The sequence below is a fragment of the Glycine soja genome, chromosome 14 (genome assembly GCF_004193775.1).
Source record: "Glycine soja cultivar W05 chromosome 14, ASM419377v2, whole genome shotgun sequence".
NCBI lineage: Eukaryota > Viridiplantae > Streptophyta > Magnoliopsida > Fabales > Fabaceae > Glycine > Glycine soja.
In genome coordinates this window covers 13,211,891-13,283,979 of record NC_041015.1, presented here as the reverse complement: position 1 = coordinate 13,283,979, position 72,089 = coordinate 13,211,891, and the positions used below count along the sequence as shown (strand labels likewise).

Genomic DNA, 72,089 nt, shown 5'->3' with positions numbered 1-72,089 from the left:
ATTGGAGATGCCATTTCAAGGAGAAGATGAGTCAAAAAGAAGTTCACCATCATAGGAAGCCATGGATAAGAGCTTGAAGGTAGGAGAAGATGAGTGGAGGGAGAGGGAGAGAAGGGGCATGAAATTTAATGCCTCAAATGAGGTCTGAACTTTGAAGTGTAATTCTCAAATGATCAAAGTTGAAAAAAATGCACACACATGACCTCTATTTATAGCCTAAGTGTCACACAAAATTGGAGGGAAATTTGAATTCCACTTCTATTCAAATTTCACTTGGATTTGAAATTGAATTTGTGGAGCCAAATTTTGGAGCCAAAATTTCACTAATTATGATTAGTGAATTTTAGTTATGGTTCAGTCCACTAATCCAAGATCAAGTCCAAGATTCTTCACTAAGTGTACTTAGGTGTCATGAGGCATGTAAAGCATGAAGGACATGCACAAAGTGTGACTATATGATGTGGCAATGGGATGTAACAAGCAAATGCTCACTTCCCCCTCTAAAATTTAATTGGATTGAGCTTCTCCCAATTTAATTAAATTTATTTTCCAACACACATCAAATATTCACTTAATTCATGTGAAATTACAAAACTACCCATAATACAAAAACTAGTCTAGGTGCCCTAAAATACAAGGGCTAAAAAATCATACATTTCTAGGATACCCTATCTACATTATGGAGCCCTAAATACAAGGCCCAAAAATAATGAAACCTTAATATAATATGTACAAAGATAAGTGGGCTCATACTTAGCCCATGGGCCCAAAATCTATCCTAAGGCTCATGAGAACCCTAAGGCCTTTTCTTGCGTCTCTAGCCCAATCTACTTGGAGTCTTCTATCCAATACCCTTGCGGGGTAGGATTTCATCATTCCCTTCCCCTTGAAAAGGATTTGACCTCAAATCCCGAGGTTCTTGAAACTATGAGTTTTTTTCCTCAACACCTGTAAAAAGAACAAAAACATACATATTAGTGGTGTTTGGGAAGTTGAAGTAAGGTAAGGTCTGAAAATCCATTTTCTGGGCATCTTCTCATGAAGGAACATGGTTCCTCACAAACTCAATGAGTGGTGCTACAAGTATAGAAAAATATGGGACAAACCTTTTGCAAAAGTTTGTTAAGTCATGGAAGCCCCAAATTTTCCTTATACTTGTTGGAGGGGACCACTCAGGAATGACCTTTATTCTCTTAGAGTTCATGGGAACCCCATGATCACTATTTAAAAAATTAAGAAAAGTAATGCAATAAAACATACATTTTTCTGTATTTTCATGTTGATTATTCCTACCAAAAAGTATGACAAACCTAAGGTGTCCCATATAAGTACCTAAGTTTGTATTGAAACTAAAAATAAGAACAAACCTACCTAATGAGTCCCTATGTACACAAATCATGAAGATGTTGGGTGCATGAGTGATTTTACAAAAGAGGGTTGCACCACTCAAAACATTCATCATACCACCTATTTTAGGGATTTGGTGCCTAATAATACCTATTTTGGGCACCAACAAAACACAAGAATTTAAGCTTTTGCGAACCAAACCCCCATCCAACAACTCCTTTACTTGAGGAATAAACTCAAGCCCAAGAGGTGTGGCAATGCTAACAAGTGTCTTTTTACAAAGGAGAAAATGTGGAGGTTGTCTAAGAGGGGAAATTTCTTTAATATTTGTCTTTATTTCAAAATGTATTTCCTTCTTAGCTAACCTCTTGGAGGATTACCTCCTTACACTTCTCCTTAACCATTAAAGGTTGTCCTTCTTCTTGGGGTAGATTTATTCACTAAATTCTTCCCCTTTTACTTCTTCACTTTCACTAGAGGAAGGTGAAGTAGTAGCCTCATCTTGGCTACTATAAATGTCTTGGCCCCTCATAATCATGATTTTCTTGGTAGGGCATTGAGATTTAATGTGTCCTCTTCCAAGACATTTAAAGCACTTCATGGAGCTAGTCTTCTCTTGCATACTAGCCTTAAGGGGTTGTTTTTCTATTGTCTTCCCCTTATCATCTTTGGGCTTAGAAGGCGTCACCCCTAAGATGCTTGACCTTGGTCTTTCTTTGGATAAGAGTGAGAACCATAAGATTTTGAAGTAGACTTCCTTTTAAGTTGTTGCTCTACCTTTATTTCCTAATCTAAGTTAGCCTTTACATTGTTCTTCCCATGAAAGTATGGGAGGTTAATGTTAGCCTCTTGAGGCTTTCTTTCCTTTTCTCTCCTATGGGAGTGAGGTCTAAGATGTGACCTATTCCTTCCTTCATAATAGTCACAAAGTTCTTCACTTAGGCTCTTGCAAGAGTTATGACTACTATAGGAGGCATGCTTTTCTTTTCTTAACTCTTTTAGTATTTTCCTTCTTTATTTCTCTCTAATTTTCTCTCTTTCATCTTGACTTATTTCTTCCACTCTTTTTTTTTCCTTTTTCTTTTCTCTCTTGTTTTTCTTTCCACAACTTAAGGGATCTCAACTCATCTAATATTTTATACAAGGGGTCCTTAGGAGTAGAAGCCTCACCATTAACACTAGATGAAGAATGAAAACTCATGTTGGTTCCTAAGTTGTGGTTCTTTCTTGTTGGGGGTTTGAAAACAAAAGGTAAAAAAAAACTATGGTTGAAACTAGCCAAGATAAACACTAAAAGAGGTGTGAAGGATAAGGTAAAAACTAGTTAGTAAAAGGCAAGCTATCTAGGCGGTTTGACAATGAAAGGTAAAGGAAATAAGCTATGAAAGTAAGCAAGAAATTAAAGTGCAAGAAATGTAAACTAGGTGGATCCTAAGAGTGTTTGGATGACCTCATTTAAGGTTTCTAACAAAACACTCACTATCCTAAGGGAAAATTGCCTAAAATTATTACACACAAATGGAAGTAGGGTGACCTATCGGAGGCTCCCAAATTACTTCCAATGAAAGGCCTTTTTGTTACAAAATTTGAAAGCAAAGCAAATTGCCAATTACAAAATTACAAAAATAAAGTCTTCAATTTTGGTGGCTATTCTCTCTGTGGTGTTTCACTCAATTTGGAGTGCTTCTTAATCCAATAGCTCATAAGGTGGTTGGTCCCTTGCTTCTTGACTCAAATTCATCAAGGGATGACACCAATCCTCCTTTCCAATTCCCTATGTGGTAACTCACAAACAAGGAAACAAAGAGAGAAGCAATAACCAAAGACAAAAAAATGAAATGAAAGTTAAACTAATAGAGTTTTAACAAGACAAATTTTCAAGGATTATTCAACAATTAAAGCAATGAAAAGCACATAAAAGCAAGCTAGAACTCAAAGAGAAACTTAGAATGGCTCTGGAGTAAAGTAAAATAAACTAAAAAAAAGACTCAAGAAACCTCTAGTTTTGACACTTGTTTTCACACTAATTTTTAATTAAAATTTAAGAACTAAGATTGGTATAAAATAGGCACCAATTATAGAACAAATTTTGAGCCAAAACAACAAGCACACTTCCCTTTCACTTTTTTTTTCCTTGACATTGATTTTTCTGCCAACTTGTGTGATTTTTACTATTTTTTCCTTTTATCCAAATCACTTTTTTCTTTTTTTATATTTTTTTTCCAGATGTCTAGAAAATTCAGTAAAAATTTCAACTCAAAATTCATAGTGACTAATTCTCAGAAATTTATACAAGTTTGTATGTTCAAGCTGCCAACACCAGCGATTTCAACTTAGAAATCAAGAGTAGTGTTTATGTTGCTTAAGGCTTGGATAGTTACAATTTGTGTTTGCTTATGCTCAATTATCTTGAATAACACAATTCAAGAGAGCTTAAGACTTATTTTGATTCACAAATCCTGCCACAACTCAGCACCACAACTCAACTTCATCATAAGCATCATGTAGGAAACTTAGAAAACAAAAAAAAGTTCAACAACAAGATTACTTCTAGGAATTGATTTAGAACATGTTCTGAACTAAATAACATGCATGAATTAGACTCAAAATTAAAAATATAGACTAAGAATGACAAGAATACATGAACAAATGTATCTAGAATTCAATCAACAAAATAAAAATTCAACACAAACTTAGAACATAATGTGACAATTACTATGACTAAACATGACTCTAAGATAACATGGATTAAGTGATTTACACTTAGATTTTTGTGTTTTTTTTTTTCTAATCAATATTTTGGAAGAAAATTTAGATCTAAAGGTTTAGCACAAAAATATTATGAATGAAAAATGATAGAACCTAAAATCAACACAAAAACACGATTCAAGAGTAGATCTATAAAATTTGAACCATAGAAATGTAAGAACAAGTGTAGATCTAAGATTTAATCGGTTTATTTTTTTTGAATCTACTCTAAATAGCACCAAACCACAAGACAATGGAGGATATACATGGAGAATAAGATGAATAACAAGGAATTAAAGTGAATTGACCGAACAAAAAGATAGAGGAAGCAAAAGAACATCATCTAGATGAAGATGCTCTTGATACCACATGATGTAGCTCCATGTGGAGCTTATAGGCCTTGGATCTTCTTCATCAATGGAGTCATTTGCTTCTTGAAGATCATGGCAGCGGAATGGAGAAGGAAGAAAGATGATTGGAGACACCACTTCAAGGAAAAGATGAGTCAAGAAGAAGTTCACCACCAGAAGAAGCCATGGATAAGAGCTTGAAGGTAGCAGAAGATGAGTGGAGGGAGAGGGAGAGAAGGGGCACGAAATTTTGTGTCTCAAATTAGGTCTAAACTTTGAAGTGTAATTCTCAAATGATCAAAGATGAAAAAAATGCACACACATGACCTCTATTTATAGTACAAGTGTCACACAAAATTGGAGGAAAATTTGAATTTCACTTCTATTCAAACTTCACTTGGATTTGAAATTGAATTTGTAGAGCCAAATTTTGGAGCCAAAATTTAACTAATTATGATTAGTGAATTTTAGTTATGGTTCCGCCCACTAATCCAAGATCAAGTCAAAGATTCTCCACTAAGTGTACTTAGGTGTCATGAGGCATATAAAGCATGAAAGACATGCACAAAGTGTGACTATATGATGTGGCAATGGGGTGTAGCAAGCAAATGCTCACTTCCCCCTCTAAAATTTAATTGGATTAGGCTTCTCCCAATTCAATCAAATTTATTTTCCAACACACAATCAAATATTCACTTAATGCATGTGAAATTACAAAACTACCCCTAATACAAAAACTAGTCTAGGTGCCCTAAAATACAAGGGCTGAAAAATCATACATTTCTAGGGTACCCTACCTACATTGTGGAGCCCTAAATACAAGGTCCAAAAATAATGAAACCTTAATCTAATATGTACAAAGATAAGTGGGCTCATACTTAGCCCATGGGCCCGAAATCTACTCTAAGGCTCATGAGAACCCTAGGGCTTTCTCTTGCATCTCTGGCCCAATCTACTTGGAGTCTTCTATCCAATGCCCTTGTGGGGTAGGATTACATCAAGGACTCCCACTAAAAATTATTTCAGGAGAATAAAAAATAAACTTAAGCATACACGATAAAGTGCAATATAACTATTTTGCAATAATAAATTGTATGATGCTAGTAGGATGTCATCAACATATAACACCAAAATAATAAATTTACTCCCACTGAACTTTTAGTATATGCAATCATCAACCAAATTTACCTCAACACCATAAGAGATAATCTTGATGAATTTTGTAATACCATATATGAGAGACTTTTTTAAAAGCATAAATGGATTTCTTTAGTTTGCATACCATAGACTTTAGATCATCTAAAACAAGGTTTTTTGGTTGCAACGTATAAATTTTTTCATCAATGTTTCCATTTAGAAACCTAATCTTTACATCCATTGCAATGTTGTCTTATCTTTTAATAATGTTAGGAATATCATCATTATTTAATTACCATACCCGTTTCTTGAACAATGGTAAGTACAAAGACTTATCTATTGTCAATAACATGTTATTCTTTAAAGACAACACTCTTTATGTTTCACTCCCCTCTAAACTCAATTTCCTCAAGGAGTCTTGCATTCCCGCTCAAACATGATATTAAAGTGGAATTGTAAAAATTATACATGCGAGAGTTTTAAATGTAACAAAAAAAATAGTAACTAATTATCTTTAAGTCCAACTTACATTCATGCAGCCTATAAGGCATTGCTTTGGCTGGACATCCCCAAATGTGCATATGCCTGATGTTAGGATTTTCATGGCTCACACCTATAGGGGTTATTAGTGACTACCTTAATTGGTATCCTAAAAAGATATAAATTGTATTATTTAATGTTTTTCCCTAAAACGACTTTGGTAGAAAAGAATCAAACTTTTTATATATATGTACAAGTCTAGTTTCATCATTCTGCAACTTTATTCATGCTATGTTTACCTAACATTATATGATGTAGAACAATTTCAAAATTATTGAAGAAAACACATAGGGGAATCCAAACGTTGCATCATATGTCATATCTACCATAGTATTCCCCACAGTCAGATTTGAAAACCTTAATTTTCTTCCTAGTTGAAGTTCAACTTTAACTTTCAAAGACTAAATGTCTAGAGGCCAAAACTTCTCATAATTTAAATATAGAGGAATCATCTATGAATATAATAAAATACATTTGTTCATTCCATGAATCCATAAGGAATAAAACACAAATATATGTATGTATTAGTTTTGAGACATCCTTAGTTCTTTTAGCACCTGAATTCCATTTTGTTTGTTTATTTTCCCTTTATATACTCAATGTAGACTATAAGCTCCAACAATATAAAGGATTCAGAATTTCCTATAACACAAGCATCCAAATTCTCTATTAAGATATATGACTTAAGTGTTTATGTTATAAAGTGACAAAATTCTCATTTAATTTTAAGTTTTGTACCACCCAAAATTGTTTATAATAGGAACACTCATTATCCATAAAAGAACTCATAACTTGCAACATTTGAATAACGAGAGAAACTAACTTTATTATTTCTAATTGAACAAGAATAACTCAATTTGTCCAAATTAGAAATAAAGTTTGGTTTAATGAACAACTCAATATATGTCTCAACCAAATTCAAATGAAATTTGATCTTTTAAAGCAACATAAAAGTTTCTATAGCTTCAACTGCAACTTTATGTCATCGCCCACATAAATGAGTCTTTCATTATCACTTGGCGGATGACTCCATAGGTAGCATTGTATAGACATGCTTAGTTGAGTAGTAGAACCAAAATTTACCCACTAGCATCCTTCGGTATAAAATTAAATTAACTTTAAAACAAACAAAAATGAGAAGTTTATAATTTTTCGCACACTAAATAGTGTAATTAGGACATCTTTTTATAATTTTTTATGCCTCATCCTACAAAAATAAAAAGAAAATTTCTTATCTTGTTCTCTTGTTTCTTCTCTAGAAAATAAATAAATAAATAAATATGCAATATCCTCAACTCTCAACTGACTCTTTTCAAACTCTAAATTTTATACATGCAGCTTTGGGATTCAAATAATATGAGTAATTTAAATCGTAGTAGTAGTAGTAGCAACAACAACAATTAAAGAAAAGAACAATGAACATACAATGCACAAATGATCTTTATTGTAAATTTCAAGATCCAAACAAAATACCTAGCACACCAATAATCCTCAATTTTTGGATTGAAAAAGATTAATTACAAGTGGTACTCTCAACGCATTGATCAAACATTGGTGATAAGTCCTGTCAGGTTATCTTTGGACACTCCATTGCTCACATGGACAACTTAATATAACGATTACTCTGGTTAAATAATGATTGCTTTTTAACATTTCATTATTCACATGAAAATTAATCTGATAATAATTCCTGTCAAATAATGATTGTCTTTGGACATTTCATTATTCACATGAATAATCACACTATTTATCATCACCACATGTTTATCATCACAAACATGTAATTATGCTGTCAAATTGTGTCTTTCTTTGGGCCGAGCACAATTCATATGAATAATTTCATGCAACATCTATGTAAATTCAATCAAATCAACTTATGCAACAGAGGTTACTTGGGCAACATGTTGTTTCAATCAATTTAACAAAAAATACAAGATAATTTAATATAATAAATTGGAGGTTTTAAAAGTACACAATTTTCACATATAATCAAGTATGTTATATAAAAATATATATAACAAGTCGTGTAAACATTTTGCAAAACAGACCCATCACAAAATACCTAGCACAACATTAATTTTTAGTCTTTGGACAGATAAATTAATTTTTAATTGATACTCTCAATGTAATGATCAAATATTGACAATAAATTCTGTCAAATAATAACATTTCTTTGGACCGACTATTATCCACATGAAAACATCTTATAATTATCACACATTTATCATCACAAGTATACTATTATTTGGTCAAATTGCGTCTTTCTTTGGACCGGACACAATTCGCATATATAATTTCATAATAATATCCACATAATTTTAATCAAATTAATTTTCACAATAGGGATTATTTTAGCAATATATCGTGTCAATAAATTTAATCAAAAAAATTACTTGATATGCAAATAAATGGGAAAGATATGTTACTATTAATTTTACACCTAATCATGATAGCAAAAAAAGATATATAAAACATTAATTACAACAAGTACATACCATATCCTTAAATTATATTTAACATTATCATTGATTTATACTTAAAATACAACAAGTAAAATCACATCCGTAAATAACACTATCACAAATTCAAGAAAGGAATTAAAAAAATAAATAAATAATGTATTAATTCCTGAAAGAAAACTTTACGGATAACCAAAGAAAAAAAAATATGTGAAAAATAAATAATATAATTCACAAAAAAAATTGCCTTATTTCCTTAATCCCGTAAAGACATTGGAAAGCCAAGATGGTCATGGACAATGAACTCTTCAAGAGCGACACGAGCATCCCAGAAAACATAGAACACTAAGGACATAAGCATAAAAAAATAGGTGGTGATTGGTGCCATCTTAATTTGATGAAATTGAGGAATGAGGAACTTCCTTTAACTTTGATGTGGATGCAAGAGTAGAGTGAAATTACTCTAACATGTTTAAATGCTTCAAAATAATGGGTAAAGTACATTGTTAACAAGAGGTCATCAACGAAAATTTCCAGCGCAAATGCTAGAGCCATCACATCCAAAAATCCAAAAGTGGTAAAAAAACAAAAAGAAAAAAGACACAGCACACACCAAAAGCAATAGCTTTACTTCAAGCTACACCTTCTTGCTTATTATTGCTTAAGTGCCACCATGCATTTGGTTTTTATATTTATCCCGAATAAAATCCCAAAATAAAAGTAGGGTTCATGTATCAAAGCAACATAGGTATAAGACAAACCAAACAACTTTAATTTCAAATAATCTAACAGTAACCTGGCTCGGATACCAATTGTTGGAATTTTAGGGTATTCTTATAAAATATCGATAACCACAGGTTCCTGGATCGGAACCAGACTCTGATACCACTTGTTGGAATTTTAAGAGATCCTTATAAAATACCAATAACCACCAGGAATACATTACGTCAGATTATCAAGAAGAGTTTTAGGAATATCTAGATTCATAATGATTGATAAAAAAACTCAGCGAAATCTAGAGAACAGTCACAAACAATTGGTTTAATGACCTTCCTCAACCAAATCTCATTATTCCTTATGGGACCTTCATTTTATCTTTAGATGGGAAGAGGAAAAAATGTTTCTTGATTTGATGTATTGGAGACCATAAGTGTGCCTCAAGTTTTAAACCTATTAGGGTTCTCATTATCCCCTAATGGGCCAAACTGATTTCCGCTCAATATGCTCATATCAATTTTCTGTTGATAGTCTAATAGGCTCACCGATCACTTATATTTAGCCCATAAAAATGTAAATAATTAATATAAATGTTATAATATAATATCTAACCCACATAGAGGTGTTCGCAGGCCGGTTCAAACCGGTTTTGATCAAATTTAGGATCCAACCTAATCAAATTTGATCGATTTGGTTTTCACAATTTTTATAACCCAACCTAACCCATTCATGAACGGTTTGGTTTGATTCAGGTCAACAGATTACCCATTTAAATTTGTTTTTTTTTCTTAGAGCTACTATTTTATATCATAATTCTTTCAAATATCCAATACAATTAACACAATATTATCAAATGTCTGAAAGTAGTAAAATTGATTCATTTAACACCATCAACATAATATTCTAAAATAGACTAATACATATTAAAACAAAATATTCTTCAACGAGATTCAATAATCTGAAACACAACTATTTTCTATATACTAATTTCTTGCAACTAGATTAGCTACAATCACATTTGTTGCAATCAAATTTGTTGAAACAAATGAACAAAATATGATCCGTTAATATTATAAACATGGTAGAAAAAATAAATATGAAAAAAAGGTGAAACAAATAACAATAAACCTGAAAGTAATACTTTAAGAAGTTTCAACACTAGTAGTCCCAATACTCACAGTATTTAAAGTCAAACCGAACAACGTAACTCTAAAAATTTAAGCATAACCCTGTTAGCACAAAAATTAATTGATATTTTATATAAATATAAAAAATGAAATAAGACATTACAAACCTGATTCAATCTTTTCTGCTTCATTTATTTCAACTTGCAAATCATTAACATTTTGCTTAGTAGATCTAAGCCAATTTTGGGCACAAATGAGAGCTTTAATAGTAGTAGAACTCAAGGAACTATGAAATGAATATAGAATTCTACCTCCTGTACTAATTACAGACTCAAATGATACAATAGATACAAGAATAGCCAATATATCTCTGGCCATATAGGAAATAATATAATATTTGAATGCTTTCAATTTCCACCAATTCAAAATGTCAAACTCAGCGTGGTCATCTTCAACATCATCCTCTAAATACCTATCTAACTCATTTTTTTGCACCACACCCTGTTTTTTCTTTATTTTCATTCTAAATTCATCATCCTAATAATCACCTTTATCACCTTTGTCATCATTATGTTGTGAGACCATATTTGAAGTCAATGTACTAGAATTGGCTGAATTGCTACTAGAATGAGAAATGAGATGCTCTAGTACATATTGTTGAATCAGTTTGTGAATGAGGTCTTTCAATTTTTTCATCATGTCCATGCTTTTCTCAACACCGTACATATGATTAAAATAAAATTGAATGAACTCACATTTATAATGGGGATAAAGAAAAATAGCAACAAGCAAAAGGTAGTTAATTCCACCATTTTTTCAATATTTGTTAAACTTTAACTGCATATTTCTTGTCATCCTTTGTATCACTAAGTTATCACTATGCCTCCACTTATTTAGTGATTTTCGAATACTAACCAACTTCTTAAAAAAAGTGTTAGCAGTAATATGCAATGACCCAGAAAAAGATAGAGTTGCATCATAGAAAGCCTTCAAAAAGCTAATAAAAACACGAGCACATTGTCAATCAATCTCTTTGGGACATCCTTCCCCTTCATTAGATATGAGATTTAACACATATGCATCCTCAACATACTCATAATGATAAAATGCATGCTCATATTTTTTAGCAACATCTAACATCAAATAAGTAGAGTTCCACCTAGTGGGTACATCAAGTATTAACATGACCTTAATGAATACACTTACTTCTTCAGCACACCTCTTAAAACTTGCAAATCTACTTGGAGAAGACTTCACAAACTTACATGTAGCTCTTATTTTTCTAATGGATAGGTCAATTTCTTTCAATCCATCACTAACAATTAAATTCAAAATATGAGCAGAACATCGCTTATGCATGAACTATCCATTCAACAAAGTATGCCCATTCCAAAATTCAATGTTCTAGCTAAATATGAAATAACCAAGTTATTAGAACTTGCATTATCCAATGTTACACAACAAACTTTTGAAATCTCCATTTCTTTTAAACAATTCTCTAGGGTTATCCTTATGGTTTCACCTTTATGGTAACAAAATTTCAATATTTTTTTATTCAACTCCCACCTTTGTCAATGTAATGAGTTGTCACTTACATGTAATTCATATTTTGAATTGACGTTCAAGTATCCATAGTAAGTGAAACCATTTGTTTATTTGCAGACAACACATACTTCAACTTCTCATTTTCATTATTAAACACATGCATGCAATATCTAGCAATAGTGACACGAGAAGGAATTTTAAATTTAGGATGAGCATCTTCCATGAACTTCCTAAACCCTTCATTTTAAACAAACTTAAAGGCAAGTTCATCAATAATTATCACCTTCATTTCAAAAACAATTGTCTTTTGCTTTTTATCAACCTGTCTGTGTGGGTTTTTATTACATTGTTGGAACACATGTCTTCTCAAGTTAAAGGTTCAATATATAGAACAAGTTGCTGCATATGATGCATTACAGTACTTACAATAAGCCCTACCGGGTTCGTGTAAATTAGAAAAAATAACCAAATTTTATATGGGCATCAAACAGATCAACAACAAATATGAATCTCAATAATCTAACCATAATAGTTTTAATAATATTTATAAAAATAAGTGACACATACAACACACAATCAAAAAATGAATGGTATATAAAAAGAGTTGTTGATTATGTTGGTTGGTGAAGAAAATTAGAGAGTCGAAAGTGAAAGTAAAGAAGCATGAAACATGGTTTGTTGTGAAGTAAAGGAATTGTTACATGCTGACTGAGAAACAAAGTGGCATGACAACATAACACGGGTTCTCCTTTCAGTCCAGGTTGGATGATTTTTATAATTATTCAAAAATTAGGTTAAATTCAAATTTTATCCCTATATATGAAAAAAAGAGTTTTTGATTTTATCCCAACACGAGAAAATCTTTTAAAATTAGTTCTTGTTATATATAAAGAAAAAATAAGATAATAATTAGATCAATTTTATGAGTTATTTTTTAACGAAAGTATTTTTTATTTTAAAAAAAAATCAACTACATTTTTTTATGGATTTTTCTTATCTCTTTCTATCCTTTCCATTTTTTTAAAGTTTAATTTCAATATATTTTTTTTTAAATTTATCAATTGTTAAAATTAATCTTATATCACAATATAAGTTATTTATCATAAATTTTAATTATATAATTTTTTTTTATCACAACGTGTTGTTGGCTTCTTGTGGGGACGAAGTGATTTATTCCCCAACTTATTAAATTGTTACTATTTTATTAAAAGTACTCGAGGAAATAATGTATCACCACACCTTTTGTCTAATTATTTTTTTAGTTTTTAATATATATATATATAAAATAAAATTTATATTTTAATTACGAGTTCATGGATCGACTCAATAGGTTAATGAATCTATAAATTTAAACCCGTAACTCAACCCGCACATGAATGATTTTGATCGATTCGATTCAATTTTGACCCAATCCAAATCATTTGGATCAGTTTGGATCAGTTCGAATTTGTGGATGACTCATATTCATGCATAAATCTACATTAATTAATTACTTAGTTAATTATGAATTATAAAATTCCTAACATTTATTTCACCCATCACTCATTAACAATCCCTTGAGATAGATCAATTAGTGTTAACATGAAAAAATCCAAAGCCTGAACAACCTTGAGAAAATTTTTAAACTATGAGTAATAAAAGTTGAATAACATGCATGTGCATCACTAAGATCAATCACAAGGTGATTTTGAATTTTATTTTTTAATCTAATAGGACTATTGAATAGGATAGACATTGATCCGACTTGAAACTAGTTTCTTCTTTACTTTTTGGATTCAATTTGTAAATCCAACTCTTGCCTTGCTTGTGTTTGTTTGAGTTTTTAGCAACAATGAAATATTTTGCTTATAAAAAAAATATTATATAAGAAGACATGAAATTAGCTATTAAATATTGTTTTTTATTAGTTTTAATTTTCTTTATCTTTTTCACTAACTTTTTATAATTTTCAATATTTTCTAATTTTTTTAAATGTTTTATAATCTTATAAATCTATAAAAAAATTAAATCTTATGAATTTATTATATTGTATAAATTCATTAAAATTTAAATTAAATTCTAAGCCATGTCCAAGATTCCCCACCACGTTGGAATTCGCATCGAAGCTGTGGTGGATTTTGTGGTCATTAAAGCCGACAAGGGTACTTGTTAGTTCCTTTGATATAGTGCTAGGATTTTGGATCAAATCGAAGAACTAGAAATGTAGAAGAGAATCCAAAACAAGAAGAGATTCTAATATTATTGAGGAAGAATGTAGAGGATTACAAGGATATTGGAAATTTCCAAAACGTACCTGAGCCTTCACAACAACTTGCTATATATAGCCAATTGTTACTAACTACCTCCTAACAAACTTCCCACTTGGAAATCCTAACAGAATTAACTACCTAATGACACGTGTCACTACAAACTAACTCCCTCAGCCTCCTATTATCATCTAATTTGCAATCTAATTGCAGATTGCAGTAATGATCCTGCATTAATTCCTCCCTCTCAAGCAAATCCTTGACCTCAAGGATTGAATTCTAGAAACTTTTTCTTTAGATCATAGTAAAATTCCCATGTGGCATCCTCTGGAAGCTGATGTTTCCACTTTATGAGCACTTTTGTCGCCGCCTTGTTGCCTCTTTTACTGTCATCCTATCGAGTATAACCTCAAGCTCCTTGTGACTGATTTCTTCATCAGTACTTGGACAATTAACAGATGTTGATGCCTCCCCTATAAACTTCTTGAGTTGGGAGATATGGAAAACATTGTGGATCAAAGAATTAGGCGGAAGTTGTACCTTGTAAGCCACTACACCAATCTGATCAAGGACAAGATAAGGACTATAGTATTTAGGGGCCAATTTAGCATTGCTTCTGAAAGCTATAGAGACCTGTCTATAAGGATGTAGCTTTACATAAACCAAATCTCCAATCTACAACTTTCGATTAGATCTATGTTTATCTGCTAGTAGTTTCATCCTGTCCTGAGCCCTTCTCAAGTGAAACTTCACCAATTTAAGCATTTCCTCCCTCTTCTGCAAACTTTTATCAACCAAGTCAACCTTAGATTCACCAAGCAGATAGGGAAGGTAAGCAGGTGGGACTTGTCCATACACTATTTCATAGGGGTTGGCTTTAATTGAACTGTGGTAGGTTGTGCTGTACCACCACTCAGCTAAGGGAAGCCTCTTAGACCATTGTTTAGGATTGTCAGAACACATACATCTCAAGTAAGTTTCCAAGCACCTATTAACCACTTCAGACTACCCATCTGTTTGTGGATGATAGGCAGTAGACAGCTGGACTTGCACGCCTTGGTAGGCCATAAACTCTTGCCAAAATCGGCTAACAAAGATAGAATCCATGTCACTTGTAATAGAGTCAAGAAACCCATGCAATTTTAAGACATTGTCCATGAAACATTGAACTACATCAGCATCAGAATAAGGATGATGAAGAGCCATGAAGTGTGTAGCCTTACTCAGTCTATCCACCACCACAAAAGTAAATTGTTTGCCCCCTGAGTCAAGAAGTCCTTCAATGAAATCCATTGTAATGTGTTGCCATACATGCTCAGGTATAGGTAAAGGTTGCAGCAGTCCAAGATATGCAGCAGAGTCATATTTGCACCTTTGACAAGAACTGCACTAATGAATGAACATCTTAACATCCTTGGATATTCCTTTCCAAAAGACAACTGCCTTGACCCCTTGCAAGGTTGCATCTATACCAGAGTGGCCTCCACAAGCTGAAGAATGTAACCACTTCAGAATATCTTTCCTTAATTCCAAATCTTTACCAATTACTAACCTTCTTTTCCTCATCAATTCCCCCCTTACCCAGGAAAAGTGTTTATGGGAGTTTGAATCACTTTGCAACTCAGAAATTAGCTTTTGAACATCTAGATCAGACTGCCAAGAAGCTTTAATTCTGATGAGCATATCTGATTCAAGTTGAACCACAAAAACAACATTACACTCAACTAAAATTCCTCGAAACAATGCATCAGCCACCAAATTTTCTTGACCCTGCTTGTATTCTATGCAAAAATAAAATTCCATGAGTTTTACTAACCATTTCTATTGGAATGCTATAGCTAACCTCTAATCCAAAATATACTTGAGGCTCCTATGATCAGTTCTGATTACAAACTTCTTAGGTAACAAATAATGTCTCCACTTTTGCACTACAAAGACAATAGCTAGCAATTCCTTCTCATAAGTGGATAGGGACTGTTGCTGCACATTCAAGCTCCTGCTGATGAAGGCTATGGGATGATTGTCCTGCATCAAGATAGCTCTAATACTTGTACCTGAGGCATCTGTTTCTACTACAAATTCCTTATCAAAATTAGGTAGAGCAAGGACAGGTGTTGAGACTAATAGATCCTTCAATTTCTAGAAGGCTAACTTAGCTTCTTGAGTCCAGCAGAAGTTATCCTTCTTAAGCATGTCATTATGGGGCTTTGCCACACTTCCATACCGAAACACAAACCTTCTATAGTACCCTGCAAGCCCAAGAAATCCCCTCAGCTGCTTCAAGGATTGGGGCAGAGGCCAATGTTTAACTGTTTCAACTTTTGCTAGATCAGTTGCAACACCCTCACCTGAAATGAAATGACCCGGATATTCCACTCTAGCTACAACAAAGTAGCATTTAGACCTCTTTGCAAACAATGAATTAGACCTCATTGTAGAAAAGACAGTATGTAAGTGAGACACATGGTCTTCTAATGACTTACTATAGATGAGAATATCATAAAAAATACAAGCAGAAACTTCCTTAGATATTCTTGAAACACAGCATTCATAAGACCTTGAAATGTAGTTGGTGCATTTGTTAAACCAAAGGGCAAAACTAGGTATTCAAAGTGACCTGCATGAGTCTTAAATGTTTTTTTGTGCACATCATTTTCATCCATTCTCACCTGGTTGTAGCCAGATCTTAGGTCTACCTTAGAGAACCACTTGGAACCATGAAACTCATCTAGAAGATCATTCACAAGAGGGATTGGGAATCTATTCTTCACTGTAGCCTTATTCAACTCCCTATAATCCACACAAAGCCTCCAGCTGCCATCTTTTTCCCCCACTAATACAACTGGGCTAGAATAGGGACTGTTACTGTTTTGTATTATGCCTGAGTGCAGATACTCCTTGACCAGACCATCAATGATGTCTTTCTAGTGTTTAGCATATCTATATGGCCTTTTATTTACAGGAACAATGCTTGAGACTAGAGGAATCTTGTGATCATGGGCAGGCCTAACAGAAGGTAGATTGGCAGGTTCCTGGAAAATATCATCAAAACTGCATAACAATTCTACAACACTAGTAGGAACGACAGATGCAGGTGCATGAGTAGTAAGTGAATTCAACAATAAGTCTTTTTCTCCCTTACACAACTACAACATAGAAATGTGCACACCCGAAGAAAGTGCCTTGCGTAATTGCTACTTCTTCACTGTTTTCAGCTTAGCATTAGAAGCCCCTCTCAGCACATGTCTCCTTCCTTGCATAACAAACTATATAGTCAGCTTACCAAAGTTCCAAGTAATGTCACCCAAAGTTACCAACCACTCCACCCCAAGCACTAAATCACAACAACCTAGGGGCAACAACATTATACCATATGAGAAACTGGTATTCTGAATCACCCATGTAAAACTCTTAACCACATTCGAAATTTGTACCTTATTTCCATCAACCACAACTACATTTAAAGAGGGAATCACTTCAATTCTGCATCCTAATTTCTTGGCCACATGTGCATCCAAGAAGTTGTGTGTACTGCCACTGTCAATAAGGATATGAAGGGGTTTCTTTTTGTAATAACCAGTGACTCGTATTGTTCTAAAACTAGTAGTTCCAGTTAGAGCATTTACTGATATTAGTGGTTCACTAGCTGAAGAGACATTCAACTCCTCCCTCACTCACAACATCTTCCCCTTCTGAATCTAAATTATCATCAACCTTCATAACATGTATCTGCAATTTCTTGTGTGTCAAACTATGCTCTGGTGTAAAGGGCTCATAAAAAAAATAGTAAAACCCCTTTGCTCTTCTTCCACTCATATAGGTAGATGTAAGATTTCTTGTAGTTTATGTTTTGGGCTTAGATGTTTCAGTAGGGTTACAAGGGAGGTTTCGAGAAGTGACTGGTCTTGGCTGATTTTAAAAATAGTTTTCGTTGGGGGTTAGCCATAATAGCAGATTCATACATTTTGGCTAAAGAAAAGCCTTCCTAATTGAATCTGGATGGAACATCCTCGCCATCATTTGCACATCCTGTTTGAGCCCTCCCAAGAAACAACTCAATTGATGTTCCTCAGCCAGTTCCACTCTTAAGACAATTGCATCAAATTGTTCATGAAATTCAATCACAGATCCTTTCTGCCTTAACCTCATCAACTTCGCCATAGGATCCTCACAGACTTCACCAAATCTATCCAATAAAATTTGGGAATAATCCTTCCAAGAAGGCAAATTTCTCAATCCCACTGTTCTAACATAAGCACTATGCCATTGCAATGCTTTTCCCTTGAAATGTACCACAACCAACCTAACTTTGAAATCTTTTGGAGTATTATCCACCGAAAAAAAAGTCTCACACTGAACCAACCAATTCTTAATCCCATCGCCATTAAACCTAGGGAAATCCAGTCTTGCAAGACGTGTATAACAAGAATAGGTAGAAGATTTCCCACCGCGCGTCGCAATTCCCGTGTTGAAAGAAGGTGAATGCCCCACTGCCTTTTGTTGTAGAAGTTCATTGATGTCTTCACAGAGCATTTGCCATAACAAACTCACAAGTTTCAAGAACCTCTCATCCAACTTCAAGCTTAAACGTTCTTCTGCTTCGCGAAAAAGGGACTGATTTCTGGTGTTTTCTACCATTTCGAGATGAATCTGGAAGGTGCCAAGCTGATACCAATTGATATAGTGCTAGGATTTTGGATCAAATCAAAGAACTAGAAATGAAGTAATGATCCTGCATCATCCTTCCTCAGATTAAAAAGCAACTGATTCAAGACTCGCCCTCAACTCGGACACCAACTCAACCACCTTATGTACGTGCTCACTGTCCCCCCTCTCATTTTGATTTTTCATCTCTTTCTCAGTATAGAACTTCAAGTTCAATCTTGCTCATGTGTGTGTTAGAACTAAAGAAAATCAGAATCAGAAAACATCTTTTTTCGTTTTTAGCCTCATGTTTGTTGAGAACGAAATTGGGTCATTTCGGAATTCTGAAACTCAGAACAATCTTTGAAGAATTCTTGAGTGTTGGAAATAATCCAAGTCCCACATTGGCTAAAATTAATCCCACATTAGAATATATAAGTGAGGGCCAACCTTCACCCCTTGAGCTAGCTTTTGGGGTTGAGTTAGGCCCAAACTCACATTCTAAGATGGTATTAGAGCAGGTTCTGATCACGCTTCCGCTAGTCCTCGCTTTGTGGTGACAAACACCCACCATTTGTTGTTCACGCCCCGAGCCTGGAAGTGCTTGGCGTGATGGGGTGTGTTGGAAATAATCCAAGTCCCACATCGACTAACAATACAACCATATTAGACTTTATAAGTGAGAGGCAACCCTCACCCCTTGAGCTAGCTTTTAGGGTTGAGTTAGGCCTCTCAAATTCACTTTCTAAGATGGTATCAGAGCCAGTTCTAATCCTGGGGCCACGCTTCCGCTAGTCCTCACTTTGTGGTGACAAACACCCACCATTTATTGTTCACGCCCCGAGCCTAGGAAGTGCTTGGCGTGAGGAGGTGTGTTGGAAATAATTCAAGTTCAACATCGGCTAAAAGTAATCCCACATTAGAATATATAAGTGAGGAGCAATGATAAAATATATGATACGATATTCTATCAATATTCTTAGCCTAGCTAATCAGTTTCTATTTGATAGAATATATTATCAGAATATATGATAAGATATTCTATCATTATTCTTAGCCTAATTTTATGCTTGTAATCCTTTATATAAGCTAATGATGCTTAATAAAAGGGGAGAGGAAAATATTATTTCCCTCACCCAAGCCAATTGGTTTTAAGATGAAATCTAACATGGTATCAGAATAGATTCTGATCATGCTTCCACTAGCCCTTGCTTGTGGTGACAAGCACTCATCATTTGTTGTTCACGTGTGTTAGAAATAATTCAAGTACCACATCGGCTAAAAATACAACCATATAAGACTTTATAAGTGAGGGGCAACCCTCACCCCTTGAGCTAGCTTTTGGAGTTGACTTAGACCCAAACTCACATTCTAAGATAATATCAGAGAAGGTTCTGCCCCTGGTATGGTGGATAGTTCCGCTCTTCCGCTAGCCCTCGCTCTGTGGTGGCGAGCCTTGGCTCGAAGGGGCGTGTTGCGAGTCCCACATCGGGTGGTTAACAATCATAAGTTCCTGGGACCTCGTCGAAGTCCCACATCGGCTGCCTCACTCCTTGGAGTGCAGCTTATATACCTGTTGGACAACTTCACTTAATGCCAATTGGTTTTAAGATGAAATATAACATATTATAAACTCTAAGATTGAGTCATGCTCTAACATAAGATCAATCACTTCTTTTTCTTTTGGTTACTTGGTAGTTGGCTGGGTAGTTGGCTGAGGCTGGAGATTTTCATGAGTTTGAAAACACAGTTTCAGAGCTTGTCAAGTTTCTTGATTCTTTGTTGGATGCTGCCGTGACTGACCCAGATAGTGAAATGCAGAGAATGATGCATTTGAAGCTATCTCTGAGATCCATAGATATATTTGTTCTCCTTCTACTGACCAGGTGGGTTAGCTTTAACTTTTCAATCATGTTACACATTCAGGATTTTTAAGTATTCCATAATATAGACTTAGAAATTGGAAGGAAAAAAAATTGTATGTAAACAGGATTCCTTGCAGTTGGCGACTTGGAACCATAGGATGAAGATCATGACTCATATTTAAGCTCGGTATATCGGACTTGAAACACGCATATGAGATTTGTGTCATCCAATCTTCATCTAATGGTTACAATGTGTTGAGTGTGTGGATGCGTGGAAAAATTAACTGCACAGAATCCGGTTCCAGTGGTGGCATCTAGTTTGACTTTATACAATAACCTTTTATGGGACTAGAAATGAGAGATTAATGATTTTATGCTAAAACATGTTATTATTTAGATCAATAATCTTTCAAGCTCAAAGTTTAGTGTAAACAAGAGATATTGATAGCAAAACTAAGTGATGTATTGATTGTTTGGTGATGTGACAGGAAGTTGTTGATGCCCTTTCCTTTGAACTGCCAAAGGCTGTTTCAAAGTTTGTGGGGATTTCAAGTAGAATTTTGGACTTGACAATTAGCATCATCGATCAGTTTATTGTGAAATGTGTTTCAAGGGATATGCTCTCAATTCTCTGCAATGTGAGTTTGCCTTTATTTCAAGTAAGTGCATATTAGTACTTCAAAGATACACACAATATCATCTTAATCCTCCATTAACCAGTGAGCTACACTTGGATGGACACTGCCCCAAAACTGATGTGATAGACACAGCCAACCAGAAATTGCCAGAAAATATTATAAAAAATAAATTAAAAAAGAAAAATAATATTTCTTCTCTCACATTTTCTCTGGTCCAAACATCTCGTATTTCTCTCTCACGCAGCTCACGGCTAGCCATCCATCTCCTTCTTTCGTTGCCATATGGTTCTTTCGCACCTAATGGTGGCCTCCCTCTGAAATTAGTCATTCATAGATATACCTAACAATTTGGTCTTCCTGAACTGTTTTGAGATGAATTTATTTTTGTTGGTACATTTTGGGGGGAGGATAATGGAGTCCGGGGGGGGGGGGCGCATGTTGATGGTCCTACAATAATTTTGATTTTTGGAGTACTAGCTCACGTGATATATATCATGCCTTAATCGTTTGCCCATGAAGTTATAGTACTGCATTTAAGAGTGTTTGCTTTTATCTGAATTGCAGCTTTGATTAGTTTATTTCTTGTCCAGAGATCATTAAGAATTCTTGTTTTTGATATCTTGGTAGGTTATCAACCTTGAGATTGTTTTACAAAATTTTGGAATTCAGTGTAATAGCGGTTTAAGAAATCAATTTTGGAAAACTGGTTAAAAAAACTAATTTTGGAAAACTTTAATTGATTTATGCAGTAGATACATGGAATTATTTTTGGAAGTAAAACCATTCTCAATATTTCAACATAAATAATTTATTACTTCCATAGGTAGTTGCTTGGTCAGGAAAACTGTCATTTCATGTTATTCTATAATTTTCAAATTATCCAAGCTTTTAGCTCAACATAACCTACATACTATAGCCACAGAGTTGAAAAGCAGAAGTTGAAAAGAGAAAGAGAAAAGAACTTAGAAACCCTTGCCAATGGTGGTGTCCAAGACATCAAGAAGATCACCCTACCTGAAAATTTAATCTGAAATGAGGTGCATGCTGCATGGGAAGCTCACCTTCTGCAGATGACCCAATTTGGGTTTGGTCAAATTGCAGTTCCTCACACTTTCCAAGCAGAGACATGAAACATGACTGAAGAGAGGGAGAAGCAAATCTATACTTTATTTTAATTTTTGGTTCTATGCCGAGTCTCAAACTTGACTGGCTATGGTTTTTTATTTAATTTATTAATTTAATGATTATGTTTAGTATTTTAATGTGCTGGCAATTTTTCATTGGCTGTGTCTACCACGTCAGTTTTGGAGTAGTGTCCAGCCAAGTCTTTATCATAACCAGAGGCATCAAATTGGTCCTTCAGTGATAATTAACGGTTTCATCCTTTTAGGGACCAATTTGATGTCACTGTAAGAACCAAGTTAATAGCATAAATTGACGATTAAGGGCTGATTTGATGTATTTCTAAATGGAGGACCAACCTGATAACATGTATATCTTTGATGATCAAAATAGACATATTCTGCTCTCTTTAACAGAGGCTGCATGTTGTTTGTATCTTTGAATATCAGCTTACCACTTTGGTGGAGTTGAAGTAGGTTATTTGATTGAGTGAAATCATGCATGTAATGTTTAGTTACAATTAGATTATGTGGTACCTTTTGTTTATGCCCCCCTCCCCCCGTTAGCAATACTATTGTATTGACTATTGGATGCTTGTTGAACAAATCTCAAATTCTCAATATAGAATCCAATTAGTCAATAATGCAGAAGGCACAGGTTCCATAGAAACCTCCATATTTAGAGATATACCTAAATATCATTCCACATGATATATCCTTGGCTTGAGATACATTTCCTTCCACATTTATGACAATCCATCACTTAACCTTCACACAATGGCGGATGTACATAGGTAACTATGGGGGCAATGGCAATTGTCCCCACAAAGAAAGTTTTTTACATGAATATATTAAATAATTATTGTTTTTGTCCCAATAAAAAATAGATGTTGCTCCCATAAAATATTTTTTAAAAAGAAGAATGTAAAATATTATAAAAAATAAAAGAGAAAATAAATTGATATTGATTTTACCCACTTTATTCTTTTAAATTTGTAGAAGCATAAGTATTTTATTTTTTTAATCAGGAGATTGTGTGTTTTGAGAAAACTTATAATATTTTTCGTCTGAAAATATTATACACTATTTCTTTGGCCACACTAAAGAAATTTTCTGTATCTGCTACTGCCTTCACACCTCCTACGCAGTTGTATTTCTCACTTCATGCTAGACCTTGGTCCTGGCTTACTCTCAAATATTCACTTTTTGATGGTTCTATCCTAAAGAAAACTCAAATTTTCTCATAATCATATCATGGTTGTCATGCAAAGCACTACAAGTCAGTGACAGTGTGACATTTAATTTATTTATTTTTGGTTAATATATTGATCATATGCTTCTGTTAGTTTAATTGAACAGACATTAGGTTACTCAAGTAAGATCACCTAGGCTGCCAGTTACATTGTCCCTCCTTTATCAGGGCTCTCAAAGGGTAATGCATTGCAGTGGCCTTTTTAATCAATGGGTAGAATATAAAACTGTATTCTCTATTCAGCAAAAGAAAGATGGCAGCAATTGCCTTGTTAATTTGGGTGTAGTTTGGGTGAAGTGGCATGATCTGGACGAGAAAGAATTATATTGCTTTCTTTTGGTGAAAATTATATTTCTCTGAATGATGTTGAAGTAATTTTTGGATTTTGAGTGATGAGAAAGCATTGATGAAATCCAATTTTTTATGCAGTGAGTACTAAATGATTCATATTTTAAGACTGAACTTTTATATCTAATCACCAATAAAATTAAATAAAATAAATACTCTTAAGGTTCTTAGCTTCAGCTTGCTATTAAATCACCTAGTCTTGTTAGCTACTAGTTGCATTTCATATTTTATTAGGCTCATTTTTTATAGCATGGAGACCAATGAAGAAGAATCTATCTTACCACTTGAGCTATTATGTTAAAATTTAAGGTTATCTTTGTTGATGAAATGCAAAACCTAAATGCTAGTTTGGGCTGAGCAGATGTGTCTCACTTTATGTCCGTCAATGATTTGAAGCCACATTGCTTGAAGTTTTGTTTCATACTTATTTTGTCTTTTTCAGTCTTTATTTCCATTCAGAGGCGTCAGTTTGAGCAAGTAAAAGTAGCTGTTTCTATAATTCTTAATGTATTGAAGGCTGTCTTTGGGGTCAGAAGAAGCAGAACTTGAGACAGAGCTGTTGAGATTGCAAATTCTATATCTGAAGTTTGCAATAAATTGGTCCGTCAATTTTAAAACAATATCTTTTTCTTTGTTAGAAAAGCTTCCTGATTTATTTTCAATTATTTTGCTGATGGGTTTTTTTTTCTTTCCACTTTTACAATAGGAGAGGGGCGCAAAGGAGAAACTCTGAGCTCTTCTTGGTCTATACGTCCTGCAATGCATGGTAGATGTCTCTGTACTGCATTAAAACTTTATGATTATTCTTATTTGTATTTCTTTGCTAACTATTTTTTAGTAAAAATGGATTACCTTCGGTATTACAACTGTTACAAATTTCTTCATATTGTGGTTTATCATATCTCAGTATAGTAACAACTTATGATGTAGAGACTGTGGCTGGATCTGTGTTTGGAGGTAGTACTCTCAAGTTACTGAGTGTCTTCTGTTAATTTATATCAATGATAATGTAAGCACTATTTAGACTGCTTTATGTTCTTCTTTTACCCCCACCCGTTCAATTTTCCAGAAGATAAAGATCATTGTAATTGAATCCTTGCCTTTTCATTTATGCATTTCCCTTTCACTAAACCATCGAGCTCCATTTTTTTTTCCAGTGGATTAGGGGCATGACTTAGAGGAGGTTGCTCAAACTGCTAAAGAGAATTTGATTGCCATCAAGGATGAACTTCGTAATAACCAAACAAAAAGGTGGCAAGCAATAGGAACATTGAAGCATGTACTTTCCTTAGTAAAGCTACCATGGGAGTTAAAGAAACATGCTATCAAGTATCAACTTCTTGCTTTGCATCACAGACGAAGGTGCCTCCTGAAACTACAACGAGGAACATTCTGAATGGTCATCTTATTTGCCAAGTCTTTTCTCGGCTTTGCAGGTTGTATTCCCTGCAATTTGTGTCTTCTGTTTGTTTATCATCGCTCAATCTCTCTTTTTCAACGAAGAAGGAAAATGTTGATATATATATATATATATATTTCTCTTGTGGTTACTCATTAACTTTTCAGGTTGTAAAAATGGTTATCGTGTATGCCCCAGAGCCAGAACATAGAAAAAAAATCCTTTGCTGTGCTAAAAGGAGTGGGTTTCGAGTATCAGTAGCACCTCTTTTATAGTTATATATGCAATATGTGACGAGCATTTTCTGAAATTGAGATATATGATGTTTGTTAAACCACTTAATATCTTGGTAGTATTTTTCTTGAGATTTTTATTAGTACTATGTTCTGTTACTCAAACTAGGTACCTATGAAGCATGGACACACCAGTCCCTTGCCGTGTCTAGTGTCCGACACTAGTCCGTGTCGACACGACACCCGTACTACGTTCTATATTTTGGACATTACAGGTGTCCACGTGTCCGTGCCGTGTCCGGTGTCCGTGTCGGTGTTGGTGCTTCATAGCTAGGTACTTGCTGATATTCCAAATTCTCAAAGATTTGACATTTTGAAAGCATTGATTACAAATACTGACTCTTCCTCGATGGTAATCCCCTAAGTTACAATTTGTTTAGCTTTGTTCTTTATTTTGCTGTCAAAAGTTAAATCATCTAATGGGTGTCTTGCATCTCTTTGAAGATCGCTATTTTCATCGATCTTGCCAGGAAGGAAATGCACACAGCAATCTGCAGTAGTAGATCAATAGTAAAAGATGCCCCACCGATAGATAACAAATCATTTCTGGATACATCGTTTTGGAATACCGGGATCCTTGAGTTGGTGGAGTTGGTTCAAAGACCTCCACAGGGTGGACCTCCTTCCCTGCCTGAGCAGAGTGATGCGGTATTCTTCCTATTTCATGCGTTCTTTATAAATTTATCTATCTAGTTTTCTTGATATTTGAAGAAGAATTTGGCATTATTGTAGTTTCTTTGAGTTATGAACTGATTAAAAAAGTAATGGCATTATGTATTATGATCTACGGGTGTTGTCAGCCCTTGACCTATACAGATTTGTTTTGATGACAGAATCTGCAGGTATGTAGTAGCATCAACTAATCATCACTAAAACTAATTAAAAAAATGGGGAAAATTACATAACTAAAAAAATATATCCGATTTCAAGCAGTGGTTATTGAGTTAATGAACTACTTGAATGGTTGATTGTTCCTAAACAGGAATGCTTTTACCTAGAATTTTGATTTTGTAATTTTCCCTGAAAAATGTGAGATTATGTTACATCTTTGTTTGTGGTTTAATAATTTGTGGTTGCCAAACATGATCTAAATTGAAGTCTAATTCGGAAGATTTCACAATTTCATTGGTGGTAACAGAAAAGACAAACTACACTAGAGTGCTGTCAAGGAACAGTTTACTGAAGGCCTACAATGAATGGTTGCTTCCTTTGCGTACCTTAGTGACAGGCATAATGGCAGAGAGCAAGAGTGATTATGATTAGTTTGCTGTTGACACTGCATTGAACTTGTAGAAGAGAAGCTAAAGCAATCCACATAAGTTGCCCCATTAGCAAAAGGATTTTTGAAAAGAAGATGGTAAATGTTGTTTTAAGATCATCTAAAGCAAGGTTATTGAATTGCAATTCAAATCGTGAATCGTCCAGCCAGTTTTTGAATGGTGATTTATAAACTGTGTCGAATATTATGATTTAGAGACAATGAAAATAGCTTTTCCAATATAAATAATGTATAGTTTAAACTAGAAAATAACCATGAGTATCATGAAACAAATTCATAAGGGGCAATGAAGTTTGAACTTGATTTTATGCAAATTATTTAGGGGGTGTTTGCTTTCACGGGCATTGGCATTAAAAACCACATAAAAAAGGATGAAAATACACAGAAGCAACAAATGGTAGCTTCTCTCAGACGTGGATCAAGTTGGACGTGATGAGTTATCAAACACATTTAAATTTATGAATTTTATAAAATATTTTTGTAAACCGGCTCGAGTAAGATAATTTCCACCTATGGTCTATCAAAAAGATTGCCCACTTCATTTTTATGCATATAGTCTAGCTGCACGGATTTTGGCATTATGATTGTGTATTACATCACTTCTAATTTTTTGCATCCCTTGTATTGTTTCTCAATGGTTGAATCATCTTGATCGTTTGACTTTTTGTAATTTTACTGATTCTTGTATTATTTTTTTACCCACATTTCAATTTGTTGATCAATTTAAGTTGTATAATCTGTGTTCTTTTCATTACTCCCTACTATAGCAGTTTTATTCTAATAGTATTATTATTTATCGAGGTGATGTGGTTTTGTACTATGATATTGATCGATTTTGAAAATTGTTCCTCTTTTATTGACTCGAGAAGTATAGAGATGGGGATGGAACTTGTAAAAGCTACTACCTAATACTTAAGATGGTATCCCTACAGATTAATAATGTATCAAATATGGGAACTCATAATATTCAACGAGGTAGGAGCATGACTCAAAACATCTTTTTGTCGGATCTTGGCTATAGAAGGAATCTATTTAACCTTTTAATTGGATATTGAATCCTATAAACACATTGGGACAATCATTGATGTTGAATTTATTTCTTCAATCTAGTTATTCGTAGTAAATTTAGTCTAATCATTTTACTTCTCCACTAGTTTGTAAATTTTTTTTACCAAATAAATTTAAAATCTTAAACGGGTGAAATTATTTTCTTAAAATTATAAATTAATTCACATTTTATCTATTTTAGTGACAGATTTTTGCATTAAACAAAATGTTATGTGTGTTACTTGTCCAATCTTCAAGTGTCAACTATAAGCATGTACGTTGAACATCTTTCACAACAAAAAGGGCACTCTTGTAAAAAACTGTAAAATTATATTATTCATACAATATATTTTTACAATACTTTTTATGGCACTAACTTTTGTCTCTGCCTTACATTATTTATCTTATCTCACACTTTTTTCCTTTCTTTTTATCCTTCTAATGATTAAATAAATTTGTGTACAATTTTATTGTACAAATATGATTTATAAAAAAATATATACACCAAGAATGCTACTAGGTGCACCCAGCACTTGTAGTGAAAAGGTCATAATGCCCCTCAGTTATTTTTTTAAAAAATAACCCTCGACTCTCTCTCTCCCGCCCCACATTTTTGCTTCTTCTTCCTGCGATTTTTTGCTTCTTCTTCCTCAGAGGTTTCTGCTTCTTCTTCATTCTTTGCGCTTCTTCTTCTTCACGTCCCCATCAATCAGCAGCACTTACAAGCCCTAATGAACCTCAGAGGATTTCTTCTTCTTCTTTGTTGAGGAGGTTGTTGCCATTGTTGTCGTGATTAGGAGGTTGTCGTGGTGCATTGAGGAGGCTTCCGCGAAGAGCAGCGCCGCCGTCCACCATCGAGGGAGCTTCGTCACCGTCCACCGTCGAGGTAAGCGTCGTGACCCTGTGCTTTTTCCACCATTGTTGCCGGTGATAGCGTAGAAGGTGATCTGAAAGTTCTTGTGTGTTTTACGGATCAAGTGATTCGTAAGCATGTTAAGGATCAAGTTGATCCGGAACATGCTTACGGATCACCTGATCTGTAAATTATCTTTGAGTAGTTTACGGATCAAGTGATTCGTAAGCATCTTCTGGATCAACTTGATTCGTAACATGCTTACGGATCACTTGATCCGTAAACTATGTTGGAGTAGTTTACGGATCAAGTGATCTGTAAGCATGTTACGGATCAAGTTGATCCGGAAGATGCTTATGGATCACTTGATCCGTAAACTACTCAAAGATAATTTACGGATCAGGTGATCTGGAACACTCACAGCTTCATTTTAAAAATTGTCAAATATTTGATACATTGTGAGTTTTTTTTTTCTAAATTAGGAATTTTGGTTATTAGGATCACCTGTGAATGTATGCTAAATATTTGATAAATAGTGTCATTTTGGAGAATATCAACTGTTTCAATTTGATTTATTGCAAATATGTAATTGCCTTTTATGTAATTGTCACTTAGAACTGAATGTGGTATCGAAAAACTGATTCAAACGCCCAGACAACCTCAGCAAATTAAGTTCAAAAGTAACATGATTAGAACAATCATGTCTGCATAAAACATTTTTAGTGAAATGTGGATAAATAGATAATTTTTTATATAAAAAAACAGCAAACAAAATATATATTATCAAGGTACCATGGGTACCCAAAAGCTGTTACAAATCCCTATCCATGTGAAATGCATTCCTTGTTAGATTTATTGATACCTGAAAACAGTATAAAGAAGCTCACATGCTATAGTCACATGTAAGTATGCCTTGGTATTTATAATAGCTATTCAACTTGCTAACTAAGAATGCTGAAGGGATAAAATAGTTAGTTAAGAATTATAGATTTTATGTTTGGCTTATGCCAAGAATTAGGGCATAGAATTAGAGTTCTAAATTCAATTACAATTCTATAGCTTAGATATTACATTAATTATAAATACCATTAAAATTTTATTTAACACTCTATTATATGGAGTTGGCTTGGGTTTGGGAGAAATTGATCCCAATACTATATCCATAACAACTTTTTATTTGCCATTCACCATCCATGCCCTGAAAAATAACTAAAACAGAATCAACTTCTTAAAGAACTTAAACTTGATCAAGTTAAAGCAATTGATATATTAGCATGAAATAATGTTTCTCAGGGTAGCAGAACTGTAACATCCCAATTTTTCGTAAATAAATTAAAAAAGCTTTTTAGTAAAAATAAATAAATAAATAAATATAGAGCAAATAATAGGCTGAGTATTCTAGGTATAAATAGTTATGTTAAGTTCGCTGCCTCCTTTTGGCCTCATTTTCGTTTTTCCTCTTCTCCTCTCAAAACCCTTTCTTTTTCCCGCAGCCCACCAAACCTGTCTCAGTAAAACGACGATCTCGAACTCGTTCACCGTTGGATCGTCGTGAAATTTGAGTATCATGTTTGCAACCCAATTCCGAACATTCTCACCGTTGGGAATTTTAAAATCATATCTGAGCTTAGAGAAAATCCCTTCGCATTGTAGCATTTTAATTTCCCGCAGAAACCCAAAACTGTCTCGGTAAAACTATGATCCTGGTTTCGTTAGCCGTTGGATTTTCATGAAATTTGGATATGTTGTTCGAAATTCAATTCCGCACGCTTCCACCGTTGGGATTTGCGAGAAAATATTCGTGGAGGAAGAAAAAGGAATCGCATGAAGACAGTACAAGTGGAAGTTTCAATCTCTTCTCCGTCTCTCTGACGTTTGGAAATTCTATCGGAACAGTCAGAGGAATAATTGAAAGAATTTCAGGGAACCGCTAGAGATGTTGCTATCGCTGGCTGAAGACACGTGAGTCCGCTCAGAGGTAAGGAATGAGTTATTCACAATTGGGGATTAGTGAGAACATGTGTAGGGATCCTTAGAGAATTAAATTGGGATTTTATTTTGGGATGTTTGTTAAATTACAATTTTTTCCTTTATGATTATAAATAAAATATTGATGTCCTAATGAAGATTGCCTGATAAATTGTGCTCTTGATATTTGTATGTTTCGACATATGATTTTGATATAATTGTGTAATATTATTTGAGGGGTTTTAGTCCTCATGTTGTGATGGTCTTATATATAAATTGTTATATTGAGGATATGAAATGATGATTCAAATTGTGAGTATGTGATGAATTGTAGAATAACATGTTGCTTTGAGATTATAATATTGTTATTGAGATTGAGTATAAGTGTAAAGTTGAACATGTGTTAATTTGTGAGATACGTGTAAACATGTGATGGTGGATTGTCACACTATGAGATGTGAAATTACTTGTATTGTAAGCTATGAATTGTACAATAACCCGACCAGTGTTATCTTGAGAAAAGCGTTGATGCGCAGTGTTAAAGAGAAAATGTAGGTTTCCTATTTAGGAACCAGTGTTAAATCGTAGCGCAATTGTGTTGAACGTGTTTAAAACACTAGTGTAAGGTCGTGGGTGTTGTATAATTCATGAGCAGTGTCTGCATGCAAAAATTATTTTAGGGGTTGGACCTGAATCAGGAGGGAGAGGCCCTGACGGACTCTTCGGAGTGTAGGCCTTGGGGGTCACCGGGTTTGAGTGCTCCTTTAAGCCTATGCTGATCTCATATGGTTGGAGCATTCTCGCAAAACATCGTGACCCTGACTGGTCTCCCTATGATCTTACTTAGTGAGAGTGACCTGACAAACCCATGGTGTGGTGTGTCTTGTTATGTACTCCTAAGCGCCCCAGGGTGGTTTTTCACTGACATGGTACCACATTGCATATAGGATTAAGTCTTAGCATAACTATTGCATATGCTTGCTAATTGATGTGTTATTATATCTTGATCGAAGTGTGGGATTCTTGTATAATGTGATTGATAATTGAAAAGTGAATTTTGAATGACGAAGTGGTGAAGTTACGTGAGCTATGTTTAAGCAAGTGGTATCTCATTTATATAATATGTATATTTAATTGTCTTGTTTCTCTATTAGCTAGGAATGTGATAACTCACTCCCTGTGTGTTGTTGTGTTTGGATCCTGTGATGATCTTGAACTTGTGTTCGGGGGAGCAGATGAATAGGTGGATGACTATGAAGAACCTCATGCTAGAGGACACGGGAACACAACGCTCTGATAGGATGTGACATTAGGATATAGGTTCTATATTAATTATATGAAGCTTAGACGACCTTGTTGAGTCGAGAATACTTTATTATTTATTTGGACAAGTTTAAATATGATGTAGAAGAAAATGAATGTGAGCCTTTTTCCCCTTTGAAAGACTTGTTTAAAAAAAATGTTTTAAAAATACTTTTAATTAATATTTGAATTTTTTTTTATTCCTTATTGGTATGTATGTGAGGGGTAGAGGGTGTCACAAGAACATTTGTAAAATCATGAGTAGAAGTTTCATCATTGATCATACAACATAAACTATTCTACTTCTATAATTATACATATTCCCATCTTTCTTAGGGTCACCTGCATGAAGGTTGTAACCAGATATGCTTTTTTTAAGGTTGTAACATTGGTGTCTATCATTTGAATGCCAATATTATCCATGGCTTACATCAATTTCTTGAACCTTCCCTTCTTCTTCTCAATGATCATCTTGACCCACAGTTTGTTCCCATCAATTTTTGTTGCCTGGACCTCTCCTTGCAAAAAGTAACTGCATCAAAATTTACTTGTTGTAATTATAGAGAAGATTAATTCATTTAGTTAAGAAATTAAAATCGTAGATAGCCTGTACTATTCCCAATTTGTTCATCTCTTCTGCAGCATCGATTTCTTCTTTCTTTGGCTTTATTTCCTTTTATGTTGCTTCCATTTCATGAAGCTCATAGCTGAGACTCTAGACAATGTTTTGCTGGGTTTTGATGTAGGTGATGGCATCCTCAACAATGGTTGCTTTGTTCATCTAAAATCAATAATATTAGGATCCATAATCAATTTCCATTCAATCATTTAGTGTACTGAATAAAAACTAACCCGATAAATTGAATTATAATTAAATCATTAGATAAAGGAATATATAAGAAACTAAGAAAGTGAAGTTCAAGTGGTTGCATTGTGATGATGGGTACTAAAGACCGCATCATCAAAAGCCTGGTACTGAGCTTCTCCCTCCTTCTCCTTTCCACCTCAAGGTTCTTGGATTTGAACACTTGTGTTTCACACTCATAGTTTTTCTTCCTCATCCTTTCCCTGTTGCTACCATTTTCAGCATTAAAACAAAACTCATATAGAGACATGTGTAGCCTTTCTTCACATACATGTCCTACAATCAATGAAAGCCTGACAGCTTGCGTGACTTTGAGTCATTGAAATTTGTGTTAGACCAATGAAATTTGAGTGAATGAAATCAGTGATTGAATTTGCGGTACTCATTTGCAGATCATGGTTTGGACCAAAGGATTAAGTCGTGCCTTAGGTCACGTTACTGGCAAAGGTGTGGGCAGAAGAGATCGTGATGATTCCGATGATGATCCACAGCGTCGACGGCCTACCACATCCGCACGAAGGTAGCGAGTCGTTGTGACTGCGGCACACGATGAGCTAGTGGTCCTTGCGCCAAATGTTGAGGCTGATGTATTTCCGGATGACCCGATGGCACCAGCTGATTCTGAGGAGATTGTGGCAGACATTCCTGCGGACACAGGCGTGGAGGCTGCTGAGGATGAGCATGAGGGATTTTCGGGTGGTCCGAGCGACCCATCTGTGTTGACCCAGTATGCAGATCACATTGCTTGCAGCGTATGGACGGGAGAGGTATTTATAATATTTATTTTTAGTTACTTGTAAATTATACTTTGTGATTGAAATTAGTTTTCCTTTAAATGATGATTTTACTTTGCGTTCCTTTATACTTCAATTCAAGAGCGTCCTGAGTTGAAGTTATCCTCTCACGGGAGGAAGGTCCATAGTTTAGGCAGGCCTGTCCCTGCCATTGATGGACTCGTTGCTGGGACAGGACTAAGTCCTCTAATCGCGTGTTCGGTAGACACCGGCGATTGGGGACTTTTGTCCTCGTTTGTGGAGCGGTGGCACCGGGAGACGTCTAGTTTCTATCTCTCAGTGGGAGAGCTCACGATCACACTAGACGACGTCTCGTCGCTTCTGCATCTGCTCGTGGTTGGCGACTTGCACGCCTTTCAGCCCTTGCACGTGGATGATGTGGTTCAGATGCTGGTGGACTTATTGATGGTCTCTGCAGAGTCTGCCATGGCTAAGACAGCCCAGTGTCGTGGACCGTACGTACGCCTGCAATGGGTACGTGATATATACAAGCGTCGATGCCAGGCAGGTCATTGGACAGCTACGGCTCGCGCATATCTTTTTCATCTTCTAGGTTGCACTCTGTTTTCTAACAAGAGTGCAACCAATGTGCATGTTGTGTACTTGGAGGCCCTTCGTGACCTCAGTCAGACCAGGAGGTACGCCTAGGGAGTGGCTGCTCTGGTTCATATGTACGATCAGCTGAACGATGCCTCTATCAGCAACAGCCGACAGCTTGGCAGTTACATCACACTTCTGCAAGTAACAAATATGTTTTTCATTTGTTGAGGTTCAACGATGTTCAACTTTAAATTTTGTTAGACTTTCATTATTAATGTTTATCACTTTGATGTTACATCTGTAGTGCTGGATTTACGAGCACTTTACCTCAGTCGCTGACTCCACTGCTGATCAGGAATACGACGAGGATTCCCCACGTGTGTGTAGGTGGATTGCGACGAAGAAGATCGTGAAGAGCATATGTACACCGGCATACTGGGAGCGCCTGGACCGACTCTGAATTCCGGATGTCTATTGGATCCCGTATAGGGAGCACCAACCGGTCCGGGACTTCCATGTGATATCATGTTATTCCGGTCTCTTGCGCTGGGGGCCTGTTGTTGTTTATTACCGACTAGAGAGGGTCGTGCGGCAGTTTGGATACACGCAGACCATTCCTGCTCCTCCTGTCGATTCATGGGTGTCGTATGATGATATACACGACAAGTGGATGCACTACTCGGATCATATCGTTTCAGCAGGCGAGGTGTGCACTGTGCCAGGTCAGTGTGCTAGTGACTACATGGACTGGTTCTTCCACATCTTGCATCCTTTCATGACACCAGGCCACGCATCAGATCCTCTTCCTGATGGTCATGCCCTGCAGCCCCGAGTCGTCCCTCAGGCCCCACAGACGGATATCTCTCACGTGCCGGAGCCAGGAGCTCCGTCGACATCTGTGGAGGAGCCTAGACATGCAGTGGTAAGTAATACTAATAATTTACGTCGTTTACATTAATATTTGCATAATAATTTGTGTAATCTGTTTGTTTTGTATTTAATAGGAAGTTTGTGATGAGATTGCTGAGAGGTTGGAGTGCCATCTGAGTCTAGGGGTGGTCACGCCAGGCTCATCGACACATGAGGTGATCGAAGAATGCCTCAGGATGGCCAGGAGTGTGACACAAGATCATCTAGTATATGTTAGGTCTAGACGCAGGCGGCGCACAGATCAGGCGTAGTTTATTTACATATTTTATATTGATATTTCATGTATATACAGATATTGTACATGAACCCATTTCATTAGTATTGTTGGTTTTATTTATTTTCATTAGTACTGTTAGTTTTATTTATTTCCATTGATTGTGTATTCCATTTGTGTCTATATACACGCGTGTTATAGAAAAAAATAAATTAAACAAAAAATGGACATCATGAGTAGGGATCATAGAAGAAAATAAATTAAAAAAATTTATAATTTTATTATATCAAATTAAAAAAATGTTTTTTTTTTTAAATTTTGTCTCCTCAGATAAAAATCCGTATTTATATTTTCTAAAATGACACATCCGGAACAATATTTTTTTCTCTAAAATTATATAATGTGGAATGGAGGAAGTATTTCATCATTTTGGTGGACTTAAGGGCATGTTTGGTTTTTGAGGGAGTCAGTGACAGTCACAGAGCACGAGAAAGTAGAGTATAGAGAGTGCAGGCGATTGGCGTGAATGGAAGGGAAAATCATAAATGGGGTGTTATGAAGAGAGAGAATGGTAGTAGCCGTCATTCTAGTCTATCGGACTCTACACACAAACCAATAACAATATCAATATCAATGCCAATGCCAATGATACTGCGTACTTCTTTATGCCCTAAACCCTAAATCCTAAAATCTAAACCCTAAACCCTAAACCCTAAACCTTAAACCCTAATCAAATAATGTGTGACCAAATGCAAACATAAACCGATCCTTTTCTTTTGCATTCCATCTGCAATTTCTTTGTTCTCATGGCTCCGAAATGACGTCCTAATGTAGGTCGTTTCACATTCCCTTTTCTCATTCAATCAATCATTTTTTTCTTCTCTCCATGAACTGAATCGTGAATGGACGCAGCACTCGACGCCATGGAATCCTACGGCTTCCCCAACAGACTCGTCCGAACAACCGTAAACAGTCTCCTCAAAGTAAAAATAAAAAAACTCTATTCTCTTCGTTCGACCTAAATTATTGGATTTGATTTTATCGCAAAATCTTAATGGGAGGGTGAAGAGAGGGGAAAGAAATAAGTGTTGGATTATTCTAATGGAAGAGGTTGTTGGAGGAATAAATATGGGGTGGGGGGTTTGAAAGTGAAGAATGGGTGTGTTGTAGGGTTTGATTGGAAAGCAGTGGTGGGTTAGTAATTGCAAGTTATTTAGATTATTTTGAGCAAAGTAAGAAATGGGGGGTTTTGGATTGACTCGAGGGGCATATTTATTATCCGTTACATATGTGTATTTTGACTGAAATTCCTCCATATGTCTACACCCTTTTCAACTTCTTTATTTCAAACAGTACATTAAAAACGATTATGCAATACATGAATTCAAACAGTACATTAACTTCAACATAGTCAAACGAAATTAAATTCGCATCAAATACTACAACTAACTCATGCTAATTTTGCGACAAGGACAACGCGTCTTCCATTTGCGGTACAGGTTTAGATTCAATGAGCACCTTCATCACGTCCTCGTTGATTTTGAGTTCAATTATTTCGAATTTTATAACTTTTTCAGAATACTCATGGTGACTTGGTTTCCGAAAAAACAATCGCCTTACCATTTGTGTTTCATCAATACCATAAGGGGGAATCCCACGAGGCGCAACTTGCTTGATCAAATCATTCAGTTCATCCATGGTACATCCGATGGGAATGTCAAAGTTTTTGGAATTTTTTCCTATGAACGAGTAACCAACAAACTCATTTTTCCGTGACATGTTCCACCTCCCATTGTAATATAGCAGGGCATCATGAGTAGGGGTCATAGTAGCTTCAAGTAAGTTTAAAATACCATCTGGGGTTCTAGCAATGCTACATAATAACTCAATCGGACCAACAAACAAAAATTCATGATTACACATTAACATTGTGTTAACATCAGCATCATCTTTCAGTTGCATACATTGAAACCAAAATTGATTACCTGCATACGTGAAAGGCTGTCGGTAGTAAATTTCATCCAAAAATTGCTTGTCGGTTAGCTTAAGGGTATTGTGTATTTTGATTTTTAACGTTTGAAAATCACACCCGTTAGATACTCGAATGGGAACTGGAGTGGAAGCTTAAAAGGAAACACCACTGTCGTTGTGAACAATGGATCCATTTGGAAAAATAAAATCTAATGTGGAGTTCACAACTGTCTGACTGCTTGTCTCTCCCAAGAATGTCATAGTTTTTTGTAAGACTTAGGTTGAGACTGAAACTTGTGCTTTCTTACAGTGTTAGGATGTGTCATATATATAGATGACTTTTAATATCAGTGTTGCATTTTTTAAAGATTAACAATACGCATGCACATGCTTTCTGTATGTGTTGTCAACTACACCAATAACGTGACATGCTTTAGCTTGCATCAAATCTGCATGTGTAGTCATGTTGTGCAGGGTCCTTTCACACGTTTTATGTTAATGCAGACAACAATTTATCATACACGATTTTTCATAATGTGTTGTCAACTCAGACAACGATATATCATACATGCTTTTTTAGAATTAAGTAATAATTTTGTTGTGGACGTAACAAATAAATTACATGTTCAAAACGATCAGTCATTATAAATTACATGTTCAATCATCATTTATGTCAACATAGTCTCTCTTGAACATCACGAAGCTCTTGTAATGCTGCATTCTGCTAATATATGGATTTGGCCACGACTTCGTCTGCAGATGACAATTGCTAGACCATAACAATGCTATAGGCGGTAAGGGACAATGTTCTTTTAAATAAACCTGTTGTGTATGCGAAAAAAATGTTAACTCAATCCTACAAAACTCATTGCATAAATATAAAAAAAATACTTCATATCTACAATGTACCTCAACAAAATGATTGTCATACACATGACCGATACAAATTATACGATGCAATGAAGAATTTGCCAGCGGTTGACTTCTAAGAGGAAAGAATGTCATGTTTTGTTGTTTAGACAATGATACAATGATTACGTTATACCTTGATGCAATGACATGTCTCATGTCCGTTATATCCATCCACTTATCGTTGTCACCTGAATGAAACAAATATACACGTCAAACTTAATTTCAAAGTAAAGTCTTAAAAACCAAATACATAAATTACATACCTTGGTTAACCCATCAACAAGTAGTGACATCCTTAATTCCTCAAATCTCTCCGTGCCACCAAAGAGCTCGATATAGTCTTCTGAGAAATTGGCAAGTTCTTTAAGCAGATGGTTGTGGACTACCGACCAAGAGTCTTCATCCATACCTAATAAACCGGCAACCGACTGATACCCACAATTACCATCAGTTTTGACATCAACAATCTTATCAATGAAGTCATGCATAAATGGCTGAAACTGGTCCAACATGGGCATCATCATTCTTCGATTCGGTTGCTCAGAGGATGATGCAGTATGCCTCACCAACAAATTGCTATTTTGCATAGATTCAAAGGCATCTACATACTCCTAGTAAGATGGATCACGCTTTGTTGACCTTGGGTTCCTACTGGTAGTTTTCTTCGGTGCCCCCTTTGTGTTAACCTTTGCTGGAGGAAGACACATCGAATTCTGATCAGGGTATGCAATTTCCCAAAGTTTAGTCCTTAGAGTAAACTTTCCATAAACATCAAGTTCTTCGAATTTTTTGGATATTGTTTCCATTACGTCCTTGATGCCCACCTCGGGCTCAGATAACCCTTGGTCTGAAAAACTGAGTCTCCTCCAGAACATATGGATTGAATCCAGTGGGATGCAACCACCAACATATTTGGATAGCTCACAAGCACAAGGAAGACCAAGCGTGGTTCTCACCACGCAACCACAACTTGAGGGATTCTTGCCAGCATAGTCAACACGCTCTAATTCAGCAGCAATCTGATTTAAAGCATACCTTGAAACTATTCCAAGTAGCCTCCTGTATAAGGTTTTCTTGAACACATGTCCAACGACATGTGTACTTGTTTCAAATGATGCTTTAATCTCCGTGTGCTGCAACGTAATCATGTTGTTCATGGCATCCCACACACTATATAAGTCTCCAATGCTATTTTGTAACAGTCTTTTTAAAGACGAGTGAGCAGATTCAACCCTACATTTCAAATACACAAATAAAAATAAACATATACAATAATACAATTCCATAAATTCGTCAACGTTAATAAAAATAGTTGAACAGTTTTATACCTGTTTGTTGTTGTGTTTCCTAAGTGCATCACCTTATTAGTCCAGGCGGAAACAAATTTTTCCTTGTGTGGTATTATCCATGTTTCCTTGACATAGTCAACAAACATTGGCCAAGGTGCGCAAACCATTTTGAACTTCTTCAAGCATTCATCAAACTACTGTTATGAAGGACAATCAATCAGAGATCCCCAACAATCCATGACATAATCCCAAGCATTATTTTGCGCAATTAGTGATTTACATTTGGCCTTCACATTCTTGTTTATGTGAAAGCTACACAACAAATTTGTGTATTCAGGGAATACATCCTTCACTGCATTCATCAATGTTTGGTCTCTGTCAGTGACAATAACTCCAGGGAAGGCATCACGCTTTAAAAAAAGGTCTCGGAAGCGTTGTAAAGCCCATACCAAATTATTAATGCGTTCACCCTCCACATATGCAAAACCGACAGAGAATGTCATCCCAGTCGGTGTCACCCCAACAAAATCGAGCAGTGAGAGTCTGTACCGGTTTGTTTTGTAGGTGTTGTCTATCAAAAACACCAAATTACATGCGTTGACTAACTTCACTGAATCAGGGTGACACCAAAAGATATCATGAACCACATCTTCATCCTTTATTCTGTGCCAATGAATATACTGATCACGTTCAAGAAGCTTCATCAGATGTTACATTTCAAGATCGCTTCCTGTTATGGAAGAACGGAATGCACTTCTTGCATTGTATATCTGTTTAATGGTCATACAACTATTGGCATTGTGTTCCTTCAGAGTTAGCAGAATGTTTCTTGGCTTCACCATGGACTTCGTCATATCGGCAATAAGTGTTTTTTCAGCTTTAGTCAATCACCCCGCATATGGATGTCCAACTAATGACTTGGCCAATTCATGATTATGCACTCCACAAATCAACTTCACCATCCAGCCCTCCTCCAACCGCTGGCTTGCAACGAAGCTTGAAGGGACACCCACATTTCCTAGTTCTAGTGTCTCTTCTAATAAATTCTTTTTTCCTACACCTATACTCGACACACAAACATAGTCCTTCCTCTACTACATGTGTTTGTGTCCAACCTTAAAATCACTGCCACAAATCTGTTTTCATGAGCCACGGATCGAGCCCACCGCAAAACATCCTCTCGGCACTCAAACACCTACAAAGAAATCCATATAATTTAAGTTTTCTACCAGTATTCATTTTATTAAATCTGTGACAAACATTAACATTATAACCTGAGAAATGTTGAACGCATCTGAACAATCAACATGTGATTCATTCGCACCACATGCTTCTGCATTTTCATAATCCATATCCGCTCGTTCAGACATTATTTCATACATCCACTCATCTTCGTCCATCTAACCAAATCAAACAAAAAATGGTCATACAAAAAAATTAGTAATTTAAAAGAAAAAAGGAAAATAAATTCAAAAAACAGCAAATACCAAAAATAAGAGACTTACGGATCAAGTTGATCCGTAAGAGACTTCCGGATCAAGTTGATTCGTAAGTCTCTTATGGATCAACTTGATCCGGAAGTGATCCGTACGTCTGCGACAGTCACACCACCATCTGCGAACCTCGTTTGTTGTCGTCGACCACTGCAACGCTCAACGCCGGTACCTTCACCGCACCTAACCGTTCCCAACGAACCCACGAACTAGAGGCACAATCAACAAAAGTGGAGGTAAACTGCGTTTCTAAAAAAAATTACATTTTTAAGGAAGAAAGAAGCTAGGGGCATTTTTGCCATTTAAAAACTTTGCTGGATGCACCAACAAAAATGCTGGGTGCACCTAGCAACACTCATACACCAATTATTGTACCAAAGGAGTTTTAATGCTACTAGGCCCATTTATAGATTTGTTTAAAACCTAACAAATAAGTTAATTCATTAATTCAAATGCAACCTTTTTCTAGCTTTTAAAATGCTTAGATGAATAATAATGATAATATATCAAATTATTATGCATAACCATTTTTATATTTAATTTTATATCAGTTAAAATGTCCTTTAACTTTCTATATTTGATATTTTACAAGAAATATGAATAGAATGATAAAAACAATATTACGAGACACGTTTTTTTTTTGTTTTTTTATAACAAATTATCAACTGCTCTTGGTGCGAAGCTATTCCATTAAATGATTTTCCCCCCGAAAGTCCCTAAGCAACACAGTACTATTAATTATTCAATGATTCATTATTCAAATAATTTAAGATTATGATGGTCATTAAATGCTTTTGGCGATGATAATTGTTCTACAGCCACCACGTACACAAGGCATTGACTTATTAGACATTAGACAATGTTGAAAGCATGATGATCTGGGTGAACGTTGCATCCCCAATTTTATGTTCTACGCGTCTAACTGGAATGCATATTTCTTATTTCTTGTTAAAATTTCAATCTTCTTGTCCTTTTACTTTAATTACGTTGCCTTTCTTATCATTTGTCTTTTTCTATTATAAAGATGACAAGCTGATCCATCTTAAAGATTTATTAAGTGATATTAAAACACGAGTAAACAGATACATTAAATATATATAATTTGGATTTTTTTTCTAAATCACATGTGTGTATTTCCTTTAAGTATTTAACCTTTGGATAATATGGACTCGAATTCACGATATCTAATAAAGTTAAAATAATTCCGCGATAATTTATCCACATGTTTGATGGTATATAATCTATATTTAACTTCTCTAAACCATTGCTATGTGAATATATTTAACATTTCATTAGTATTTACTCTTTCTTTTTATAATAATATCTTATTATATTATACTTATACTTTTTTTCCTTTTCTTTCTAGGTGTTGTCTGTTAGGTGTGCATAAATTATTTTCTTATTTAATAAGTTATTTTTATGGAGAGGGGAAGAGTAAATCTAAATCATACATAAGTGTTTAAAATTAAAAATTTCTTAAAATCATATATTTACTTTAAAAACCACGGGATAAAAAATATATAATTTTATTTTCAAATGCATGATAATTAAGCAATAAGTAGCATTCCATTGAAAAAAGTTTGCAATGCCTTCATAAGAGTCTGGAATCCATTATTTCTTTTTGTTGACTAGAATAACTAGTAATTTAAATGGACTTCTATTAATAAATAATGTGCTAAAAACATGTTAGAGTCAAATGTTATCAGCCATTAATATTCGTCATTTACGTAAATGATCTATATTCTTCAAAGAATCCTTGAATCCTTTTTGCTTTTTTGAGTGATTCTTTGCCTTTTTATATTTAGCTGTTCCTTGGTTGGTCGTTGAGGCTTGGTTTGTTCTTCAAGTACTTATTTGGAGTTGGTTTTATTTGAGCTTTGTAGCAACAAAGTAATGAGTGAGTGCTTGTTCTCCCTTCCTTTATTCTTATTCTATTGGATCCTTACAAACATGAGAGACAATTTTTCTGATTAGCTTAGTATCCGAGTCTCTTGTCACTAAGAATTAATTTGCTTATATACGTTACCTATTGGACCATACCATTAATAAATCATTTTGTTTTATTAACAAAAAGAGAAACGGACACACATATGATACATATGATATTATATATAATAGTATGAGTAACGTGCATCTTCCCCAAAATTCAAACCCATAATCGACCTAACACGTGACGGGTATTATTTTTCTACTAATATATATTCAAAGCTCAAAGTTGTTGTCCCTTATTTATGTGGATCCGTTAACCTTCCAAGTCAGATAATTCTTAATGTCTTGTTTACTGCCTTGCCCTTACACGAAAGAAGCCTATTGACCTATTCATAGCAATATTTTAAAACAAACAAATAAAAATATAAACAAATTATACAAAAGGGGAATGAAAGCACAAGTTTATAGAACACTTTGATGAATGCATTTTTTGTTCTTATTTAATTTCTAACATTTCGGAATAAGTTTACAGATAATAAAAGGTTTATAAGATCGCCAATAACATTGATCAATTATTATGGAAATATGTTTTAGTTTAATCAATCCACTTAAGTTCAAGTTTTAAATATATTATTACATTAAATACTTAAAGAAAAAGATTTATCATCCCTAATAATTATACTCGGCTCGAACATGATCATCAATATGTTACTATGTTAACTATTTTGAGAGAAAGTTTTATTATTTTTAATCATGGTTATCAAACTCTCGAGTTAATTCTTAGAGTTTACTTACCCTATGTGAGTTGACTTGTGTGTAAACTTTTTTTTAGTAAATTCTCGGTAGACTCTATAAGCTCTAAGTAAATTCGTTACACTCTCAAGTTTACCTCTGAGTCAACAAGTCAGCAAGTTAAGAAAATTAAATCAAAATATAAGTTATTTTAGATTATTTTATGTCTCTTTAGTGTTCAATATACCTTCATTTAGTGTATTGTTCCCGATTAAAAAAAATTCACCTTTAATAACATCAAACCCTTATTCTCTAATAATATCATATCCTCGATGAGAATGATCTACCACTACTATAACATCGGCAAGTTATTATCTAGTAGTGATGCATTACTAGACTTGATTATTTAAGTATTATGAAATTTATAATTTACTATTTTACTTTATTATATTGTTGAAATGTTTAATTGATATGCTATTTATAGATATTTTGTTATTTTTTTATATGAAGTGGACTCATACAAGTCTACGAGTTGAGTCTATGAAACTCTCACAAGTTTACCTAAACTCTCGAATTTAATAACATTATTTTTTTTATAAAATATAGGTAGTTTCACGCCAACAAAAATTAATAAGTTTTTTTTTTGACAAAAAATTAATAAGTTCTTAGTTGGGACAATAGCTTTAATTTGGGTTAGAAATTATTTTTCACCAATTATCTTCCTATTAATTAGCTAGCAATGATTCGATGTAGCTTTTGAGACTTTTTGGTGGCTTTGCTTATCCATGAGTTGTGACAATGACGTTTGTGATTGTGAGTATTAACAGTTAGAGCTTCCTACCAGATGAAAAAAAGGAAAATATAAACCACAAATTAAGTAGAAAGATTAACACGTAATTGACTTAATTAGATTCGAGATATCATTGTTATATTTTTTTTATACTTTGATTCTGGTCTCTACGTTTTCAAATGGTGCTGTGGAGAAAGATTTTCGCAATATACCCTCTAAAAATAATTCGTAGTGTCTCGTAAACTTAAAAAGATATATAACATATACCTGCGATTAGTAAGCAGTTGGAGAGTGTCTCATAAAATTTATTTATTGAATTCGATGTTTGTTATAATATATATATATATATCCACGAAAATATTTTTCAATAGAAATGTTACACATGAAATTCTCATGAGCTCTAAGTAATAAATTCATTTAATTTTTTTAAAAGAACTCATTTTAAATTATACAATAATTGAAATGTAAATATAATATTTGATTGCTATCATATTTTTTAAAAATTATAATTATAATAATAATAATGATTAACAATGATTTATGATAATTATACATATTATACTTTTTTTTACTATATTATTATTATTATTAAACTAATTAATAAAAAAACTAATTGTAAGTAATGAATATGAAATTATTTAAAATATTTTATACCCAATTTTAAATAAGTTTAAATGTAATTTTGGTTCTTCTATTTTGTTCAATCCACAATTTTGGTCTTTCCATTTTAAAATAGATATATTTGGTCATTCTATTTTTTAAAAAAAATATTTTAAAAAATGCATAATTTGGTGCCCATATTTTAAAATATATGCAATTTTAGTTCAATCTTCAATTTTATCTATATTTTTATTTCTTCTATTTCTTCCATTATAATTAATTAAACCATTTTTATGATACCTTAAATTAATATGTTATGCCTAAGGTTCAATTGTATCAAAATAAAAAAAAATAAATCGTAGACAAAATTAAGAATTTGACTAAAATTTTATTTTTTTTTAAAAAAATAAGAAGACTAAATGTCTCTATTTTGAAATAGAGGACTAAAATCATGGATTTCTAAAAAGAGAGAGACCAAATGTTTCTATTTTAAACTGAAGGAACCAAAATTACGTATTAAGAAAAATAGGAGACCAAAATTGCACTTAAGCCTTTTGAATAAATATATTTGTCAATTCTAAATAATAACTTTCTTTTGATATCCTCCACTATTTTTTTGCTTATGTGTTAGCTTCACACTTATTTGCAAACATAATAATTTGTATAATTATTTGCACACATGATGTGAATCCCCCTTACCTTGCTTCAATTCGGATTAATTCTAGGATGAAATTCACATATCAATTGAGTAAAAAACGTATTTTAACTTTTATTCATTTTTCAGCCTACAGAACTCGAATTGGAACGATTCCAAAATGAGGTGAAAGAGGACATTTTGAAATGCAATTTAGGCAAAAAAAACACTGAAAAGGTTAAGTAAAATGAGAAATATGCAAATAAGAAATTTGGACAGAATTACAACATTAACATTGTGGAAATTAAACAAGGAAACAAAGTATGAAAAGAAAAACAAGATAGGCGCCACAAATAGTGATGTTTGATAAGCTTTGAGGATCATCATAAGAATTAAGCAATTCTTGATAAGATCAAATAGTTCAAGAAAGAACCCTAGCATAGACAATTTTCATGCTTCAATGATAAAACCAACAAAAGTCTTTGTTCATTCACTTCACAATTGATTTATACAAATTACTTCTCATATACTTGGTAGAAAATAAAAGAAAAAAAAATCTCAATATTGTAAGCATAACTAAAATACCTTAGTGGTTAAGTAAGGTATAATTAAGCTCGAGATTTAAGTCTCAAAACTAGCCAGAGGCCTCTAGATGTTGGGTTCTTGGGTCTTTGGTATCCCTCAACTCATTATAATTCAGCAAGTAAAAAATTATTTTAAATATAAAATAAAATTTAACATGAAATATTCAATCATTTATTTTTAAAATATTTAATTTAATTAATTTAAAGTATTTAGGAGTAATATATTTTAATTCAGATTAATTAATAAAATTAGTATATTTTGATTCAAATTTACAACATATTTAAATTAAGGTAAAATATAAATAATTTATTGAGTGAACATAAATTTAATTTTTATTTTTATTATTTCCATATTTTTAAGATATAATAATTAATTAAATCTTCAACTGATTAATTATATTATGCAATAATAATTAATAACGTATAACTTGCTATATATATGATACATTATTGATATATAGCTCAAAAATATTAATTTTAGTATATAATTTCTAATTCAGAATTTTAAAAACTCTTATATGTTAAAATTTAAAATTTTTTTATATCATTTTTCAGAAACCAACATATATGTTATGAATGATACACATCACATGAATTTAAGTTTTAATTTTAAAATACATAATTGAAAATGTCATTTTTAAATATTTTGATTTTGATTTTTTACTATAGCCACATTGTATTTTTTTTAAGTCTACTATATGTATAACAACCGTTAATAGTAAAAAACAATAACTAATAACAAAATGGTTAGAAGAAACAAATACAAATTATAAACAATTCTTACTAGAAAATTTTTAAAAAATATATATTTGAAATTTATTTTATAAAAATATTCAGAAAAAAATCTCTAATATCTATATATTATATGTAAAGGAAGTTTGAACTTTAATGAGCCGTCAGATTGAATTTTTAATTTGTTAAAAATCATTGATTTGGTATACTATATATATGTAAGGAAAACTTGACACTTAGTCAGCCGTTGGATAAAAATTTTAATTTGCCAACAACCGTTGAATTCATATATTATTTTTAAAGAAAGCTTGAAGTTTTGTGTTGGATCAAAATTCTAATTTGTATACTATATGTAAAGAAGCTTGAACTTTTGTGAGCCGTTTGATTGAATCTTTAATTTGTCAAGAACTACTAATTTGATATATTATATATAAAAGAAGTTTGACGTCTTGTGAGCCGTTGGATAGAAATTCTAATTTGTTAAAAATCATTGATTTGATAGAATATATGTAAAGAAAGCTTGAAACTTTATCAGTTGTTGGATCAAAGTTTTAGTTTGTCAACAATCATTGATTTGATATATTACATGTATCATAATTTATTATTTAATTATATACTAAAATATTAATTTTAAAAAATTATATAATAAATAAAAACATTACTATTTAATATTATTTTGATTAAAATTAATATTTTTATTATTTTAGATTTGAATAAATTTAAAATGCTTTAACATTTTACAAAGATTAATGTTTTTTAATTTGCAGACAAAATTCTCACATTTTTAAAATAATAATAATAATAATATACAGACATATATAATAATTTATTATTTAATTTATATTCTAAAATATTAATTAAAAATATATAATGAATAAAATATTCCTACTTAATATTATTATGATTAAATTTAATATTTAATTTAATATTCGAGATTTGAATAAATTTAAATTAAAAAATTTATGAAATAATATTCTTCATTATTATTTTTTAACAAACTTAAATAATGTCCTAAAATAATAAATAATAAAATTACCCATTGTTAACAATTTAGGTTAAAACAACACAAAGTAAGGCTGACAAAATAATTAGAAACATATTTGTTGTAATTGAATGTCTTAAAAAGAAAAAAATGCGAATTGATCATAAATTTAAGGCAAAGCCTTTTTTAAATTCTTTAATTAACATTTAAACTAATTATATTGAAACAACTGTTTTAAATTTTTTTTTTTACCATATTCATTCATACTATTTACTATTTAGCACTGCTGAAAAAAAATTCATAATTTTTTATTTTTATTTTTAATGCACGTTTATTATTTATAAAAAGGAGAAGAAAGTTTGATTTATTCCTCTGCAAATATATATATATATATATATATATATATATATATATATATATATATATATATATATATAAAAATAGAACAAAGATGGAAACTCAACTCTCATGCTGCTAATAATTAGGTTTCAGAATAACAATAAATAATTCAATTTACCCCAAGTACCCATTATTTGCTTAAAAATGTTTCCTCTGCGTGCGTTTTTTTTCTTGATTCAATGCTGTCAATTATTTGTTATTAAATAAACATTATGTTATATCATAAGAAGTCAGAGAGGAAAATTACAGGAACCTTATGTTATTAATAACGTGTCTATTAATTTTTATCACTATTTTAAATAAATTTATCTTATTAGTTATAATATTTTTGTATATATGATAACTTTAATATAATTAATTTAAAAATATATTATAAAATAATGTTTTACTATGTGAATAGATGCCACTTTTTTATAAAGATTAATCATTGATAAAATTATTAGATATTTTATACCAATAAGAAAATAAAAAAAAATAACTAAATTAACTTTTTCAAAATGAAGTAAAAGTGGAACATGCAAACATTATAAAAGTGAAGAGAATCCTATCTAAGGCAACACCCCAATAATAATAGTAATTTCCCAATAATAATAATAATTTTTTGGAACATGTGTACATATAAAACTATATTAAATATTTATTGATATATCTACTAATTTACATGAATTAAAATTTAAACTAAATAATTAAAAATATATTAAAAATTTAAAACAATATAAAAAAGTTATTCTATAAATTATAAAATATAAATTTAATATCCATACACGACATTGGACACTGGACCTAATACATTTTATATATATGGTTTCATTCTTTCTATGTCTCTTGATTAGGGTTTATCAGAATGGGGTTGGATTAGAAAGTAAAATTCAAATTGATTGATTTAGGTTTTATTGGTGGTAAATTTGCCAAAAACAAAATATCAAACCTAAGTTATGTTAAGTCAAACTAGTCAAGATGATCACAGTAGGGTCGGGTTAAAAAATAAAATTCAAATTGATTAATTTATTGGCAGTAAATTTGCCAAAAACAAAATATTAAACTTAAGTTATGTTAAGTCAAATTAGTCAAGATTATTTAGTGTATGAATTGACTCAAGCCAAAGTTATTTAAATTAATTTAATTAGTAATCTTGAATTTTACTTTTAATATATAATTATATTAAATACATAAGGTTGTCTGTAATAAAAGATATATGTAATTTCTAAATATAAAAGGCTAAATTATTGAAGTTTATAAACTCGTAGCTAAAGTTGAAAAATTATAAGTTAGTTTATTGAATTAATTAGAAGTATTTGATAAAATTACTTATTAAAGTAGTTAATGAATATAAAATGATATAAAAAAGATATATTTATATTTTTTTTGTTTTATAGGAAAAAATATATATTTTTAACGAATTATTGTTTTATATTTTTTATTAATTTTATTAAAAATAACGTTAATATTGTTGCTATACTAAAAATATTTATTAAAAATAGAATCAAATTGAAAAAAAGAGAGAGGTGAGGTTAACGGTAGAGCATGAGAGAGCAAAAGAGAAGAAATGATAACGTAAAAATTATTATAAAAAGAGATCATAAAAAAGTATGAAAATAGTACAAAAAGAAACTAAAAAAAATGTTATCTATTAGCTAATGAAACAACTTATAGGTTTTTTAATTCATGAATTCAACTCAAGTATAATAAAGGTTACGATAACTTATGCACTATTCAACTAATTACATTAGACACCCTTAATAAGTAGCTCGTAATTTATAAGTTGTAAGAAAAATAAACTCTTTTATTAAACATCTTAATTTGATTCAATAGGGTGTATTTGATACACATTAAAGAATAGACCAAGTAAATAACACATGATAACTTTTGAGTCACATAATAAAGATAATTTTTTGTCTTGTATATTGTTGGGTGGATAATGGGCAATACAAGAAAAAGAATGTATAATTTGTTATAGTGCTCTTTTGAATATTAATAAAATTTATATTTGATTATTTAACACATACGATTCCTAGTAAGTCATTGACGGATATAAATTTTAGGTAACGGACAATGCTCATATAAATTTTCAAGCTATATAAGATGTTTTCTAATCTTCACAAGCTTAGCTTAAACATCACTAATCCCTCTTAATTTTGAAAATATACTCACCCAACACATATATGAAATAATTTTCAATCTAACTAGTGCCAATAGTTCATTAAGATAAAATTCTGAAGGATCCTGACTTGGTTGACTATGGATGTGAGGAAGACCCTAAATGATACAATCCGAAACTAATTTTAGCTCTAGAAGAGTCCAAAATTAATTTCATCTTGTCGTGGTCAACATGTTCATTGTGTGTCATTTAATCATCATGAGTTGGCATTGTTCTAAGAGTTAAGGAGGGTGAGAATGAATTCAAAATGGAGAATTCATTAAGCAATAGAAGTGATGTTAGTGACATGAAATATATATACATGTCTGCACTTTTTTTTATCGGTCAATGTTAGTTATTATTTGGTTAGAATGTTAGTGGGAAGCATTCGAACCTACAACCTCTCCCTTCTTCTCTCTTCAAAGTAAAAATCCTCTCCATTTCTTTCATTACTAAGCTTTTGACAAAATAAATACCACCCTTGATTTCATTTATTTTCTCAAAAGCTTATGAAATGGAGGAAATTGAGAAAAAAAGAAATGGAGAGTATTCATTCCCCTCCCTTCAACTCATAAACAAACTTTTCTTCTTTGGATCAAGTGCCAAGGGCAAACTTGTATATATTTGAGGGTGGACAAATGCACCTCCTTCATTTGGTTAAAGTTACTTATAATTGTGTCAAAGTTTTATGTTTTGCACCCTCACACTTATTTTCATGTAAAGATAAATAAATGCATTCCCTTTAGTTTTTTGTTACTTATCTCATATGTTTCATTCTACCATTTCATCTCTCACTCCATCTATTTTCTTTTGGCACGTTTCCTCCCTTTTGTTTCCTTTTATGAAATGATTTTACATTGTGCAACTAAGCAACTTGATTCATGACTTCTTGTTACAATTCATTTTCTTCTCCCATAGAGACATCTTGATTAAGTGGTGACAAATTTTGCTTGAAATTTATGATTTTAACATTTGTCTTTATCTTTATATATATGGTAACTTTTCATTAGATTTTTTTAAAAATGCATTGCCCCCTGACCCCGGGTCCTCAATTTGCCACTCTCAAGCGCCAACACCTTTCCTATATTTAATTGTTACTAACATCAATTTGTGTAACCTAATGAGTTTTTCAACTAGTAAAATAAAAGGATAAATATATATTTAGGGTCCTTGTAAAATTTGAAAAGTATTAATTTTATCTTTATAAATTTTTTCATAATAATTGGGTCTCTCCAAAAATAAAACATATTTTTATTGGTCCTTAGTGGTAGGTAATCTCATGTGGCTAACAAACTTACACTATAATTTAATTACAAATGAATTAAATAATTTGTGATGATTAAAATTCCCCCAAAATGAATTAAACAATTTTAGGCGGCTAAACACCTCCTAACATTGTAATTTTTCATCACTTAAAAAGATAGAGAAAGAAAATAATTAAGTCGGTAAGTTACGTTATAAAATCATCTAATGGAATTACCAATGAGGACAAGTAAAAGTATATTTTATTTTTAGAGGGACCAAATTAATACAAAAAATTTTACGAGAACGAAATTAATATTTTTCAAATTTTACATGGATTCCAAACATATTTTACCAAAAAAATAAGCTTAAAATCCTTGTCAAACATACCTCATGTTTATTTTTTTATTAACTTATAATATTTATTGTCTATTGACTAAAAAATATAAATCAATGATTTTTTTATAAAAAGATAATACAATAAATAATTTGAAAATAATGTTATAAAAAGGAACAAAAGATAGTTTTTTTAAGTATATATATATATATATATATATATATATATATATATATATATATATATATATATATATATATATATATATATATATATATATATATATATATATTTTGAGGAGGGCCAACATTACATTAGTCTAAGTGAAATTAAATTGATATTTTAAAGAAAATTTTCAAGTCTTATAAATAAAAAAGATATGATTAGAAAAAAAAATTCCATTAAAAGTGATAAGTAGGTATGAGAATAGGCTAAGACCTATTTAAAGCCTAACTTAATTTGACTCTTTTTAATAAAAAAAATTAAGCTTAAATTTTTTAAAAAGCCTATTTAATAAAATAGGTTATCCTGAACTTATAAAAAAAATCTTATTAAATCTAATAGGTCGACCTATTTATTCATTCAAATATAATAAAAAACTTAATATATATATATATATATATATATATATTATATTTTTATATTTAATATCTTAATAAATTAATAATCTTATATCATACATAAAATAAATATCTGATATAAAAAGATTTTTAAATTAAGTAATAGGAAGAGTGAGATCATATATATAAAAAATCTCTAATAGTCTAATAGGTCATGTTTGATATAAAAAGATCTTTAAATTGAGTAATAGGTTGAGTAAGATCATATATATAAAAAATCTCTAATAGCCTAATAGGTCATGTTAGATTATAATTTGTTTGTATAACAAGTTACTTATTTATAGGAAGTCTGACGTGACCTGATTTATTCAGACTCCTAGTGATAAATCAATTTTCCATAAAGATTAATGGTTAATATTTTGTATTAATAATATATTAAAAAAATACATTTATTTCTTTTCCTTTTCTATCTTCCAACGCCTCACATGTTTTTCTTTGCTTCTTTAACTTGTTTTCCCCTTTAGATTTTGGGGGAAATGCTTAAATTGAAACAATGCACGAGTGCACATGATTGTCGTGCAGTTGCCCCCACTCCAAAATTAAGTCTCATCTGTCCATTGTTGTCCTTCTTTTCCTTCTGCTGAGAAAGCGTGAGAGAAAGAGAAAGACACTTAAACAAAGAAAAGAAAAAATTAGACAGAGAATGCGCAAATAAAAGGTTCTAGAAAAGAAAACTAAAAGCAAATATTGTTTTTTCGATGTTTTAAAAAAGGAGGTCAAGCCTCAAAGAAGATCCAAAACACACACATTTCACTTTCTCTCACTCAGTGGCTAACAAAACCTCATTGAGAGTGTGAGTGTGTTTTTTTGTGCGTGCGTCAGTGAGTTAGTGTGTGTTCCTTTTCAGGCACAAGCCTTTCCTTCACACATCTATTTTTTTATATCTTTATCTTCATGTTTTCTTAGAAAGAAACAATGAAAACGAAGCTTCTTCTTATGCTTCTCATGCTCCTCCTTATTCTCCACAAACCCACTTGGATTCTTGCCTCTGCATACCCTCTTGCTCCCTCTCCTCAAGTTCCACCATTTTCTCCATTTCCCACTTCAATGTCTGCTTCCTCTCCAGGTTCTATGAAAATTCTTACTTTTTTTCTGATTTATTTTTTGGTTTTTCGCATTTATTTTTTTCGGAGACAATCATGTTTGAAGAACTGTCACATACTAAATGTAGATACTTTTCTCAACAAGAATTCGAACCGGATGCTATTCTTACGTGCTCTCTCTGTCACACTATCTGTTGTTTCTTTCTTATGATGGAGTTGGTACTCAACAGTTTCAAATTCAATACAAGCACTTAGTGCAGATAATCTATAGTAACCATTTTTTTAAAACTCATTTCTGGTACTGGTCTAATGTGTTTTATTGTGTGGATTTGGATCCTACCCTTTTGCTTAAACTCTATTAACTTGCCATTAATGGTTTGAAATTTGAATGAATAGTAGTACGTATTTTGTTTCTATGTATTTGATTTGATGCTTAGTGCCATATACTGCATATTGATCAGGAATTGTGATGGGGGCTGAACAGCAACACATGGATTCACACAAGAAAATGGTAATTGCTGTTGCCGTTGCCAGCACTTCACTTGGTGCAGTCATTTTGTGTGTGTTGTGCATCTGGATTTACTACACAAAGTACCCTTCAAAATCCAAAGGGAAAAACGTTCAAAGATCAGGTTTTTATTTTCTCCCTTTTATCACAATTCCATTTCTTAGAATCTTATGAAATTTGATCGGAGAAAACTTTTTCATTTTTATTTACATGTTCTGTTTTCACTTTGTTTCCTATTTTTATACAGGAAAAAATGACAACAGAAAACAATAAAGTTGTTTTTTGTTTTCATTGTTTCCTATACAAACTTTTTAAATCAGGAAACAAAGTAAAAAAAAAAAAAAAGATTTTTCAAACCAATCAATCTTTAGATTCATGTTTTGCTTCACAAATCACAATTTTGGGATGCCAAGAAAGTTTGATATTCAATTTGCTTCCTTGGTACTGTCTGGGATTTGTAATTTTTTTTTTACCTTCTGTAATTTGAATCCCAAGATGCTGAGAAAGGGCTAGCTTCATCACCATTTTTGAGTAAATTCAGCTCTATAAAGCTGGTTGGTAAGAAAGGGTGTGTTCCAATAATTGACTATAAGCAAATAGAAAAAACCACCGGAAATTTCGAGGAAATTAACATCTTGGGTGAGGGAGGTTTCGGATGCGTTTACAAGGCTCATTTGGATGATAATTTGGATGTTGCTGTTAAAAAATTGCACTGTGAAAATCAATATGCTGAGCAAGAATTTGAGGTAATGCTTTCTAACAATTTATTCATTTTTCTGTTTTTTTTTTTAAATATTATATTGAATAGTTGGACTTCTTTGAATTTGCAGAACGAGGTGGATTTGTTAAGTAAAATTCAACACCCAAATGTAATTTCTCTACTGGGTTGTAGCAGTAATGATGATACAAGGATTATTGTCTATGAATTGATGCATAATGGATCATTGGAAACTCAATTACACGGTAAAACATTGTTTTATATGCTTTATTACCTAGCATAAGACCCAGATTAAGAATTAATAAGGTCAATTATAAAACTATTATTTGAAGGACCTTCTCATGGCTCGGCATTGACTTGGCATTTGAGGATGAAAATTGCTCTTGACACAGCAAGGTGACCGTCCCAAACAGTTCTCTATCTATCTTCCTATTTATCAAGCAATGCTAGCAATACTCTTTTTAACATATTCCTTATTATTAATTGAAACTTATTGAGAGTCACAAAATAATATCTCGTACTACTTATTTAACGAGTCTTATAACTCAGTGACATTTAATAATTTTCAGCCAATAATAAAGTGTGTTAGAGAGTGTATTATTAGCATTTTTTATTTGGTTAATTGTCTCTTTGTTAACATGCTATTTGATTAATGTCAAGCAGGGGATTAAAATATCTGCATGAGCACTGTTACCCTCCGGTGATCCATAGAGATCTGAAATCTTCTAATGTTCTTTTAGATACAAAGTTCAATGCCAAGGTAAAACAAAATGGCCAAGTTCAATTTGCTGCATATATTATTTCCTTTTTGTACCATACATTTATTTATTGTGTTCTCACCAAAGCTTCTTTTCTGTGTGCTGGAGGATTCAGCTTTCTGATTTTGGTCTTGCCATAACCAATGGGTCCCAGAACAAGAATAACCTCAAGCTTTCAGGCACGTTGGGTTACGTTGCCCCGGAGTATCTTTTAGATGGTATGTATGCCAACTGAACTTCACATATAATTTAATGGCATATGCAATGGTCTAACAAGTTGCTAAATGTGTCCTTAAAACCAGATCCAAGATAATGGTCTTTTTGAACCTTGATGCATTAATTATATAAAGGGTGGGTTTGAAAGTGTGGTCTTTGCGAGAAATTATTACATCGTCGTAGGTAATTTCCATGTGACACACTATTGGGAATGTACCTGCTCAACTGACCTGACAACTTGCATAAATTATTTATTAAATTAATATGTTGTCAGTTACACGTTACAATTCCATATGCCTAGTTTGCTCCAGTTGCTTCTTGTCAGTGATAAAAAAAAAATACTAATGATAATAATAAATGTCCTAAGTGTGTGAACTGAAGTTTGCTCTCAGCTAGTTGAATTGATTCTTGTCTGAAAGATGGGAAACATTGGAAGCATAGCTTTGTATTATTCAGTTGAAGACTTTGATCATTTGGCAAGGATTGCTATTTTATTTTAATTATTATCAAGGTACTATGAATCAAAGTACTAGTAGATATTAATCAAGAGATATAAATTAAACGGATCACTTCTCCAAGGATTTAATTGGAACATGGAGAAACAGCTGTAGCAAAACTTGAATTATTAGCTGAGGAAATTACTTGCATTTTAATTATTATTATTATTATTTTTGTAGGTAAATTGACTGATAAAAGTGATGTGTATGCTTTTGGAGTTGTGCTTTTGGAGCTTCTATTGGGAAAGAAGCCTGTGGAAAAACTAGCACCAGCTCAATGCCAATCTATTGTCACATGGGTACTGTTTTTGCTTTGCTTGATGATAGAATTTAATTGGGTTGGTGTGGGAAAAGACATTTAACTATTTATGCTGGTTGCAGGCTATGCCACTGCTCACAGACAGATCTAAGCTTCCAAACATTGTGGATCCTGTAATTAAGAATACAATGGACCCCAAGCACTTATACCAGGTTTTAGTGCCTCGGAGTCAGAACTCACTCAGACACATTTTCCAGTTTATTACTACTTACCCTTTTTGGCAATGATAATAGTCATAAGATTTAGCCATACTGTCTTACAAGATTTTTTTTAATTAATCCTCCTAATAATTTATGAAGAATATATTAAGTGAAAACTAAATATGTTTAATACTACTATCTTTAAAACATAAAAATAATTAATATTTTCTTCATTTAAAAATAAGAAGATTAATAGAAAGATATTATATTATATAGAATTATTCTACTCATCATACCAGTTATAGTTTACTAATGACTTATGTTACCATTTCCTTCTCCAATGCATTTGTAACCGAGAAATGATAGCAACACAATCTTTAACTTATATTCTTTTTGATGATATTAGTTGAAATTAGTATAAATCCCACTAAATGAGATAGGCTCAAACCTGAATTTTCTCTAGCATCTACACCTATAAGGAGGAGAGCAAAAACATAGGATTCACATGGGACTTATCTGACAAATGAATCCCATGTGAACCTTGTATCTTTCTCTCTCCTCGTTACACAAAGTAATTTGAGTCTTGTGTGTTTTTATCTCTCCTCGCTACATGATGTCACAGACTAGAAATGGATTTCATACCTATTTCCTGAGTTGAAGTAGCATTTTTCTCTTCTGTATTTTGATAATCTACTTAACTGTAACCTTGACTTTGTACATTGTAGGTTGCTGCTGTAGCCGTGCTATGTGTGCAACCAGAACCAAGTTACCGTCCTCTGATTGCCGATGTTCTCCACTCATTGATCCCTCTTGTGCCAGTAGAGCTTGGAGGAACACTCAAAGTTTCACAACTGCCACAGCAAGTCTGACCCGCTGACCCACCTGAGGATTCTAGTCAATGATCAGTTTGAGACAACCTCACATATCGATGATCCATCAATGACATGTTTTGTGATGCTCTACCCATCTGGTGAGGCTTTAGTAAGGCTTGAAATTACTGAAAGATCCATAACAACTACACTGATTCTGTAATAAACACATGCAGCCCGGGAGTGTGACTTAGAAACAGAGAAATTGAGGAAAGAGTAGGCTTGAATGGTGGAGAAGAGCATTGGATTGTTAATGATAAATGGGAGGAAATTGATTTCACTTTTGTGAAAATTTGTGTATAGAGTGGTGATATTGCGGAACAGTGAACTGTTCAGAGAGGATCCCATTGTCTTTCATTCCCACTTTTGGCATGTGAAATTCAGTAAACCAGACTACTAATAATTCGTACATAAATTTCTGAGAAATACTAGCAATACGCTCCAATACACACTCTCCTTGGTGATTGAAATTTCCTGAAACTCGCAAAATAATGTGACTTTCACTGATTATATGTTAGTCTCACTTATTTTGTATTTCCTAATAAATTTCAGTTAATGATATTGAGTAAATTTAAAAAGAATATGTTAGAAAATACATTTTTCACGTTCTTCTAAATTTGATACTGCTAAATCAAGAGAATTAGAAATGTAGCTCGCTTATTATTAAGAGTCCCCAACTTCCCCTCCTTCCATTTCCTTCCAACTAAACATTGTATAAAGGAATTTCAACATGGTAACTCATTCAGATTCCACACAGATGACGAGCCTTGCTTGCCTTTATTTTTTTGGTTCGAGTTGGCAAACAGTATGTATGTGTATATTATAGTCAAATATTTTACTTTCTTGGTTCTTAAGTAACTCATCACCAATCACAATAAATGACATTGGTGAACTGAAACTCTGAAGGTTGATATCAACATAAATGAATCGATCATATTGAAAGTAGGATTTAACAAAAGAAGATACGTACTAACCACTCAAGCACATATGACTAACGAAACTATTGTTAACCATGATTTATTCAATCTCACCCATATGAAATGATGAACATCCTCACTATGCATCAGTACTTTGATTCAACTAGCTTTAAGTCTGAGAAGCTGACTCATTATGCATCAATACTTTGAGTCAATTTGTTTCAAAGTTACAAAATTTCCTAAGGGACTTTGAGGTACATATATTTTCATGTATGCCAATCGCTCTCGATTGGTATAATACTCACCAAAAATATCTGATAGAGTTTCAGCTGACATTATGATATGAGTCAATAATAGCATCTGCAAGGTATTCACATTTAGCCAATGACAATCCTGCCAGGGAAATCCTTCCATCCTTTGTCATGTATACGTGCCACTTGTTTGTCATGTTGTCACTCTGATGAGAGACACAAGATATCATTTAAGAACAAGACAGTCAATATTACAATACTGTAAAATCGACGATGTTTTCATTTAGTCAATGAAATAGGACTCAACATAGTGTATAAAAGCCACAAGTTGATCACATGCAAGAAGTTGTAATAACAGTAGTCAATTACCTGGTTCGTGTTCAAGCCCGTGAATGAGAACATGCCTATCTGCTTAAGTATGAATGACCAATCCTTTCCACTTTTGTCTTTTGAAGTAATACTATCATATAGCTGCTGTCTAACATTCTTTATCCTTCCAGCCATCATTTCCATCTCTGCTTTCCATTCATTAAAGAGAACTGGGTTTCCAACAACATCGGCAACTATCCTAGCCCCGTGTACTGGAGGATTAGAGTACATTGGTCGGGCAATCCTTTTCAACTGGCTTTTTACCCTGAAACACATTGTCGATCAAGAAAGAACTTCTACTGAGGCATACATTGTCACAATCAAGTTGAATCTAAGATGTCATCTTTCTAGTTAAAACAGAAATAGTCAACTAGGGCATTTTGTCATGATGTTGGTTAAGACAATATTAGTGCATTTGGGTAAACAACTTAATTAAGCACTTGTTGAATCAACACTTACCATGTAAACGCTTAAGAATAAGATGTTTCTATAATTGAAGAAAAAGGGTTAAACTGTTTTCATATAAGCTGTAAGCTATTTTTACAAGCTACCTTGAAGAGTTCTATGAAATAAACTAAAAGCCACTTATGGACATATCATGAACTAGTTTCATAAGCTCCCCAAAACATACTTAAGTGCTTATATCATATGTTCAAATAAAATGTAAATAATATCTTCGAAACACACAGAATATCTTCTATGTACTTAATTGCAACTACTTCATACTACATGCACTTAATTGATAAATTGATCCCTTCACCTTTCTAGAAAAGGAATAAAAATGCACGGGAATGAAGTAGACAGATTCAATCTTTTTCTTAGACATGCCTTGTCAACTTCAGATATCAGAAAGAATGGAAGATTTAATTTACCATACCTTGCTGCAGATTCGGGCGATGATGAAACCACATTGATTGCTCCAATCCTTTCGGCATAGAGACCGAGATTTTTACTGTAAGATTGAGCTACAAGAACCTCCATGCCACGTGCCACAAACAGTCTCACAGAAGCTGCATCTTCATCAAGGCTTCCACTAGCAAACCCCTAAAATTAATGAGGAGTTCATCATGTTGCTAAATAGGTTCCAGGTCTCTATAGGGTGTTTGGATTAGATTTAATTTTTATAGAATCAACTCCAATTCCACGTTGAAACTCATAGCAAAAAATAGTTGCTTCCACTTTTTCAATTTTTCACCATGATTTTATGGGTCAATCAATTCTGGTAGCTATCCAAACACACTTTAAGTCATAATTCTTAATATGCTAATGGTTTTTAATATAGGCTAGCCAGAAAATTCTCATTTACCCAAAGATTGGTACCTGGTAAGCAACATCAAAAAAGGGAATGTGGTTTTTTTCTTGAATTACATCAGCTATTTTTTCCCACTGTTCAGGTGTTGGATCGATACCAGTAGGGTTATGAGCACATCCATGAAGTAAGATAAAAGATCCTTCCGGAGCTGACTGAAAAAATGTAGAAATGTACAATTAGGCATTGTTCAATTTTATATTGGATTGAAGGAACCTTTAAATCAAATGAGAATTCATGTTCCTATGTACGTCTTCATATAACAAGACATTAAGTTACAATTACTACATCAATTAAGCATCAAATACAATTACACTGCAATGGCATGTTAATCAAAACAATTACATCAGTTGTATTTCAAGTGAAAGATATTTTTGAAAACATGTATTTTGAGATAAGATGACAAGTGTTGGGACTACAATGAAAGATCAAGAGGAAAAAAATTCAAATAGAACATTCTTGCATATTGATTTCTAGTTCAGACAAAACAGTTAACCCAACACTGTTCATAGACCATTTCACTTTCTAAATTTTAGACCAGGATCTAACCTTTATATCTTCTATCATGCCCTCAAAATCCAAGCCAACTGTCTTGGGATCATAATATCGGTACTCAGACCATGGGACACTAGCATCATTGAAAATATTCTTGTGATTACCTGCAAGACAATAATGTTACCCAGGATGTTTGAACTCCCAAACAAGTATCACGACCAAGTTAAGCAGAGAAGCAGTCAGATACATACCCCAGGTAGGAGCTGATATCAAAACTTTTGCCCCAGGAAAATATCGTTCTATCAGAGCTGCACCTAGTCGCAGAGAACCAGTTCCAGAAAGACCTTGGACAGTGGCAACCTGGTTGCAACTGAATAATGTAAGTAAAAAATGAAAAAATTCATAACCAATAAAATGTAATGTCTTTCAAATTTCAAATCATCTATATTTTCTATATCAACTACATACTCTTTGCTGTTTGATTGCTGGGTTGTCTGCTCCAAGTAACAACTCTGCAGTTGCCTTATTAAATGCAGCCGAACCCTCAATTGGGAGATACTGCACTTAGAAGTTAAATCATAGTTAATAATCTAAAGGCCAATGGGTCCACACACATAAAGACACATGATGTAAAGAAAATTACCTCTTTGTTATCCCCTCTCTCCAGCATAAGATTCTCTGCCTAAGAAAAATAAGAATTTCATCTAAATCAGCATTAACTCAATCCAAAAGTAGTCTTAAGTTTGTGATCATGAAGCAAAATTAGGAGCAAACATAAGACAGGAGAACTATGCAAACTAGGGGCACTCAGATCACAGCAGACACATAAAGTAAGGAACAAAGACCTTCTTAACAACATTAAGCACATATGGCTGTAGTTCTTCTGTTCTGTATGCCCCAACTCCAAGATTGAGCTTGACATCACTATTGTCCACCTTAAATGCCTCAGAAACTCCTAGAATTGGATCAGGAGGCGCCATAGGTATGCCTTCAAACCGAGAAACGTTAACTGCAACAGCCATAGAGATCCGACCTCTAGACTGAAACAAAATTGATAGAAATTATATTAGCACGCTTGCACACACACACACAGTTTCTGTTAGGCATGAGAATCAATTTCCCAAACAATTACAAGTGTATTATAGAAGGAAGAATAAAAAGGGAAATTAGTTTTAAAAAGGAGCAGTTAGAAGAGTTAGTTGGCTAACTGTTAGTGTGAGGGTTCTCTATTATAAATAGGCCTCTAAATACGGAGGTGGGATTATCTTTTGTAAAAACTTGGATATACAACTGGGATTACCCAGTGTGAAAGGAGAGTGCTCCTTTGGGTACACTTGTGTACATTTGTTCTTCCCTATTCTAGATAATTCTCTCAATCTTTTCTCACTTCTTTCTGTTTGACTCTGATTTGCCTACTACACCGATTCTGTGTGTGTGATAATCATCTTTGTTAGAGTAAGATTCCTAACAGTTTTTGTGTCCATACATTCCTTAATCCTCACTACCTACTTTTGCTTACAACTGTTTTTCCATCAAATATGAAATGAAAAATGGCAATATAATAACTACGATCCAAACTGTTTTATTTATTTTTATATCTTAAAAAGAAGTTTAATTATATAGACTCTCAGTATAAAACATCTTTACACAGACACACATCCACATCCAGTAGGAATTTACCTTATCACCACAACCACATCATATTAGTGAACAGGATGACATGGTAAAGTAGTCAAATCTTATTGAATATGCCAATGTAGAGATGTTTTATAATGGAGTATATACATTGAACTCTAACAAAAATTACTAGAGTGAGGTTAATTTAACAGAACGATTAAAACTAGTTAGCAAAGAATATGAATAAATAACACTTAGTGTGCCAATAGTCCTACCTGATAGATTATAAAGTAATATGAAAGCATAATGGATAAACCAAAGCAATAAAAAACAAATTGAGGAAAAAATTTAGATATAGTTCCTTAAGTGCTTTTAGTGTTGTTCTTCAATCAAAATTGAAGGGTTTTTTTTTTTATCCATAGGAATCAAACTCAGGTAGCAGAGAATTTACAAGAACTCACACATAGGCTGTTCAATCAAAATTGAAGTTTAATCCTCATAAATAGAAACTTGCATTAAATGCCAACATAAATTGTAGTAAAACTCTAATTCTGATTGGATAAAATCTCCAAAAGCACTTATAAAACCGTATCCAAAACTGAAGCAAGAAGTTTAGTTATTACTATATAGTACATACCCTTGAACTAGAGAAGGAATTGGGTCCTCTGTGGAATCCCAAAGTGTTGTCTCTAATCATGGGCTTTCCCTGTTGGACACCAACGTTAAATCACGAAAAGGGCAATCATTAATCATTACAATTCACGAAGCAATGCCGGAACAAGCAGAAAGCGGTTACCTTGTGCGTGGTGGACAGAGAACATGAGGGTGAGACAGAGTGCGAAGCTGCGGAGAGAACCGACGAAGCCATCTGCAATAGAAAATGGTTAAGCAGTTGTAACAATTCACGAGATGTAACACAACAGTTATTATGTTTAACTATGAATAATGGATCTATCTATGATTGATTAATCGGAATAGCGTAGAGAATACGATGAGATCAAGTAGTAGTAGTACGTTTCTGTGAACGAATCACTTAAAAAGTGTGTTTGTAGAGAGATAGAAGAAGGAAACAGTGGGCCACTACGAGAACGAAGTGAAAGTGAAAGTGCCCACCGTATTGATTTGTCAACGACAAAATTGCCACGGGCTCGCACATCACATATTTTCTTGGCTTTAATTTTAGTGTTTACTTAAGTGTGATAGTGACCAGGGTATGTTAAACTTGCGGGTTGTACGGATAATGAAGTCTTTTTTAATCCGTATAACTATAGGCAAATTTTGAGTCAGCTGATGAATCTGGCTGACTTGACAAGCTAAATCTGTGGACTCATGGGCTAGTCTACCAAACCCACAAAAGACATTAAAATCTTCTTGATATTTAAATTAGAAGGTTTGGATGCTTGATGTTATAAATTTTGATATATTTTAATTACAAATGTTGGTATATTTTAATTTAATAGATTTTAGCTTAAAAAATAAAAAAAGAAAAAGAGAAAATTCTTTTAATTTGATATTTTTTGGTTTTTTAGCTTATTATTTGCGTCTACAAACTAATTTATTTATCTTTGGATTTTGTGTATTGAATATGGGTCTAAAAAAGACAATTTATCTCACAAATCGAGCTTATTTGGCCCATATAAAATGTGGGCTTCACAAATTGGGCCTTAATGGGTCAAATAGGTCCATATACTTACCTCTAATAATGATACACATTTTTTAAATTAAATTTTGGCTTAGTTCTATTTTTTTAATAAACTTAGTTCTATTTATATCCCTTACATTTTGTTTGATAAAATTTAATAGTATTTCGTTTGTCACGTAGGTGACATGGGTTTGATCTTGACAACTGCGCCAATTTATTTGTTGCCTTCTTGGCAAACATCCTAAGGTTGTACAAGTAGAATAAAATGAAAGTTCAAGTATCATATGCATAGAAACTTGTGTAATATTTTCCAAAAGAATAACATTCACTAATTACGGCTATTGAAAACAATGGTTTTAATTGAATTGCGATAATGTAAATGCCAAGAACTAAAATAAACAAAAAAATTAAAGAGTAAAAGAACAATAAACTGTTTTTGGTAATTTTTACAAATACTTGGAATGTGGTAAAAAAAAAACATAAACAACAATGAATAAAAGTGTTGGGGTTGACTTCACCAAATCATCCCTTCATGCATACAAAGGTCACTATCTAGTTTAAGGTTCATTTATTATCATCAACTCAACAAATACTCAAACCTCAATTCCTTGGATGGAAAGAGTCTAAGTCCCTTGACTAAACTATCAATCCTTTGCATAGTCTAGCTAAGTGACTTGCTTTAGGAACACAAATTAAAAGATGACTAATAAGCTTGCTCTATTCCTAGCAACAAAATCCATTAGGTGTTCTTCTCCATTTCTAGGTTTAAATATACTTTCCAATCATATTCAAACCACAAATCAAGCAAAGGGTGATCAAGCCAAAGTAAGCATTAAGAGTATAAGAGAACACTTGATAGAGATCCAACAAGCATAATATTTCAAGATTTTTAGCATTTATTATCCTTGAAGATATTTGAGGATAACATAAAATATTTAAAGATGTTGAAGATATCATCAAATAATTGGCCTTTATTATTAGGATTTTGAGTCAATATGTTTAGGATATGTTTTTATCTTTTTATTAGGATGATGATTATATCTTATTAAGATTTGTTTCCTCTAGTAGGATTTTATCTTATATTTGGATTCATTTCCTTTATTAGGATGAACATTGTATCATATTAAGATTAGTTTCCTCTATTAGGATTTTATCTTATGTTTAGTTCATATAAGATTATATTTTGTTTAGAATTTGTTTTTTATCACTTGTTTTTTTTTTTACTTTGTCATAAATAGGAAGTCATGTACTAGAGAACAAGAATAAGTTGAATCTACATAACTATTAGAGTGTTTTCTCCATTGTGAGAGTTCCCATGTGTTCTTGTGGTTAGGGTCAAGCTTCTTGATAACTTTGGTTCTATTGGAAAGTCACGATTAGGATCAAGTTTCTCATGTTTTGTTTGTTTGAAAATAATGAAAATAAACCTGAGGATGTGTTCAATTAAATCAACCCCCATCAATGGTAAACCTAACTACAAGAAAAAATGAAGAAACTTGGTAGGGAAACCATGGAGAGCAAGGGAGAGCTTCCCAACTTTCACCCAAAGCCCTAGATAGTTCCCCCAATCAAATCCATAAAAATTCCCTTTTTCCAACCCTTCCCCTTAAATCACTTTGTTTTGGTCTCACTTAAGCCACATCAACACTCTCATGCCCTACATCAAGTTTTCTGACACCCAACCTTAGATTTGGTAGCAAGTAAAGGGACTTTTCTACATTCTCAAACCCAGTCTCAAATCTCCTAAGCCCAGCCTCAACAAGAAAAGGGAAACATGTTGGTTTTGGCTTTCAAAAGAAATTAAAAAGTAGTGGTTATGCCTTAAAAACAATTTCTTACTACAATGGTGAGAAATGAAATGAAAATTGATTACAAATACATGGTTTGTGTTTGGATCCATTTAACAATGTTTTTCCCTCTATTATTCTCTTTCATATTTATCTTAAATCAAACATTTCTAAGTTTTCTCTATTTTTGACCTATTTCTATTTATTTTATTTCTCTCTTTCCTATTTTCATATATTATATTTTTAATCTATTTCTTTCCTTCTTACACCCTTAATTCATGTATAAAAAAACACACACCCTTAATTGCTTCAATAATTTCAATACCTTATTTTCAATTAGGTGAATTGGATCCCAAAATTTTTCTCCAAATGCTAATCAAGTCCACTTGCCAGTATGCTATCAATTTTTTTAATGTTTTTTTGCTTATGTGACACTTAAAGATTTTCTTTGGAAACCCTTGAACCTATACTTGTCCAAGACTTCCTTAGCACTTAATTCCCACTCCATTTGTGCCTAGTTACTGTCATTTTCATTTTTGGGTCTTGGTTGAGTTTTGGAGAAGAAGAGAATAAGAGTGCTTGCTTGGACTGCTTGTTTTATGACTTTTGAGCTTCAAGCCCTTCATCCTCCACCATTTTCATGCTTCAAGTTGAGGTATGGAGGAGTTATATTTCTTACTCTTGCTTGTTCATGGAGTATTCTCCATTAGATTGTTGTAGGAGTATGGGAAGTTAGCTCTCCATAAATTAATACTTTATGTCCTTTTTTTTTCAGATTTTGTACTAAGGTTGTTAGAACTTGTAAACTGTTGTTATTTTGAGTGTTTAATATGTGGAAACATGTTTGATATGATTGGGATTCTATTTAGGTTGATTTGGAAGCCATTGGGAGTGAAAAAATCCCTTTTCGAAGCTCTGTAGTGTCATGGCACTTAAGCGAGGAGTTGCTCGCACTTAAGCTAGATTACATGTAGGGAAAATGGGCTACTGGTTTTCAAGCTTAAGCATGGCTAGAACTAGGCTTAAGTGTGGCCAAGCTTAAGCATGGATTGAACCAAGCTTAAGCATGACCAAGCTTAAGCGTAGGCTAAACCAAGCTTAATCAAGATGACTTGCAAGGGAAAATGAGTTATTGGATTTCAAGCTTAAGTGTGGATTGAATAAGGCTAAAGCATGACTGAGCTTAAGTGTGGGTTGATCCAAACTTTAGTGAGACTAAGCTTAAGCGTAGGTTGAGCCAAGCTTAAATGTCAGGATGAAAATATACAGAATGTATTAGGAATGACTTCCAAATGAGTATGGAAGGAGATGAGAGAGCCCTTTCCCATTTTAGTCATGGTGAGAGTGTGTAGAACGCGACATGATTATAATGTGCATACCACATCGTTCAAGAAATAGGATCTTCTAGTGATGGCTAGTTATAGAGGCAAGCTTTGGAGAGGTTATGTGGGGAGCTTTGTCTGTGTTGTGTGTTATGTTTGTGAAGGATAAGGTAATGATGGATAGACCCTTGAGATAGTGGTGGAGATGTGGATCTCCGTATGATGTGTTGAGGAACTCGTGTGTTTAGTTGACCACTATCGGGTACCATTAATAGAGGAGCTTACACAGACCTGTAAAGGACAATCCTGTTGGGGAACGTCGTTGAGGAGTTAGTCCTCAAAAGTAGTGGATGACCTTGGATTAGTACTCAAGGTACGTTCGCTGGCTTGCTATTTCTTGGGGGTGTGAGGCTGAGTTTGTGGTCAAGTTTCCACAATGCCAACTTGGCAACCTCGACAAAATGTGATGCATAACCAATGTTGGTGAGAGCTTATCATTGTACCATAATGAGGTATACTCCCAATCATCATCTAGCTTAAAATGTGTAAGACCACTAAGTTTTGGAAGTTCTAGTGGTAGTAAACCCATGGTGTGATAAATCAAGAATCAATTGGAAACATGAATATGAATGTGAATGAAACCGTGAGAGGACCACCTCGCGATGGTTAGTATGTATGTTTGAGATTGTAAGGTCGTTTGTTTGTAGTTTTAGAGGGGATGAGTGGCTCACTCCATACACCTTTTGTTTTTCAAAGAAAGATGAATGACTCGATGCTAACAACAAAGATTTGATGGAAAAGTTGTGATAAGCACTAAGGAGGTGATTGTACTTGTTTGAGAAGAAAAAGGATTCGTTGGGGATGCCCTGAGAGTTTTGAAGTAGGTACATAAGGATTGAGTTTTCTTTGAGTCACTGCTCTGAGTCTCAGTCTTGTACAAAAAAGGGTAGATTAAGTTTTAAACTTATGATGTTGTCATTCTTTTGCAAGTGATTCAAATGTATTAAGTATATAATTTCACGAATGTAAACATGAATTATAATTGTATAATGTAGTTGTTTAATGAGATATAATTGATACTTTACAAATGAGCTTTTTATTGTTTTGTATTGGTTTAATGGAAATCAAATATTTTATAAATTAAATTGCTCCTTATTGAAATATATGATGTTAATGGATGCCTCATTTTATGTATAATGAGTATTATCTTAATACAGCTCAATGCTTTTTAAAGCCAAGTAATGACATTTTTAAATTCAAGAAAAAGAAAAAAAATATTCATGATTTTTAAAAGGATAGTTAGACAACTTGTTTTAAGTTAATTCTTTTATTCCACAACTTGTGAAAATAGATTGAGAGAAATCATTATAGTAACCAGAGGTGTTCCTGTGATCAACAAAGTCACTAAATCATTTGAATCATTTAGTTTACACACAAAACACACACATATAAATTATTTGTTAATTGCACTTTTACTTTTTGATGTTCTTGTATGAAAAATATTAATAATGAAAAAAAATATTTATTCAATATTTTAATTTGAATTGAATTATACAAAATTATTTATTAAATTAAATAAAAATATTTATCATTTTAACTTTATAATATCTTAGAATTATTTATCAAATATTTTTACTTTTGAATAAATACTTTATAAATATTAAATAACTATATAATGGAATAAATGAATTTGTATAAAGTCTACTTTTATATAATTAAAATAAAAATATTTAATAAAAATTATCTTCTTAACTCATAATATTTTTTATACAAATATAAAATACTTAGTAGATCCAAAGTAAAATTAACAAAAGCAATAATATATGTTTATACATAATCCAAATGATTTAGTAATTTTGGTGGTAGTGGTGAAGGAAGTTGTCAAGGGTTTAAATCTGTCTTCAAATACTTTTACTACTTTCTAAAGACATGTAAGTTGAGAGTCAAAATGTGCTAGACAAAAACTATAAAAGACATAATTTGCCAAATTTTGAAAGATTATTTTTAAAAATTGTAAATAATCAATAAAAATTGCACTTAAGCCTTTTTTTTAATTTTAGGGACCAATTTGGATTATCATTACTTTTCAAGGATTAAATTGATTAATAATTTACCATTTTTAAAGATTATTTTTCCTTTTGTTTATTTCAAGAATGAATTTGATTGTCCATTATAATTTGAGGGACTAAATTGATTGTAATATACAATTTTAGGAATTTATTGTCATTTTGATAATTTTAAAGATTAATTTGACCAATCATTGTAATTTTAGGAACTAAATTGATGATTCACTTTATAAAAATATATTATGTATAACTTAAATGTAGGGAGCAGAAAATATATTTATTAATTTTATTTTGAAAACTCATGGCTGTTTTAATGCATTTAAAATTACAAATATGACCCTTAAACTTTTAGGGGAAATTATTTTCACCACTATACACTACTTTTTTTTAGAGGATCAGTATACACTACTTTATGTAATAAAAGATTTACATTTTTTTTTATATTTTAGTCTTTTTAATTTTTAAAAGAACTCTTAACATTTCTTTTGTTAAAGTTACTGTTATTGTTTAATTTTCTTTTTCTACTAGTTCGATTTATCATGCGATGAGATGTTATTTTATACAATTTTTACTTTAATTACTTTAAATGCCGTCAAAGAAATTAATTACTTTTAAATGTATTTTTTTAGTCTCTTTAATGTATCCTCTTTTTCAATTTTAATCCTTGTCTCTTTAAATAGTTAACGATAACTAAATAACAATCGAAACTAAGGCTAAAACATTGAATATTATAGGAACTACTTAAAAAAACTAAAATTAAAAAGTAAATATAGGAATTAAACACATTTAATTTTTTAGACAGTAAAAAAATAACTCCTGTTTCGTCCTCCTACAAATCTTCCTACTATCTTTTGTGATAAGTAATGGATATATATGTTTTATATTTTCAAGACATTAAATACATTTATTTTTTATTCAATACTATTTTTTTTACGCAAACTAAATTTTATCATTTCATCAAGAATAATTATGAAAGTATATAGGAATACAACTCATACATGAAAAATCATGATAGCTAGCATGTAATCTTGAAGCAAAATCTTTATAATAATTAAAATAAATTTTCCTCCTTTTACAGATTGAAATAAGAAAAATGAATTCGGTTTTGGTTCTGGGCTTGCTTTCGGCTAGATTGATTGCCTTTTAGCTATATTCCAAAATTGTCTCTTGGACAAAAATACAACAGAAACATGTTTTTTGTTGCCTAAATGGGTGGTGAAAAAAATTAAACACAACAAAAACATTATTCTATGATACAATATACAACAAAATCATATTTACTGTACAAATGAGGGTGTAAAAAATAAAAACAACAAAGATAAGATTATGATGTATAACCCTTTTCCTCCTTTTAGAGAAAAATGTTAGGTATGGACAATATAATTTTTTTTATAATCATCCAATCATAATTCAATATAATTTAATATGTATAATAAGTTTATTAACTTTTAAAATATAGTTAGATTTATTATATAATCTTACAGGTTTTAAAGTAAAAAATTATAATATATACTAGATAATGGACCTATGCGATGGATGGGTAGAAATTTTATGAGAGTATAAATTTTTTGTTAAATAGTATTCCTTTTGTAAATTAAAATTTTTAAGAAGATAAATTTAGGACTTAAGAAATTGTTGTGTTCAATCTTGTTAAGATAAATGAATAAGACTAAGCAATAAAAAGATACATTTAGAAAGTCGTATACTTTGTAAAAAACTTGTACATTTGAGAAAGAGGTTTTGATTGATAAAAAAAAAAAAAGAATATACTTCAACCAATATGCCTTAGGCATGCCCATACATAACATGGAAATAACACTTAGAAAAGGAAGGACAAATTAGTTATCTTCACAACTATAATATCAATTGCACCCTGCCTCAAGACATATAAAAAAGTAAGTATATATGACCTACTTATCTCAAATTCTGAAAACTTTATTGTAAACATCATTTGAAGTCACATTTGGATACTTGTCCTTCATCATCTAATATTGGTATTTTCAAGTTGGCACTGAGTAACCCCTTAAAATAGCAAAAACAAGTGTTGGAAGATAAATCTCAATATGTCTAAAAGATTGTCCTTGACTTTTATTCATAATCATTGCAAAATAACCAACAACTAAAAATTGTTTACGCTGAAATTTGAAAGGAGTTATACGATCATATGGAGTCAATAAAATTTTCGATTTTCGTTCCTAAACTATTAAAATGAAAACATTTAAGTATGTAAAATAACTACCACATGACTTCTTTTAAAAAAAATAAAAAATACCACATGACCATTTAATGTTTTAA

General features: G+C 32.6%; 4 protein-coding genes and 1 pseudogene across 7 annotated transcripts; 4 read left to right on the top strand and 1 right to left on the bottom strand.

Moving 5' to 3' along the window:
* Window positions 1–19,366: 19,366 nt before the first annotated feature.
* Window positions 19,367–27,244, top strand: LOC114383836 (annotated as a pseudogene).
* Window positions 27,245–33,695: 6,451 nt separating this feature from the next.
* LOC114383835 (protein MAIN-LIKE 1-like) lies at window positions 33,696–34,532 on the top strand. The gene is made up of 2 exons (XM_028343565.1): window positions 33,696–33,857; window positions 33,969–34,532. The coding sequence occupies exons 1-2, from the start codon at window positions 33,696–33,698 to the stop codon at window positions 34,530–34,532; spliced, it is 726 nt and encodes a 241-aa protein (XP_028199366.1).
* Window positions 34,533–34,553: 21 nt separating this feature from the next.
* Window positions 34,554–35,605, top strand: LOC114383834. Its single transcript, XM_028343564.1, has 4 exons — window positions 34,554–34,625; window positions 34,729–34,811; window positions 34,914–35,346; window positions 35,429–35,605. Exons 1-4 carry the CDS (start codon window positions 34,554–34,556, stop codon window positions 35,603–35,605), a joined length of 765 nt encoding a protein of 254 aa, XP_028199365.1.
* Window positions 35,606–53,620: 18,015 nt separating this feature from the next.
* On the top strand, window positions 53,621–58,489 carry LOC114384720 (probable receptor-like protein kinase At1g80640). 2 transcript variants are annotated; one of them, XR_003660762.1, is made up of 11 exons: window positions 53,621–54,017; window positions 54,456–54,626; window positions 54,998–55,248; window positions 55,333–55,465; window positions 55,553–55,616; window positions 55,884–55,980; window positions 56,094–56,196; window positions 56,872–56,990; window positions 57,073–57,162; window positions 57,876–58,120; window positions 58,196–58,489. XR_003660762.1 is itself a non-coding variant. In XM_028344465.1 (10 exons), the coding sequence occupies exons 1-10, from the start codon at window positions 53,867–53,869 to the stop codon at window positions 58,017–58,019; spliced, it is 1,323 nt and encodes a 440-aa protein (XP_028200266.1). In that variant the 5' UTR covers window positions 53,621–53,866; the 3' UTR covers window positions 58,020–58,489. The 2 variants fall into 2 exon arrangements, 1 of the variants encoding a protein (XP_028200266.1); XM_028344465.1 differs by having other exon boundaries at window positions 57,876–58,489.
* A 443-nt stretch (window positions 58,490–58,932) lies between these two features.
* Window positions 58,933–64,142, bottom strand: LOC114384719 (aspartate aminotransferase P2, mitochondrial-like). 3 transcript variants are annotated; one of them, XM_028344461.1, is made up of 12 exons: window positions 63,992–64,142; window positions 63,774–63,845; window positions 63,615–63,683; window positions 62,206–62,400; window positions 62,004–62,042; window positions 61,829–61,918; window positions 61,612–61,720; window positions 61,415–61,524; window positions 60,877–61,020; window positions 60,434–60,600; window positions 59,557–59,821; window positions 58,933–59,393 (listed from the first exon to the last, which is right to left on the bottom strand). In XM_028344461.1, the coding sequence occupies exons 2-12, from the start codon at window positions 63,843–63,845 to the stop codon at window positions 59,262–59,264; spliced, it is 1,392 nt and encodes a 463-aa protein (XP_028200262.1). In that variant the 5' UTR covers window positions 63,992–64,142; the 3' UTR covers window positions 58,933–59,261. The 3 variants fall into 3 exon arrangements, with proteins under 3 accessions (XP_028200262.1, XP_028200265.1, XP_028200264.1); XM_028344464.1 differs by having other exon boundaries at window positions 64,091–64,108; XM_028344463.1 differs by lacking the exon at window positions 63,992–64,142 and adding an exon at window positions 63,968–63,984.
* Between the last annotated feature and the right edge of the window lie 7,947 nt (window positions 64,143–72,089).

Bases quoted from the DNA above. Each gene is read 5' to 3' on its own strand.
- LOC114383834 (XM_028343564.1), top strand. From the start codon at position 34,554: ATGTACGATCAGCTGAACGATGCCTCTATCAGCAACAGCCGACAGCTT. The intron at 34,626-34,728 runs GTAACAAATATG...TTACATCTGTAG, and splicing joins GTTACATCACACTTCTGCAA to TGCTGGATTTACGAGCACTT. The intron at 34,812-34,913 runs GTGGATTGCGAC...GATCCCGTATAG, and splicing joins GATTCCCCACGTGTGTGTAG to GGAGCACCAACCGGTCCGGG.
- LOC114383835 (XM_028343565.1), top strand. From the start codon at position 33,696: ATGGCACCAGCTGATTCTGAGGAGATTGTGGCAGACATTCCTGCGGAC. The intron at 33,858-33,968 runs GTATTTATAATA...TCAATTCAAGAG, and splicing joins GCAGCGTATGGACGGGAGAG to CGTCCTGAGTTGAAGTTATC.
- LOC114384719 (XM_028344461.1), bottom strand. From the start codon at position 63,845: ATGGCTTCGTCGGTTCTCTCCGCAGCTTCGCACTCTGTCTCACCCTCA. The intron at 63,684-63,773 runs GTAACCGCTTTC...GGTGTCCAACAG, and splicing joins CTCTGTCCACCACGCACAAG to GGAAAGCCCATGATTAGAGA. The intron at 59,822-60,433 runs GTATGGTAAATT...AATGTGTTTCAG, and splicing joins TCGCCCGAATCTGCAGCAAG to GGTAAAAAGCCAGTTGAAAA.
- LOC114384720 (XM_028344465.1), top strand. From the start codon at position 53,867: ATGAAAACGAAGCTTCTTCTTATGCTTCTCATGCTCCTCCTTATTCTC. The intron at 54,018-54,455 runs GTTCTATGAAAA...CATATTGATCAG, and splicing joins AATGTCTGCTTCCTCTCCAG to GAATTGTGATGGGGGCTGAA. The intron at 56,197-56,871 runs GTATGTATGCCA...TTATTTTTGTAG, and splicing joins CCCGGAGTATCTTTTAGATG to GTAAATTGACTGATAAAAGT.